The sequence below is a fragment of the Schistocerca cancellata genome, unplaced genomic scaffold (genome assembly GCF_023864275.1).
Source record: "Schistocerca cancellata isolate TAMUIC-IGC-003103 unplaced genomic scaffold, iqSchCanc2.1 HiC_scaffold_801, whole genome shotgun sequence".
Lineage (NCBI taxonomy): Eukaryota > Metazoa > Arthropoda > Insecta > Orthoptera > Acrididae > Schistocerca > Schistocerca cancellata.
In genome coordinates this window covers 1-50,494 of record NW_026046812.1, presented here as the reverse complement: position 1 = coordinate 50,494, position 50,494 = coordinate 1, and the positions used below count along the sequence as shown (strand labels likewise).

Genomic DNA, 50,494 nt, shown 5'->3' with positions numbered 1-50,494 from the left:
AACACGTGCATCGAAATTTCCGACAATTGGAGCATTACAATAATCAGTACCATATGCTGTGCTGTGTGGTGCCAACAACAAGTTGTCATATGAGAATCAAAGGCAAGAAATCCACTGTAATACAGTAGATGAGAGACAGACGTAGCAGAACTGCTAGACATGCCTAATGCCGCATAAATCCACTCTGCCACTTGTGCCGCCCACTCACATAACGTAGTGTTACAGTTGAAGTGGCTGCCAAAAACGTGGAGGGATTTCTATAGAATGTAAAAATAAAAAAAAAGGAAAGTGTGAAGAGCGTGGGACACAGGGCAGCAGACACATTGTACGCCAAGGACACAATAAGCACAGCCTCACACAGGCGCCTGGAGGCACCAAAAAATTTTGACATGGCGAACATCCATGTTCAGCTGTTTGCTTCCTGGCTGCACTTCCTCAGTTAGCATGCTTCACTGTAATATTGTTGCAACCCTAGCTTCCTGACTGAGAAAGCAAAACAGAAATTTACAGATCACACACACACACACAAATCGTCGCAATTGGGCAGCATTCAAATAATTGGAGCATTACATATTAATTAAACCACAAGCAGTGCTGTGTGGCAGCAGTAAAGGAGTGTCCAGAAGGAATCCAGGGTAAAAAAAAAAAATCCGCTGTAATGCACGCCGTCACAGGCGGGAGTGTCACACCTGCTAATATAATTAACAGCGACTATTTTGGATGTATTTTGTCCCCCTCCTGGCCACCCGACTTAGCAAGCGACTTTGCAATGCGACTCCGCTGCGCTCCGCTTGGTACGCGTCCCGTTATAAGGCGGCCCCCTCCGAACAAGTGACAGCGAGGACACGCGTACACTGAACGGGGCGAATATCGGCGGGCGGAATATCTTCTGCGTCAAAGCCGCCCTACATCACTTCACTTACGGCATGAATCTTTGAAAACGCCAAGCGACTACCGTTCTCAGTACGTGATATCAATTTCAACTAGATACGACCTCACCGTCCCAGGCAAAAACGCACTCAAAGGCGTAAATACAACCGAAGAGAAAAACGGATTACACAAGCGCACGCAAAAGCTACGTTCTCGTCTTATGTAGTTACAAATTAAACACTTTCCGTTACTCTCCATTCATTCCACTGTGGAAACTAGTCTTTTTTTACGTCGCCACACGGTCAGATACACTAACTACGTGTTCTGTCATTGTGATGATTGCCGGTGTCAATATCTGTGCTGTCAATGCAAGCTGTACTGTCCTCACAGGTTTTGTACTCATCACAAGGTGAGCAGAATGGCATGGCACAATATGCACTTATCAGAAAATGTGTTTTTCCTCCCAACTTGTTGTACCTTAATATGGTGTTCTGTCCTCGCTTGTTTAACGGTCCTGAAAATATTTGCTGTTCTCATAAGATACGCTGTCCTCAAAAAGTATGCTGCTGCACAAGGTGTGTTGTCCTCGAAAGATGAGCTTTAATTGCAGGCTTTTTTGTCCTTGCAAGGGGTCTGCATTCTGTGCAAGGTGAGCTGTCCTCACTGGTTGTGCTGTCCCGTGAAAATTATTCTGTCCCCCACATGGTGAGCTGTACTGCCAACATGTGCTAACCTCATAATGAGTGCAGCAATCAGAAGGCATGCAGTCATTGGAACATAAAATTTTTCAGAAAATACGCCATCTTCATATATTGTCCTAACCCTCACAAAGTGTACTAACATTAGAAGGCATACTCTCCTCTTAGGGTGTGCCTCCCTTACAAAATGTCCTCTCATTCCAACATGTGCTCTCCCTTTAAGGTGTGCAGACTGCCTAAAGTCAGCTGTCTTCTGCATATCTGCCATCTTCTTAACGCTTGATGTCCTCAGCAGGTGTGCAATTTTATTGGTATATTGTCTTCTGAAGGTCTCTTTGCAGGGCGAACTGTCTTCACATGGCATGCTAACTTCACAGGTGTGCTGTCTTCAATAGGTGTGCAGTGCTTGTGAGGTGTGCTGTCCTTGCATGGTGTGCCATTCTCACATGGTGTGCCATTCTCACATGGTGTGCCAACCTCACATAGTGTGCCATCCTCACATGGTGTGCCATCCTCGCATGGTGTGCAAACCTCGCATGGTGTGCCATCCTCACATGGTGTGCCATCCTCACATGGTGTGCCATGTTCGCTTGGTGTGCCATGTTCGCTTGGTGTGCCGTCCTTGCAAGGTGTGCCGTCCTCGCAAGGTGTGCCGACCTCGCAAGGTGTGCTGTCCTCGCAAGGTGTGTCATCCACGCAAGGAGTGCTGTCCTCGCAAGGAGTGCCGTCCTTGCAAGGAGTGCCAACCTTGCTAGGTGTGCTGTCCTCACATGCAATGCATGAGAAGCCCCCCCCCCCCATTGCAGAGCAAGCTCAGCTCACATTGTGTGATTCTACCAACCCAAGATGTTCTGTCCTCACATAATGTGCTGTCCTCAGTAGGGATGCTGCCCTCAAAAGGAGTGGTGTCCACGCTTCACATTCTGTCATTCAATAGAGTCACTTCCTAATAATATGTGCCATCTCCAATCACTGTAGTCTCTCGCAATCTGTACTGCTTTTCGAATGTGTGCTGCACCTGGAAGGTGTGCTTTCCTTTCATGGTGAGCTGTGGGCTGCGCTGACAAGAGCTACTGATATCAGAATGTATGCTCCTCTAAGTGTAGCAACGTGTCTCTTTCTTAAATGTATATTCCTCACAATCTGGGATTATTTCATTAAGAGTACTATCCCACAAGGTGTACTGACTACAAGTCATGCTGCTTGGACATGGTTTGCAGTCCTTACACTGCATGACGTCCACACAGATCTTCTCACTTAATAGCAGTGATGAAATCAGACTAGGCAGTAATAACAGTGTCTGCAGACTTTGCAAGAGGTGCAGCCTTTTTAAGGGGTGCAGCCCTTGCAAAGAGTAAGACTTTCAATGACTGCAGCCTTCACAATGAGTGCAGCCTTCACAATGAGTGCAGCCTCTGCAGGGAGTGCAGCCTCCACACGGAGTACACACTTCGCAAAGAGTGCAGTCTTTGCATGCAGTGCGACAGTTTACGCATAGGGTGCAGCCCGCAAACAGAATGCAGCTTTCACACAGAGTGCAGCCATCGCAAAGAGTGCAGCCATCGCAAGGAATGCAGCCTTCGCAAGGAGTGCAGCCTTCACAAGGAGTGCTGCCTTCACAAGGAGTGCTGCCTTTGCACGTAGTGCAGCATCCGCATGGAGTGCAGCCTTCACATAGGGGGCACGCTTCGCAAGGAATACAGCCTTCAAAAGGAGTGTACCATTTCCATAGTGCCTTCGCATGGACTGCTGCCATCACAAGGAGTGCTGCCTTCGCAGGGTGAGCTGCCTTCGCAAGGAGTGCTGCCTTCGCAAGGGGTGGTGCCTATGCACGGAGTGCTGCCCTTGCACAGAGTGCTGCCTTCGCAAAGAGTGCTGCCTTCGCAAAGAGTGCTGCCTTCGCAAGGAGTGGTGCCTTCGCAAGGAGTGGTGCCTTCGCAAGGAGTGCTGCCTTCGCACAGAATGCTGCATTTGCACAGAGTGCTGCCTTCGCAAGGAGTGGTGTCTATGCACGGAGTGCTGCCTTTGCACAGAGTGCTGCCTTTGCAAAGATTACTATCTTCGCACGGTGTGCTGCCTTTGCACAGAGTGCTGCCTTCGCAAGGAGTGCTGCCTTCGCAAGGAGTGCTGCCTTCGCAAGGAGTGCTGCCTTCGCAAGGAGTGCTGCCTTCGCAAGGAGTGCTGCCTTCGCAAGGAGTGCTGCCTTCGCAAGGAGTGCTGCCTTCGCCAGGAGTGCTGCCTTCGCAAGGAGTGCTGCCTTCGCAAGGAGTGCTGCATTCGCGCGGAGTGCTGCCTTCGCTAGGAGTGTTGCCTTCGCACGTAGTGCTGCCTTCGCAAGGAGTGCTGCCTTCGCAAGGGGTGGTGCCTATGCACGGAATGCTGCCCTTGCACAGAGTGCTGCCTTCGCAAAGAGTGCTGCCTTCGCAAAGAGTGCTGCCTTCGCAAGGAGTGGTGCCTTCGCAAGGAGTGGTGCCTTCGCAAGGAGTGCTGCCTTCGCACAGAATGCTGCATTTGCACAGAGTGCTGCCTTCGCAAGGAGTGGTGTCTATGCACGGAGTGCTGCCTTTGCACAGAGTGCTGCCTTTGCAAAGATTACTATCTTCGCACGGTGTGCTGCCTTTGCACAGAGTGCTGCCTTTGCACAGAGTGCTGCCTTTGCACAGAGTGCTGCCTTTGCACAGATTGCTGCCTTTGCACAGAGTGCTGCCTTTGCACAGAGTGCTGCCTTTGCACAGAGTGCTGCCTTTGCACAGAGTGCTGCCTTCGCAAGGAGTGCTGCCTTCGCAGCGAGTGCTGCCTTTGCACAGAGTGCTGCCTTCGCAAGGAGTGCTGACTTTGCACAGAGGGCAGCCTTTGCAAGGAGTGCTGCCTTTGCACACAGTGCTGCTTTCGCAAGGAGTGCTGCTTTCGCAAGGAGTGCTGCTTTCACAAGGGGTGCTGCCTTCGCAAGGAGTGCTGCCTTTGCTAGGAGTGCTGCCTTCGCAGGGAGTGCTGCCTTCGCAGGGAGTGCTGCCTTCGCTAGGAGTGCTGCCTTCACTAGGAGTGGTGCCTTCGCTAGGAGTGGTGCCTTCGCTAGGAGTGGTGCCTTCACTAGGAGTGGTGCCTTCGCTAGGAGTGGTGCCTTCGCTAGGAGTGCTGCCTTCGCTAGGAGTGCTGCATTCGCAGGGAGGGCTGCGGTCGCAAGGGGTGGTGCCTTCGCACGGACTGCTGCCTTCGCTAGAAATGCTGACTTCGCATGTAGTGCTGCCTTCGCACGGAATGCTGCCTTTGCACAGAGTGATGCCTTTGCACAGAGTGCTGCCTTCGCAAGGAGTGCTGCCTTCGCAAGGAGTGCTGCCTTCGCATGGAGTGCTGCCTTTGCTAGGAGTGCTGCCTTCACAGGGAGTGCTGCCTTTGCTTGTATTGCTGCCTCCGCACGGAGTGCTGCTTTCGCTGGGAGTGATGCCGTCGCATGTAGTGCTGCCTTCGCAAGGAGTGCTGCCTTGGCACAGTGTGCTGCCTTCGCAAGGAGTGCTGCCTTTGCACAGAGTGCTGCCTTCGCAAGGAGTGCTGCCTTCGCAAGGAGTGCTGCCTTCGCAGGGAGTACTGCCTTTGCAAGGAGTGCTGCATTCCAAGTAGTGCTGCCTGCAAAAGGAGCGCTGCCTTCACAAGGAGTGCTGCCTTCGCAAGGAGTGCTGCCTTCGCAAGGAGTGTTCCCTTCGCACGGAGTGCAGCCTTCGCACGTAGTGCCGCCTTCCCACGGAGTGCTGCCTTTGCACAGAGATCTGCATTCGCAGAGTGTGGTGCCTTCGCATGAAGTGCTGCCTTCGCAAGGTGTGCAGCCTTCGCTAGGAGTGCTGCCTTCAAAAGGAGTGCTGCCTTCGCAAGGAGTACCGCCTTAGAAAGGAGTGCTGCCTTCACAAGGAGTGCTGCCTTCGCTAGGAGTGTTGTCTTCGCAAGGAGGGCTGCCTTCGAGAGGAGGGCTGCCTTCGCAGGGAGTGCTGCCTTCGCAATGGGTAATGCATTTTCAAGTAGTGCTGCCTTCTCAGGGAGTACTGCCTTTGCAACGAGTGCTGCCTCCCAATGAGTGCTGCCTCCCAATGAGTGCTGCCTTCGCAAGGAGTGCTGCCTTCGCAAGGAGTGCTGCCTTCGCAAGGAGTGCTGCCTTCGCAAGGAGTGCTGCCTTCGCAAGGAGTGCAGCCTTCGCAATGAGGGCTGCCTTTGCAGGGAGTGCTGCCTTCGCAAGGGTTGGTGCCTTCGCAAGGTGTGCTGCCTTTGCAAGGAGTGCTGCCTTCGCTAGGAGTGCTGCCCTTCTAAGGAGAGCTGGTTCCGCAAGGAGTGCTGCCATCGCTAGGAGTGCTGCTTTCGGAAGGAGGGCTGACTTCGCAAGGAGTGCTGCCTTCCCAATGAGTGCTGCCTTTGCAAGGAGTGCTGCCTTCGCACGGAGTGCAGCCTTCGCATGGAGTGCTGCTTTTGCTCAGAGTGCTGCCTTCGCAAGGAGTGCAGCCTTCGCAAGGAGTGCAGCCTTCGCAAGGAGTGCAGCCTTCGCAAGGAATGCTGCCTTCGCAAGGAGTGCTGCCTTCGCAAGGATTGCTGCCTTCACATGGACTGTTGCCTTCGCAAGGAGTGCTGCCTTTGCAAGGATTGCTGCCTTCGCAAGGAGTGCTGCCTTCGCTAGGAGTGCTGCCTTCGCTAGGAGTGCTGCCTTCGCAGGGAGTGCTGCCTATGCAGGGAGTGCTGCCTTCGCAAGGAGAGCTGCCTTCACAAGGAATGCTGCCTTCGCAAGGAGTGCTGCCTTCGCAAGGAGTGCTGCTTTCGCACGGGGTGCAGCCTTCGCACATAGTGCTGCCTTCACACGGAGTGCTTCCTTTGACAGAGTGCTGCCTTCGCAAGGAGGGCTGCCTTCGCAGGGAGTGCTGCCTACGCAGGGAGTGCTGCCTTCGCAGGGAGTGGTGCCTTCGCAAGGAGTGCTGCCTTCGCAAGGAGTGCTGCCTTCGCACGGAGTGCAGCCTTCGCATGTAATGCTGCCTTCACACGGAGTGCTTCCTTTGACAGAGTGCTGCCTTCGCAAGGAGGGCTGCCTTCGCAAAGAGTGCTGCCTTCGCAAGGAGTGCAGCCTTTGCATAGAGTGCTGCCTTTGCAGGGAGTGCTGCCTTTGCACAGAGTGCTGCCACCGCAAGAAGTGCTGCCTTTGCATGGACTGTTGCCTTCGCAAGGAGTGCTGCCTTTGCAAGGAGTGCTGCCTTTGCAAGGAGTGCTGCCTTCGCAAGGAGTGCTGCCTTCACAAGGAGTGCTGCCTTCGCTAGGAGTGCTGCCTTCGCTAGGAGTGCTGCATTCGCAGGGAGTGCTCCCTACGCAGGGAGTGCTGCCTTCGCAAGGAGTGCTGCCTTCGCAAGGAGTGCTGCCTTCGCAAGGAGTGCTGCCTTCGCAAGGAGTGCTGCCTTTGCAAGGAGTGCTGCCTTCGCAAGGAGTGCTGCCTTCACAAGGAGTGCTGCCTTCGCTAGGAGTGCTGCCTTCGCTAGGAGTGCTGCATTCGCAGGGAGTGCTGCCTTCGCAAGGAGTGCTGCCTTCGCAAGGAGTGCTGCCTTCGCAAGGAGTGCTGCCTTCGCATGGAGTGCAGCCTTCGCACGTAGTGCTGCCTTCGCACGGAGTGCTGCCTTGGCACAGAGATCTGCATTCGCAGGGAGTTGTGCCTTTGCAAGAAGTGCTGCCTTCGCAAGGAGTGCTGTCTTCGCTAGGAGTGCTGCCTTCGCAAGGAGTGCTGCCTTCGCAAGGAGTGCAGCCTTCGCACGGAGTGCAGCCTTCGCACGTAGTGCTGCCTTCCCACGGAGTGCTGCCTTTGCACAGAGATCTGCATTCGCAGGGTGTGGTGCCTTCGCAAGAAGTGCTGCCTTCGCAAGGTGTGCTGCCATCGCTAGGAGTGCTGCCTTCAAAAGGAGTGCTGCCTTCGCAAGGAGTGCTGCCTTCGCTAGGAGTGTTGTCTTCGCAAGGAGGGCTGCCTTCGAGAGGAGGGCTACCTTCGCAGGGAGTGCTGCCTTTGCAAGGGGTAATGCATTCGCAAGTGGTGCAGCCTTCTCCGGGAGTACTACCTTTGCAACGAGTGCTGCCTCCCAATGAGTGCTGCCTTCGCAAGGAGTGCTGCCTTCGCAAGGAGTGCTGCCTTCGCAAGGAGTGTTGCATTCGCAAGGAGTGCTGCCTTCGCAATGAGGGCTGCCTTTGCAGGGAGTTCTGCCTTCGCAAGGGGTGGTGCCTTCACAAGGAGTGCTGCCTTTGCAAGGAGTGCTGCCTTTGCAAGGAGTGCTGCCTTCGCAAGGAGTGCTGCCTTCGCAAGGAGTGCTGCCTTCGCAAGGAGTGCTGCCTTCGCTAGGAGTGCTGCCCTTCTAAGGAGTGCTGCCTTCGCATGGAGTGCAGCCTTCGCACGTAGTGCTGCCTTCGCACGGAGTGCTGCCTTGGCACAGAGATCTGCATTCGCAGGGAGTTGTGCCTTTGCAAGAAGTGCTGCCTTCGCAAGGAGTGCTGTCTTCGCTAGGAGTGCTGCCTTCGCAAGGAGTGCTGCCTTCGCAAGGAGTGCAGCCTTCGCACGGAGTGCAGCCTTCGCACGTAGTGCTGCCTTCCCACGGAGTGCTGCCTTTGCACAGAGATCTGCATTCGCAGGGTGTGGTGCTTTCGCAAGAAGTGCTGCCTTCGCAAGGTGTGCTGCCATCGCTAGGAGTGCTGCCTTCAAAAGGAGTGCTGCCTTCGCAAGGAGTGCTGACTTCGCTAGGAGTGTTGTCTTCGCAAGGAGGGCTGCCTTCGAGAGGAGGGCTACCTTCGCAGGGAGTGCTGCCTTTGCAAGGGGTAATGCATTCGCAAGTGGTGCAGCCTTCTCCGGGAGTACTACCTTTGCAACGAGTGCTGCCTCCCAATGAGTGCTGCCTTCGCAAGGAGTGCTGCCTTCGCAAGGAGTGCTGCCTTCGCAAGGAGTGGTGCCTTCGCAAGGAGTGCTGCCTTCGCAAGGAGTGCTGCCTTCTCAAGGAGTGCTGCATTCGCAAGGAGTCCTGCTTTCGCAAGGAGGGCTGCCTTCGCAAGAAGTGCTGCCTTCGCAAGGGGTAATGCCTTCGCAAGTAGTTCTGCTTTCGCAGGGAGTACTGCCTTTGCAAGGAGTGCTGCCTTCACAAGGAGTGCTGCCTTCGCTAGGAGTGCTGTCTTCGCAAGGAGGGCTGCCTTCGAGAGGAGGGCTTCCTTCGCAGGGAGTGCTGCCTTCGCAAGGAGTGCTGCCTTCGCAAGGAGTGCTGCCTTTGCAAGGAGTGCTGCCTTCGCAAGGAGGGCTGCCTTCACAGGGAGTGCTGCCTTCGCAAGGGGTAATGCCTTCGCAGGGAGTGCTGCCTTCGCAAGGGGTGGTGCCTTCGGAAGGAGTGTTGCCTTCGCAAGGAGTGCTGCATTCACAAGGAGTGCTGCCTCTGCAAGGAGTGCTGCTTTCGCAAGGAGTACTGCCTTCGCAAGGAGTACTGCATTCGCAAGGAGTGCTGCCTTCACAAGGAGTGCTGCCTTCGCTAGGAGTGCTGTCTTCGCAAGGAGGGCTGCCTTCGAGAGGAGGGCTTCCTTTGCAGGGAGTGCTGCCTTCGCAAGGGGTAATGCCTTCGCAAGTAGTGCTGCCTTCTCAGGGAGTACTGCCTTTGAACGAGTGCTGCCTTCCAATGAGTGCTGCCTTCGCAAGGAGTGCTGCCTTCGCAAGGAGTGCTGCCTTCGCAAGGAGTGCTGCCTTCGCAAGGAGTGCTGCCTTCGCAAGGAGTGCTGCCTTCGCAAGGAGTGCTGCCTTCGCAAGGAGTGCTGCCTTCGCAAGGAGTGCTGCCTTTGCAATGAGGGCTGCCTTTGCAGGGAGTGCTGCCTTCGCAAGGGGTGGTGCCTTCGCAAGGAGTGCTGCCTTCGCAAGGAGTGCTGCCTTCGCAAGGAGTGCTGCCTTCGCACGGAGTGCTGCCTTCGCAATGAGGGCTGCCTTTCTGGGAGTGCTGCCTTCGCAAGGGGTGGTGCCTTCGCAAGGGGTGCTGCCTTTGCAAGGAGTGCTGCCTTCGCAAGGAGATATGCCTTCGCAAGGAGTGCTGCCTTCGCTAGGAGTGCTGCCCTTCTAAGGAGAGCTGCCTTCGCAAGGAGTGCTGCCTTCGCTAGGGGTGCTGCTTTCGCAAGGAGGGCTGCCTTCATAGGGAGTGCTGCCTTTGCAGGGAGTGCTGCCTTCGCAAGGAGTGGTGCCTTCACAAGAAGTGCTGCCTTCACAGGGAGTGCTGCATCCGCAAGGAGTGCTGCCTTTGCAAGGTGTGCTGCCTTCGCAAGGAGTGCTGCCTTTGCAAGGAGCGCTGCCATCGCAATGAGTGCTGCCTTCGCTAGGAGTGCTGCCTTCGCAAGGAGGGCTGCGTTCGCAAAGAGGGCTGCCTTCGCAGGGAGTGCTGCCTTCGCAAGGGGTAATGCCTTCGCCAGTAGTTCTGCTTTCGCAGGGAGTACTGCCTTTGCAAGGAGTGCTGCCTTCCAAGGAGTGCTGCCTTCGCAAGGAGTGCTCCCTTCGCAAGGAGTGCTCCCTTCGCAAGGAGTGCTGCTTTCGCAATGAGGGCTGCCTTCGCTAGGAGTGCTGCCTTCGCAAGGAGTGCTGCTTTCGCAAGGAGTGCTGCCTTCGCAAGGAGTGCTGCCTTCGCACAGAGTGCAGCCTTCGCACATAGTGCTGCTTTCACATGGAGTGCTTCCTTTGACAGAGTGCTGCCTTCGCAAGGAGTGCTGCCTTCGCAAGGAGTGCTGCCTTCGCAGGGAGTGTTGCCTTTGCAAGGAGTGTTGCCTTCGCAACGAGTGCTGCGTTCACAACGAGTGCTGCCTTCGCAAGGAGTGCTGCCTTCGCAAGGAGTGTTGCCTTCGCAAGTAGTACTGCCTTCGCAAGGAGTGCTGCCTTCGCAAGGAGTGCTTCCTTCCAAGGAGTGCTGCCTTCGCTAGAAGTGCTAACTTCGCACGGAGGGCTGCCTTCGCAAGAAGGGCTCCCTTCGCAGAGAGTGCTGCTTTGCAAGGGGTAATGCCTTTGCAAGTGCTGCTGCCTTCGCAGGGAGTACTGCCTTTGCAACGAGTGCTGCCTTCCAATGAGTGCTGCCTTTGCAAGGAGTGCTGCCTTTGCAAGGAGTGCTGCCTTCGCAAGGAGTGCTGCCTTCGCAAGGAGTGTTGCCTTCGCAACGAGGGCTGCCTTTGTAGGGAGTGCTGTCTTCGCAAGGGGTTTTGTCTTCGCCAGGAGTGCTGCCTTTGCAAGGAGTGCTGCCTTTGCAAGGAGTGCTGCCTTTGCAAGGAGTGCTGCCTTCGCAAGGAGAAATGCCTTCGCAAGGAGTGCTGCCTTCGCAAGGAGAGCTGCCTTTGCACAGAGTGCTGCCTTTGCAGGGAGTGCTGCCATTGCACAGAGTGCTGCCTCCGCAAGGAGTGCTCCCTTTGCATGAACTGTTGCCTTCGCAAGGAGTGCTGCCTTCGCAAGGAGTGCTGCCTTTGCAAGGAGTGCTGCCTTCGCAAGGAGTGCTGCCTTCGCAAGGAGTGCTGCCTTCGCAAGGAGTGCTGCCTTCGCAGTGAGTGCTGCCTTTGCATAGAGTGCTGCCTTCACGCGGAATGCTGCCTTCGCTACGAGTGATGCCTTCGCACGTAGTGCTGCCTTCGCAAGGAGTGCTGCCTTCGCAAGGAGTGCTGCCTTCGCAAGGAGTGCTGCCTTTGCACAGAGTGCTGCCTTTGCACAGAGTGCTGACTTTGCACAGAGTGCTGCCTTTGCACAGAGTGCTGCCTTTGCACAGAGTGCTGCCTTTGCACAGAGTGCTGCCTTTGCACAGAGTGCTGCCTTTGCACAGAGTGCTGCCTTTGCTAGGAGTGCTGCCTTTGCTAGGAGTGCTGCCTTGGCAGGGAGTGCTGGCTTCGCACGGAGTGTTGCCTTCGCTAAGAGTGCTGCCTTCGCTAGGAGTGCTGCCTTCGCGCGGAGTGCTGCCTTCGCTAGGAGTGTTGCCTTCGCACGTAGTGCTGCCTTCGCAAGGAGTGCTGCCTTCGCAAGGAGTGCTGCCTTCGCAAGGAGTGCTGCCTTTGCACAGAGTGCTGCCTTTGCACAGAGTGCTGCCTTTGCACAGAGTGCTGCCTAAGCACAGAGTGCTGCCTGTGCACAGAGTGCTGCCTTTGCACAGAGTGCTGCCTTCGCAAGGAGTGCTGCCTTCGCAGCGAGTGCTGCCTTTGCACAGAGTGCTGCCTTCGCAAGGAGTGCTGCCTTAGCAAGGAGTGCTGCCTTCGCAAGGAGTGCTGCCTTTGCACAGAGTGCTGCCTTCGCAAGGAGTGCTTCCTTCGCAAGGAGTGCAGCCTTCACAAGGAGTGATGCCTTCGCAAGGAGTGCTTCCTTCCAAGAAGTGCTGCCTTCGCAAGGAGTGCTGCCTTCGCAAGGAGTGCTGTCTTTGCAAGGAGTGCTGCCTGCGCACGGATTGCTGACTTTGCACAGAGGGCTGCCTTTGCAAGGAGTGCTGCCTTTGCACACAGTGCTGCTTTCGCATGGAGTGCTGCTTTCGCAAGGAGTGCTGCTTTCGCAAGGAGTGCTGCCTTCGCAAGGAGTGCTGCCTTTGCTAGGAGTGCTGCCTTCGCAGGGAGTGCTGCCTTCGCAGGGAGTGCTGCCTTCGCTAGGAGTGCTGCCTTCGCTAGGAGTGCTGCCTTCGCTAGGAGTGGTGCCTTCGCTAGGAGTGGTGCCTTCGCTAGGAGTGGTGCCTTCGCTAGGAGTGGTGCTTTCGCTAGGAGTGCTGCCTTCGCTAGGAGTGCTGCATTCGCAGGGAGGGCTGCGGTCGCAGGGGGTGGTGCCTTCGCACGGACTGCTGCCTTCGCTAGAAATGCTGACTTCGCATGTAGTGCTGCCTTCGCACGGAGTGCTGCCTTTGCACAGAGTGATGCCTTTGCACAGAGTGCTGCCTTCGCAAGGAGTGCTGCCTTCGCAAGGAGTGCTGCCTTCACACGGAGTGCTGCCTTTGCTAGGAGTGCTGCCTTCACAGGGAGTGCTGCCTTCGCTTGGATTGCCGCCTCCGCACGTAGTGCTGCTTTCGCTGGGAGTGATGCCATCGCATGTAGTGCTGCCTTCGCAAGGAGTGCTGCCTTGGCACAGTGTGCTGCCTTCGCAAGGTGTGCTGCCTTTGCACAGAATGCTGCCTTCGCAAGGAGTGCTGCCTTCGCAAGGAGTGCTGCCTTCGCAGGGAGTACTGCCTTTGCAAGGAATGCTGCATTCCAAGTAGTGCTGCCTGCAAAAGGAGCGCTGCCTTCACAAGGAGTGCTGCCTTCGCAAGGAGTGCTGCCTTCGCAAGGAGTGTTCCCTTCGCATGGAGTGCTGCCTTCGCACGGAGTGCTGCCTTCCCACGGAGTGCTGCCTTTGCACAGAGAGCTGCATTCGCAGGGTGTGGTGCCTTCGCATGAAGTGCTGCCTTCGCAAGGTGTGCAGCCTTCGCTAGGAGTGCTGCCTTCAAAAGGAGTGCTGCCTTCGCAAGGAGTACCGCCTTCGAAAGGAGTGCTGCCTTCACAAGGAGTGCTGCCTTCGCTAGGAGTGTTGTCTTCGCACTGAGAGCTGCCTTCGAGAGGAGGGCTGCCATCGCAGGGAGTGCTGCCTTCGCAAGGGGTAATGCATTTTCAAGTAGTGCTGCCTTCTCAGGGAGTACTGCCTTTGTAACGAGTGCTGCCTCCCAATGAGTGCTGCCTCCCAATGAGTTCTGCCTTCGCAAGGAGTGCTGCCTTCGCAAGGAGTGCTGCCTTCGCAAGGAGTGCTGCCTTCGCAAGGAGTGCAGCCTTCGCAATGAGAGCTGCCTTTGCAGGGAGTGCTGCCTTCGCAACGGCTGGTGCCTTTGCAAGGTGTGCTGCCTTTGCAAGGAGTGCTGCCTTCGCTAGGAGTGCTGCCCTTCTAAGGAGAGCTGGCTTCGCAAGGAGTGCTGCCATCGCTAGGAGTGCTGCTTTCGCAAGGAGGGCTGACTTTGCAGGGAGTGCTGCCTTTGCAGGGAGTGCTGCCTTCGCAAGGAGTGCTGCCTTCACAAGGAGTGCTGCCTTCGCAGGGAGTGCTGCATCCACAAGGAGTGCTGCCTTCGCAAGCAGTGCCGCCTTAGCAAAGAGTGCTGCCTTTGCAAGGAGCGCTGCCATCGCAAGGACTGTTGCCTTCGCTAGGAGTGCTGCCTTCGCAAGGATTGCTGCCTTCACAAGGAGTCCTGCCTTCGCAGGGAGTGCTGCCTTCGCAAGGAGTGCTGCCTTCGAAAAATTGCTGCCTTCGCAAGGAGTGCTGCCTTCCCAAGGAGTGCTGCCTTCCCAAGGAGTGCTGCCTTCCAAGGAGTGCTGCCTTCCCAAGGAGTGCTGCCTTCCCAAGGAGTACTGCCATCGCATGGAGTGCTGCCTTCGCAAGGAGTGCTGCCTTCGCAAGGAGTGCTGCCTTCGCAAGGAGTGCTGCCTTCGCAAGGAGTGCTGCCTTTGCAAGGAGTGCTGCGTTCAGAATGAGTGGTGCCTCCGCAAGGGGTGCTGCCTTCGCAAGGAGTGCTGCCTTTGCAAGGAGTACTGCCTTCGCAATGTGTGCTGCCTTCGCTAGGAGTGTTGCCCTCGCAAAGAGGGCTGCCTTCGCAAGGAGGGCTGCCTTCGCAGGGAGTGCTGCCTTCACTAGGAAGGCTGTCTTCGCAAGGAGGGCTGCCTTCGAGAGGAGGGCTGCCTTCGCAGGGAGTGCTGCCTTGGCAAGGGGTAATGACTTCGCAAGTAGTGCTGCCTTCTCAGGGAGTACTGCCTTTGCAACGAGTGCTGCCTTCCAATGAGTACTGACTTCGCAAGGTGTGCTGCTTTCGCAAGGAGGGCTGCCTTCGCAGGGAGTGCTGCCTTTGCAGGGAGTACTGCCTTCGCAAGGAGTGGTGCATTCGCAAGGAGTGTTGCCTTCGCAGGGAGTGCTGCATCCGCAAGGATTGCTGCCTTCACAAGGTGTGCTGCCTTCGCAAGGAGTGCTGCATTTGCAAGGAGCGCTACTATCGAAAGGAGTGCTGCCTTCGCTAGGAGTGCTGCCTTCGCAAGGAGGGCTGCCTTCGCAAACAGGGAGTACTGCCTATGCAACGAGTGCTGCCTTCCAATGAGTGCTGCCTTTGCAAGGAGTGCTGCCATCGCAAGGAGTGCTGCCTTCGCAAGGAGTGCTCCCTTCGCAACGAGGGCTGCCTTTGTAGGGAGTGCTGTCTTCCTAAGGGGTTTTGCCTTCGCCAGGAGTGCTGCCTTTGCAAGGAGTTCTGCCTTCGCAAGGAGAAATGCCTTCGCAAGGAGTGCTGCCTTCGCAAGGAGTGCTGCCTTTGCACAGAGCGCTGCCTTTGCAGGGAGTGCTGCCTTTGCACAGAGTGCTGCCTCCGCCAGGAGTGCTGCCTTTGCATGGACTGTTGCCTTCGCAAGGAGTGCTGCCTTCGCAAGGAGTGCTGCCTTTGCAAGGATTGCTGCCTTCGCTAGGAGTGCTGCCTTCGCTAGGAGTGCTGCCTTCGCTAGGAGTGCTGCCTTCGCTAGGAGTGCTGCCTTCGCTAGGAGTGCTGCCTTCGCAGGGAGTGCTGCCTACGCAGGGAGTGCTGCCTACACAAGGAGAGCTGCCATCACAAGGAGTGCTGCCTTCGCAAGGAGTGCAGCCTTCGCAAGGAGTGCTGCTTTCGCACGGAGTGCAGCCTTTGCACATAGTGCTGCCTTCACACGGAGTGCTTCCTTTGACAGAGTGCTGCCTTCGCAAGGAGGGCTGCCTTCGCAGGGAGTGCTGCCTACGCAGGGAGTGCTGCCTTCGCAAGGAGTGCTGCCTTTGCAAGGAGTGCTGCCTTCGCAAGGAGTGCTGCCTTCGCAAGGAGTGCTGCCTTCGCAAGGAGCGCTGCCTTCGCAAGGAGTGCTAACTTCGCACGGAGTGCAGCCTTCGCACAGATAGCTAGCCTTCACACGGAGTGCAGCCTACGCACAGTGTGCTGCCTTCGCAATAAGTGCTGCCTTCGCAGGGAGTGCTGCCTTCGCATGGGATGGTGCCTTCGAAAGGAGTGCTGCCTTTGCAGAGAGTGCTGCCTTTGCAAGGGGTGTTGCCTTCGCAAGGAGTGCTGCGTTCACAAGGAGTGCTGCCTTCGCAAAGAGTGCTGCCTTCGTAAGTAGTGCTGCCTTCTCAGGGAGTACTGCCTTTGCAACGAGTGCTGCCTTCCAATGAGTGCTGCCTTCCAATGAGTGCTGCCTTCGCAAGGAGTGCTGCCTTCGCAAGGAGTGCTGCCTTCGCAAGGAGTGCTGCCTTCGCAAGGAGTGCTGCCTTAGCAAGGAGTGCTGCCTTCGCAATGAGGGCTGCCTTTGCAGCGAGTGCTGGCTTCGCAAGGGGTGGTGCCTTCGCAAGGAGTGCTGCCTCTGCAAGGAGTGCTGCCTTCGTAAGGAGATATGCCTTCGCAAGGAGTGCTTCCCTCGCTACGAGTGCTGCCCTTCTAAGGAGAGCTGCCTTCGCAAGGAGTGCTGCCATCACTAGGAGTGCTGCTTCGCAATGAGGGATGCCTTCGCAGGGAGTGCTGCCTTTGCAGGGAGTGCTGCCTTTGCAAGGAGTGCTGCGTTCGCAAGGAGTGCAGCCTTCGCACGGAGTGCAGCCTTCGCACGTAGTGCTGCCTTCTCACGGAGTGCTGCCTTTGCACAGAGATCTGCATTCGCAGGGTGTGGTACCCTCGCAAGAAGTGCAGCCTTCGCAAGGTGTGCTGCCTTCGCTAGGAGTGCTGCCTTCAAAAGGAGTGCTGCCTTCAAAAGGAGTGCTGCCTTTGCAAGGAGTACTGCCTTCGAAAGGAGTGCTGCCTTTGCAGGGAGTGCTGCCTTCACAAGGAGTGGTGCCTTCGCAAGGAGTAATGCCTTCGCAGGGAGTGCTGCATCTGCAAGGAGTGCTGCCTTTGCAAGGAGTGCTGTCTTCGCAAGGAGTGCTGTCTTCGCAAGGAGTGCTGTCTTTGCAAGGAGCGCTGCCATCACAAGGAGTGCTTCCTTCGCTAGGAGTGCTGCCTTCGCAAGGAGGGCTGCCTTTGCAATGAGGGCTGCCTTCGCTAGGAGTGCTGCCTTCGCAAGGAGTGCTGCCTTCGCAAGAGGTGCTGCCTTCGCAAGGAGTGCTGCCTTCGCACAGAGTGCAGCCTTCGCACGGAGTGCTTCCTTTGACAGAGTGCTGCCTTTGCAAGGAGTGCTGCCTTCACAAGGAGTGCTGCCTTCGCAAGGAGTGCAGCCTTCGCAAGGTGTGCTGCCTTCGCAAGGAGTGCTGCCTTCCCAAAGAGTGCTGCCTTCCCAAGGAGTGCTGCCTTAGGACGGAGTGCTGCCTTCGCTAGGAGTGCTGCCTTCGTACGGAGTGCAGCCTTCGCAAGGAGGGCTCCCTTCGCAGGGAGTGCTGCCTTCGCAAGGGGTGATGCCTTCGCAAGTACTGCTGCCTTCGCAGGGAGTACTGCCTTTGCAACGAGTGCTGCCTTCCAATGAGTGCTGCCTTCGCAAGGAGTGCTGCCTTCGCATGGAGTGAGGCCTTCGCATGGAGTGCTGCTTTTGCTCAGAGTGCTGCCTTCGCAAGGAGTGCTGCCTTCGCAAGGAGTGCAGCCTTTGCAAGGAGTGCTGCCTTCGCAAGGAGTGCTGCCTTCGCAAGGAGTGCTGCCTTTGCACAGAGTGCTGCCTTTGCAGGGAGTGCTGCCTTTGCACAGAGTGCTGCCTTTGCACAGAGTGCAGCCTTCGCACATAGTGCTGCCTTCACACGGAGTGCTTCCTTTGACAGAGTGCTGCCTTCGCACGGAGAGCTGCCTTCGCACGGAGGGCTGCCTTCGCAGGGAGTGCTGCCTACGCGGGGAGTGCTGCCTTCGCAGGGAGTGCTGCCTTCGCAAGGAGTGCTGCCTTTGCAAGGAGTGCTGCCTTCGCAAGGAGTGCTGCCTTCGCTAGAAGTGCTGCCTTCGCTAGGAGTGCAGCCTTCGCAAGGAGTGCTGCCTACACAGGGAGTTCTGCCTACGCAGGGAGTGCTGCCTTCGCAAGGAGAGCTGCCTTCGGAAGGAGTGCTGCCTTCGCAAGGAGTGCTGCATTCCAAGGAGTGCTGCCTTCGCTATAAGTGCTGCCTTCGCACGGAGGGCTGCCTTCGCAAGGAGGGCTCCCTTCGCAGGAAGTGCTGCCTTCGCAAGAGGTAATGCCTTCGCAAGTACTGCTGCCTTCGCAGGGAGTACTGCTTTGCAACGAGTGCTGCCTTCCAATGCGTGCTGCCTTTGCAAGGAGTGCTGCCTTCGCATGGAGTGCAGCTTTCGCATGGAGTGCTGCTTTTGCTCAGAGTGCTGCCTGCGCAAGGAGTGCAGCCTTCACAAGGAGTGCAGCCTTCACAAGGAGTGCTGCCCTCGCAAGGAGTGCTGCCTTCGCAAGGAGTGCTGCCTTCGCAAGGAGTGCTGCCGTCGCAAGGGGTGCTGCCTTCGCAAGGAGTGCTTCCTTTGACAGAGTGCTGCCTTCGCAAGGAGGGCTGCCTTTGCAAAGAGTGCTGCCTTCGCAAGGAGTGCTGCCTTTGCACAGAGTGCTGCCTTTGCAGGGAGTGCTGCCTTTGCACAGAGTGCTGCCTCCGCAAGGAGTGCTGCCTTTGCATGGACTGTTGCCTTCGCAAGGAGTGCTGCCTTTGCAAGGAGTGCTGCCTTTGCAAGGAGTGCTGCCTTTGCAAGGAGTGCTGCCTTCGCTAGGAGTGCTGCCTTCGCTAGGAGTGCTACCTTCTTTAGGAGTGCTGCCTTCGCGGGGAGTGCTGCCTACGCAGGGAGTGCTGCCTTCGAAAGTAGCGCTGCCTTCGCAAGGAGTGCTGCCTTCGCAAGGAGTACTGCCTTCGCAATGAGTGCTGCCTTCACAAGGAGTGCAGCCTTCGCACGTAGTGCTGCCTTCGCACGGAGTGCTGCGTTTGCAAAGAGATCTGCATTCGCATTGAGTGGTGCCTTCGCAAGAAGTGCTGCCTTCGCATGGAGTGCTGCCTTCGCTAGGAGTGCTGCCTTCGCAAGGAGTGCTGCCTTCGCAAGGGGTGCTGCCTTCGCACGGAGTGCAGCCTTTGCACGTAGTGCTGCCTTCCCACGGAGTGCTGCCTTTGCACAGATATCTGCATTCGCAGGGTGTGGTGCCTTCGCAAGAAGTGCTGCATTCGCAAGGTGTGCAGCCTTCGCTAGGAGTGCTGCCTTCAAAAGGAGTGCTGCCTTCGCAAGGAGTACTGCCTTCGAAAGGAATGCTGCCTTCGCAAGGAGTGCTGCCTTCGCTAGGAGTGTTGTCTTCGCAAGGAGGGCTGCCTTCGAGAGGAGGTCTGCCTTCCGAGGGAGTTCTGCCTTCGCAAGGGGTAATGCATTCGCAAGTAGTGCTGCCTTCTCAGGGGTACTGCCTTTGCAACGAGTGCTGCCTCCCAATGAGTACTGCCTTCGCAAGGAGTGCTGCCTTCGCAAGGAGTGCTGCCTTCGCAAGGAGTGCTGCCTTCGCAAGGAGCGCTGCCTTCGCAAGGAGTGCTGCCTTCGCAATGAGGGCTGCCTTTGCAGGGAGTGCTGCCTTCGCATGGGGTGGTGCCTTCGCAAGGAGTGCTGCCTTCGCAAGGAGTGCTGCCTTCGCTAGGAGGGCTGCCCTTCTAAGGAGAGCTGGTTCCGCAAGGAGTGCTGCCATCGCTAGGAGTGCTGCCATCGCTAGGAGTGCTGCTTTCGCAAGGAGGGCTGACTTCGCAAGGAGTGCTGCCTTCCCAAGGAGTGCTGCCTTTGCAAGGAGCGCTGCCATCGCAAGGAGTGCTGCCTTCGCTACGGATGCTGCCTTCGCAAGGAGGACTGCCTTCGCAAAGAGGGCTGCCTTCGCAGGGAGTGCTGCCTTCGCAAGGGGTAATGCCTTCGCCAGTAGTTCTGCTTTTGCAGGGAGTACTGCCTTTGCAAGGAGTGCTGCCTTCCAAGGAGTGCTGCCTTCGCAAGTAGTGCTCCCTTCGCAAAGAGTGCTGTCTTCGCAAGGAGTGCTGCTTTCGCAATGAGGGCTGCCTTCGCTAGGAGTGCTGCCTTCGCAAGGAGTGCTGCCTTCGCAAGGAGTGCTGCCTTCGCAAGGAGTGCTGCCTTCGCAAGGAGTGCAGCCTTTGCAAGGAGTGCTGCCTTCGCAAGGAGTGCTGCCTTCCCAAGGAGTGCTGCCTTAGGACAGAGTGCTGCCTTCGCTAGGTGTGCTGCCTTCGTACGGAGTGCAGCCTTCGCAAGGAGTGCTGCCTTCGCAAGGAGTGCTGCCTTTGCACAAATTGCTGCCGCCGCACGGAGCGCAGCATACGCACAGAGTGCTGCCTTCGCAAGAGGTGCTGCCTTCGCAGGGAGTGCTGCCTTCGCATGGGGTGGCGCCTTCGCAAGGAGTGCTGCCTTCGCAGGGAGTGCTGCCTTTGCAAGGAGTGTTGACTTCGCAAGGAGTGCTGCGTTCACAACGAGTGCTGCCTTCGCAAGGAGTGCTGCCTTCGCAAGGAGTGTTGCCTTCGCATGTAGTACTGCCTTCGCAAGGAGTGCTGCCTTCGCAAGGAGTGCTTCCTTCCAAGGAGTGCTGCCTTCGCTAGAAGTGCTAACTTCGCCGGAGGGCTGCCTTCGCAAGGAGGGCTCCCTTCGCAGGGAGTGCTGCTTCGCAAGGGGTAATGCCTTTGCAAGTGCTGCTGCCTTCGCAGGGAGTACTGCCTTTGCAACGAGTGCTGCCTTCCAATGAGTGCTGCCTTTGCAAGGAGTGCTGCCTTCGCAAGGAGTGCTGCCTTCACAAGGAGTGCTGCCTTCGCAACGAGGCCTGCCTTTGTAGGGAGTGTTGTCTTCGCAAGGGGTTTTGTCTTCGCCAGTAGTGCTGCCTTTGCAAGGATTGCTGCCTTCGCAGGGAGAAATGCCTTCGCAAGGAGTGCTGCCTTCGCAAGGAGTGCTGCCTTTGCACAGAGTGCTGCCTTTGCAGGGAGTGCTGCCTTTGCACATAGTGCTGCCTCCGCAAGGAGTGCTCCCTTTGCATGAACTGTTGCCTTCGCAAGGAGTGCTGCCTTCGCAAGGAGTGCTGCCTTTGCAAGGAGTGCTGTCTTCGCTAGGAGTGCTGCCTTCGCTAGGAGTGCTGCCTTCGCAGGGAGTGCTGCCTACGCAGGGAGTGCTGCCTTCGCAAGGAGAGCTGCCTTCGCAAGGAAAGCTGCTCTTGCAAGGAGTGCTGCCTTCCAAGGAGTGCTGCCTTCGCTAGAAGTGCTGCCTTCGCACGGAGGGCTGCCTTCGCAAGGAGGGCTCCCTTCGCAGGGAGTGCTGCCTTCGCAAGGGGTAATACCTTCGCAAGTACTGCTGCCTTCGCAGGGAGTACTGCCTTTGCAACGAGTGCTGCCTTCCAATGAGTGCTGCCTTTGCAAGGAGTGCTGCCTTCGCTTGGGGTGGTGCCTTCGCAAGGAGTGCTGCCTTCGCAAGGAGTGCTGCCTTCGCTAGGAGTGCTGCCCTTCTAAGGAGAGCTGGTTCCGCAAGGAGTGCTGCCATCGCTAGGAGTGCTGCTTTCGGAAGGAGGGCTGACTTCGCAAGGAGTGCTGCCTTCCCAATGAGTGCTGCCTTTGCAAGGAGTGCTGCCTTCGCACGGAGTGCAGCCTTCGCATGGAGTGCTGCTTTTGCTCAGAGTGCTGCCTTCGCAAGGAGTGCAGCCTTCGCAAGGAGTGCAGCCTTCGCAAGGAGTGCAGCCTTCGCAAGGAATGCTGCCTTCGCAAGGAGTGCTGCCTTCGCAAGGATTGCTGCCTTCACATGGACTGTTGCCTTCGCAAGGAGTGCTGCCTTTGCAAGGATTGCTGCCTTCGCAAGGAGTGCTGCCTTCGCTAGGAGTGCTGCCTTCGCTAGGAGTGCTGCCTTCGCAGGGAGTGCTGCCTATGCAGGGAGTGCTGCCTTCGCAAGGAGAGCTGCCTTCACAAGGAATGCTGCCTTCGCAAGGAGTGCAGCCTTTGCAAGGAGTGCTGCTTTCGCACGGGGTGCAGCCTCCGCACATAGTGCTGCCTTCACACGGAGTGCTTCCTTTGACAGAGTGCTGCCTTCGCAAGGAGGGCTGCCTTCGCAGGGAGTGCTGCCTACGCAGGGAGTGCTGCCTTCGCAGGGAGTGGTGCCTTCGCAAGGAGTGCTGCCTTCGCAAGGAGTGCTGCCTTCGCACGGAGTGCAGCCTTCGCATGTAATGCTGCCTTCACACGGAGTGCTTCCTTTGACAGAGTGCTGCCTTCGCAAGGAGGGCTGCCTTCGCAAAGAGTGCTGCCTTCGCAAGGAGTGCAGCCTTTGCATAGAGTGCTGCCTTTGCAGGGAGTGCTGCCTTTGCACAGAGTGCTGCCACCGCAAGAAGTGCTGCCTTTGCATGGACTGTTGCCTTCGCAAGGAGTGCTGCCTTTGCAAGGAGTGCTGCCTATGCAAGGAGTGCTGCCTTCGCAAGGAGTGCTGCCTTCACAAGGAGTGCTGCCTTCGCTAGGAGTGCTGCCTTCGCTAGGAGTGCTGCATTCGCAGGGAGTGCTCCCTACGCAGGGAGTGCTGCCTTCGCAAGGAGTGCTGCCTTCGCAAGGAGTGCTGCCTTCGCAAGGAGTGCTGCCTTCGCAACGAGTGCTGCCTTTGCAAGGAGTGCTGCCTTCGCAAGGAGTGCTGCCTTCGCAAGGAGTGCTGCTTTCGCACGGAGTGCAGCCTTTGCACATAGTGCTGCCTTCACACGGAGTGCTTCCTTTGACAGAGTGCTGCCTTCGCAAGGAGGGCTGCCTTCGCAGGGAGTGCTGCCTACGCAGGGAGTGCTGCCTTCGCAAGGAGTGCTGCCTTTGCAAGGAGTGCTGCCTTCGCAAGGAGTGCTGCCTTCGCAAGGAGTGCTGCCTTCGCAAGGAGCGCTGCCTTCGCAAGGAGTGCTAACTTCGCACGGAGTGCAGCCTTCGCACAGATAGCTAGCCTTCACACGGAGTGCAGCCTACGCACAGTGTGCTGCCTTCGCAATAAGTGCTGCCTTCGCAGGGAGTGCTGCCTTCGCATGGGATGGTGCCTTCGAAAGGAGTGCTGCCTTTGCAGAGAGTGCTGCCTTTGCAAGGGGTGTTGCCTTCGCAAGGAGTGCTGCGTTCACAAGGAGTGCTGCCTTCGCAAAGAGTGCTGCCTTCGTAAGTAGTGCTGCCTTCTCAGGGAGTACTGCCTTTGCAACGAGTGCTGCCTTCCAATGCGTGCTGCCTTCCAATGAGTGCTGCCTTCGCAAGGAGTGCTGCCTTCGCAAGGAGTGCTGCCTTCGCAAGGAGTGCTGCCTTCGCAAGGAGTGCTGCCTTAGCAAGGAGTGCTGCCTTCGCAATGAGGGCTGCCTTTGCAGCGAGTGCTGGCTTCGCAAGGGGTGGTGCCTTCGCAAGGAGTGCTGCCTCTGCAAGGAGTGCTGCCTTCGTAAGGAGATATGCCTTCGCAAGGAGTGCTTCCCTCGCTACGAGTGCTGCCCTTCTAAGGAGAGCTGCCTTCGCAAGGAGTGCTGCCATCACTAGGAGTGCTGCTTCGCAATGAGGGATGCCTTCGCAGGGAGTGCTGCCTTTGCAGGGAGTGCTGCCTTTGCAAGGAGTGCTGCGTTCGCAAGGAGTGCAGCCTTCGCACGGAGTGCAGCCTTCGCACGTAGTGCTGCCTTCTCACGGAGTGCTGCCTTTGCACAGAGATCTGCATTCGCAGGGTGTGGTACCCTCGCAAGAAGTGCAGCCTTCGCAAGGTGTGCTGCCTTCGCTAGGAGTGCTGCCTTCAAAAGGAGTGCTGCCTTCAAAAGGAGTGCTGCCTTTGCAAGGAGTACTGCCTTCGAAAGGAGTGCTGCCTTTGCAGGGAGTGCTGCCTTCACAAGGAGTGGTGCCTTCGCAAGGAGTAATGCCTTCGCAGGGAGTGCTGCATCTGCAAGGAGTGCTGCCTTTGCAAGGAGTGCTGTCTTCGCAAGGAGTGCTGTCTTCGCAAGGAGTGCTGTCTTTGCAAGGAGCGCTGCCATCACAAGGAGTGCTTCCTTCGCTAGGAGTGCTGCCTTCGCAAGGAGGGCTGCCTTTGCAATGAGGGCTGCCTTCGCTAGGAGTGCTGCCTTCGCAAGGAGTGCTGCCTTCGCAAGAGGTGCTGCCTTCGCAAGGAGTGCTGCCTTCGCACAGAGTGCAGCCTTCGCACGGAGTGCTTCCTTTGACAGAGTGCTGCCTTCGCAAGGAGTGCTGCCTTCACAAGGAGTGCTGCCTTCGCAAGGAGTGCAGCCTTCGCAAGGTGTGCTGCCTTCGCAAGGAGTGCTGCCTTCCCAAAGAGTGCTGCCTTCCCAAGGAGTGCTGCCTTAGGACGGAGTGCTGCCTTCGCTAGGAGTGCTGCCTTCGTACGGAGTGCAGCCTTCGCAAGGAGGGCTCCCTTCGCAGGGAGTGCTGCCTTCGCAAGGGGTGATGCCTTCGCAAGTACTGCTGCCTTCGCAGGGAGTACTGCCTTTGCAACGAGTGCTGCCTTCCAATGAGTGCTGCCTTCGCAAGGAGTGCTGCCTTCGCATGGAGTGAGGCCTTCGCATGGAGTGCTGCTTTTGCTCAGAGTGCTGCCTTCGCAAGGAGTGCTGCCTTCGCAAGGAGTGCAGCCTTTGCAAGGAGTGCTGCCTTCGCAAGGAGTGCTGCCTTCGCAAGGAGTGCTGCCTTTGCACAGAGTGCTGCCTTTGCAGGGAGTGCTGCCTTTGCACAGAGTGCTGCCTTTGCACAGAGTGCAGCCTTCGCACATAGTGCTGCCTTCACACGGAGTGCTTCCTTTGACAGAGTGCTGCCTTCGCACGGAGAGCTGCCTTCGCACGGAGGGCTGCCTTCGCAGGGAGTGCTGCCTACGCGGGGAGTGCTGCCTTCGCAGGGAGTGCTGCCTTCGCAAGGAGTGCTGCCTTTGCAAGGAGTGCTGCCTTCGCAAGGAGTGCTGCCTTCGCTAGAAGTGCTGCCTTCGCTAGGAGTGCAGCCTTCGCAAGGAGTGCTGCCTACACAGGGAGTGCTGCCTACGCAGGGAGTGCTGCCTTCGCAAGGAGAGCTGCCTTCGGAAGGAGTGCTGCCTTCGCAAGGAGTGCTGCATTCCAAGGAGTGCTGCCTTCGCTATAAGTGCTGCCTTCGCACGGAGGGCTGCCTTCGCAAGGAGGGCTCCCTTCGCAGGAAGTGCTGCCTTCGCAAGAGGTAATGCCTTCGCAAGTACTGCTGCCTTCGCAGGGAGTACTGCTTTGCAACGAGTGCTGCCTTCCAATGCGTGCTGCCTTTGCAAGGAGTGCTGCCTTCGCATGGAGTGCAGCTTTCGCATGGAGTGCTGCTTTTGCTCAGAGTGCTGCCTGCGCAAGGAGTGCAGCCTTCACAAGGAGTGCAGCCTTCACAAGGAGTGCTGCCTTCGCAAGGAGTGCTGCCTTCGCAAGGAGTGCTGCCTTCGCAAGGAGTGCTGCCGTCGCAAGGGGTGCTGCCTTCGCAAGGAGTGCTTCCTTTGACAGAGTGCTGCCTTCGCAAGGAGGGCTGCCTTTGCAAAGAGTGCTGCCTTCGCAAGGAGTGCTGCCTTTGCACAGAGTGCTGCCTTTGCAGGGAGTGCTGCCTTTGCACAGAGTGCTGCCTCCGCAAGGAGTGCTGCCTTTGCATGGACTGTTGCCTTCGCAAGGAGTGCTGCCTTTGCAAGGAGTGCTGCCTTTGCAAGGAGTGCTGCCTTTGCAAGGAGTGCTGCCTTCGCTAGGAGTGCTGCCTTCGCTAGGAGTGCTACCTTCACTAGGAGTGCTGCCTTCGCGGGGAGTGCTGCCTACGCAGGGAGTGCTGCCTTCGAAAGTAGCGCTGCCTTCGCAAGGAGTGCTGCCTTCGCAAGGAGTACTGCCTTCGCAATGAGTGCTGCCTTCACAAGGAGTGCAGCCTTCGCACGTAGTGCTGCCTTCGCACGGAGTGCTGCGTTTGCAAAGAGATCTGCATTCGCATTGAGTGGTGCCTTCGCAAGAAGTGCTGCCTTCGCATGGAGTGCTGCCTTCGCTAGGAGTGCTGCCTTCGCAAGGAGTGCTGCCTTCGCAAGGGGTGCTGCCTTCGCACGGAGTGCAGCCTTTGCACGTAGTGCTGCCTTCCCACGGAGTGCTGCCTTTGCACAGATATCTGCATTCGCAGGGTGTGGTGCCTTCGCAAGAAGTGCTGCATTCGCAAGGTGTGCAGCCTTCGCTAGGAGTGCTGCCTTCAAAAGGAGTGCTGCCTTCGCAAGGAGTACTGCCTTCGAAAGGAATGCTGCCTTCGCAAGGAGTGCTGCCTTCGCTAGGAGTGTTGTCTTCGCAAGGAGGGCTGCCTTCGAGAGGAGGTCTGCCTTCCCAGGGAGTTCTGCCTTCGCAAGGGGTAATGCATTCGCAAGTAGTGCTGCCTTCTCAGGGGTACTGCCTTTGCAACGAGTGCTGCCTCCCAATGAGTACTGCCTTCGCAAGGAGTGCTGCCTTCGCAAGGAGTGCTGCCTTCGCAAGGAGTGCTGCCTTCGCAAGGAGCGCTGCCTTCGCAAGGAGTGCTGCCTTCGCAATGAGGGCTGCCTTTGCAGGGAGTGCTGCCTTCGCATGGGGTGGTGCCTTCGCAAGGAGTGCTGCCTTCGCAAGGAGTGCTGCCTTCGCTAGGAGTGCTGCCCTTCTAAGGAGAGCTGGTTCCGCAAGGAGTGCTGCCATCGCTAGGAGTGCTGCCATCGCTAGGAGTGCTGCTTTCGCAAGGAGGGCTGACTTCGCAAGGAGTGCTGCCTTCCCAAGGAGTGCTGCCTTTGCAAGGAGCGCTGCCATCGCAAGGAGTGCTGCCTTCGCTACGGATGCTGCCTTCGCAAGGAGGACTGCCTTCGCAAAGAGGGCTGCCTTCGCAGGGAGTGCTGCCTTCGCAAGGGGTAATGCCTTCGCCAGTAGTTCTGCTTTTGCAGGGAGTACTGCCTTTGCAAGGAGTGCTGCCTTCCAAGGAGTGCTGCCTTCGCAAGTAGTGCTCCCTTCGCAAAGAGTGCTGTCTTCGCAAGGAGTGCTGCTTTCGCAATGAGGGCTGCCTTCGCTAGGAGTGCTGCCTTCGCAAGGAGTGCTGCCTTCGCAAGGAGTGCTGCCTTCGCAAGGAGTGCTGCCTTCGCAAGGAGTGCAGCCTTTGCAAGGAGTGCTGCCTTCGCAAGGAGTGCTGCCTTCCCAAGGAGTGCTGCCTTAGGACAGAGTGCTGCCTTCGCTAGGTGTGCTGCCTTCGTACGGAGTGCAGCCTTCGCAAGGAGTGCTGCCTTCGCAAGGAGTGCTGCCTTTGCACAAATTGCTGCCGCCGCACGGAGCGCAGCATACGCACAGAGTGCTGCCTTCGCAAGAGGTGCTGCCTTCGCAGGGAGTGCTGCCTTCGCATGGGGTGGCGCCTTCGCAAGGAGTGCTGCCTTCGCAGGGAGTGCTGCCTTTGCAAGGAGTGTTGACTTCGCAAGGAGTGCTGCGTTCACAACGAGTGCTGCCTTCGCAAGGAGTGCTGCCTTCGCAAGGAGTGTTGCCTTCGCATGTAGTACTGCCTTCGCAAGGAGTGCTGCCTTCGCAAGGAGTGCTTCCTTCCAAGGAGTGCTGCCTTCGCTAGAAGTGCTAACTTCGCGCGGAGGGCTGCCTTCGCAAGGAGGGCTCCCTTCGCAGGGAGTGCTGCTTCGCAAGGGGTAATGCCTTTGCAAGTGCTGCTGCCTTCGCAGGGAGTACTGCCTTTGCAACGAGTGCTGCCTTCCAATGAGTGTTGCCTTTGCAAGGAGTGCTGCCTTCGCAAGGAGTGCTGCCTTCACAAGGAGTGCTGCCTTCGCAACGAGGCCTGCCTTTGTAGGGAGTGTTGTCTTCGCAAGGGGTTTTGTCTTCGCCAGTAGTGCTGCCTTTGCAAGGATTGCTGCCTTCGCAGGGAGAAATGCCTTCGCAAGGAGTGCTGCCTTCGCAAGGAGTGCTGCCTTTGCACAGAGTGCTGCCTTTGCAGGGAGTGCTGCCTTTGCACATAGTGCTGCCTCCGCAAGGAGTGCTCCCTTTGCATGAACTGTTGCCTTCGCAAGGAGTGCTGCCTTCGCAAGGAGTGCTGCCTTTGCAAGGAGTGCTGTCTTCGCTAGGAGTGCTGCCTTCGCTAGGAGTGCTGCCTTCGCAGGGAGTGCTGCCTACGCAGGGAGTGCTGCCTTCGCAAGGAGAGCTGCCTTCGCAAGGAAAGCTGCTCTTGCAAGGAGTGCTGCCTTCCAAGGAGTGCTGCCTTCGCTAGAAGTGCTGCCTTCGCACGGAGGGCTGCCTTCGCAAGGAGGGCTCCCTTCGCAGGGAGTGCTGCCTTCGCAAGGGGTAATACCTTCGCAAGTACTGCTGCCTTCGCAGGGAGTACTGCCTTTGCAACGAGTGCTGCCTTCCAATGAGTGCTGCCTTTGCAAGGAGTGCTGCCTTCGCTTGGGGTGGTGCCTTCGCAAGGAGTGCTGCCTTCGCAAGGAGTGCTGCCTTCGCTAGGAGTGCTGCCCTTCTAAGGAGAGCTGGTTCCGCAAGGAGTGCTGCCATCGCTAGGAGTGCTGCTTTCGGAAGGAGGGCTGACTTCGCAAGGAGTGCTGCCTTCCCAATGAGTGCTGCCTTTGCAAGGAGTGCTGCCTTCGCACGGAGTGCAGCCTTCGCATGGAGTGCTGCTTTTGCTCAGAGTGCTGCCTTCGCAAGGAGTGCAGCCTTCGCAAGGAGTGCAGCCTTCGCAAGGAGTGCAGCCTTCGCAAGGAATGCTGCCTTCGCAAGGAGTGCTGCCTTCGCAAGGATTGCTGCCTTCACATGGACTGTTGCCTTCGCAAGGAGTGCTGCCTTTGCAAGGATTGCTGCCTTCGCAAGGAGTGCTGCCTTCGCTAGGAGTGCTGCCTTCGCTAGGAGTGCTGCCTTCGCAGGGAGTGCTGCCTATGCAGGGAGTGCTGCCTTCGCAAGGAGAGCTGCCTTCACAAGGAATGCTGCCTTCGCAAGGAGTGCAGCCTTCGCAAGGAGTGCTGCTTTCGCACGGGGTGCAGCCTTCGCACATAGTGCTGCCTTCACACGGAGTGCTTTTTTTGACAGAGTGCTGCCTTCGCAAGGAGGGCTGCCTTCGCAGGGAGTGCTGCCTACGCAGGGAGTGCTGCCTTCGCAGGGAGTGGTGCCTTCGCAAGGAGTGCTGCCTTCGCAAGGAGTGCTGCCTTCGCACGGAGTGCAGCCTTCGCATGTAATGCTGCCTTCACACGGAGTGCTTCCTTTGACAGAGTGCTGCCTTCGCAAGGAGGGCTGCCTTCGCAAAGAGTGCTGCCTTCGCAAGGAGTGCAGCCTTTGCATAGAGTGCTGCCTTTGCAGGGAGTGCTGCCTTTGCACAGAGTGCTGCCACCGCAAGAAGTGCTGCCTTTGCATGGACTGTTGCCTTCGCAAGGAGTGCTGCCTTTGCAAGGAGTGCTGCCTATGCAAGGAGTGCTGCCTTCGCAAGGAGTGCTGCCTTCACAAGGAGTGCTGCCTTCGCTAGGAGTGCTGCCTTCGCTAGGAGTGCTGCATTCGCAGGGAGTGCTCCCTACGCAGGGAGTGCTGCCTTCGCAAGGAGTGCTGCCTTCGCAAGGAGTGCTGCCTTCGCAAGGAGTGCTGCCTTCGCAAGGAGTGCTGCCTTTGCAAGGAGTGCTGCCTTCGCAAGGAGTGCTGCCTTCACAAGGAGTGCTGCCTTCGCTAGGAGTGCTGCCTTCGCTAGGAGTGCTGCATTCGCAGGGAGTGCTGCCTTCGCAAGGAGTGCTGCCTTCGCAAGGAGTGCTGCCTTCACAAGGAGTGCTGCCTTCGCATGGAGTGCAGCCTTCGCACGTAGTGCTGCCTTCGCACGGAGTGCTGCCTATGCACAGAGATCTGCATTCGCAGGGAGTTGTGCCTTTGCAAGAAGTGCTGCCTTCGCAAGGAGTGCTGTCTTCGCTAGGAGTGCTGCCTTCGCAAGGAGTGCTGCCTTCGCAAGGAGTGCAGCCTTCGCACGGAGTGCAGCCTTCGCACGTAGTGCTGCCTTCCCACGGAGTGCTGCCTTTGCACAGAGATCTGCATTCGCAGGGTGTGGTGCCTTCGCAAGAAGTGCTGCCTTCGCAAGGTGTGCTGCCATCGCTAGGAGTGCTGCCTTCAAAAGGAGTGCTGCCTTCGCAAGGAGTGCTGCCTTCGCTAGGAGTGTTGTCTTCGCAAGGAGGGCTGCCTTCGAGAGGAGGGCTACCTTCGCAGGGAGTGCTGCCTTTGCAAGGGGTAATGCATTCGCAAGTGGTGCAGCCTTCTCCGGGAGTACTACCTTTGCAACGAGTGCTGCCTCCCAATGAGTGCTGCCTTCGCAAGGAGTGCTGCCTTCGCAAGGAGTGCTGCCTTCGCAAGGAGTGCTGCATTCGCAAGGAGTGCTGCCTTCGCAATGAGGGCTGCCTTTGCAGGGAGTTCTGCCTTCGCAAGGGGTGGTGCCTTCACAAGGAGTGCTGCCTTTGCAAGGAGTGCTGCCTTTGCAAGGAGTGCTGCCTTCGCAAGGAGTGCTGCCTTCGCAAGGAGTGCTGCCTCCGCAAGGAGTGCTGCCTTCGCTAGGAGTGCTGCCCTTCTAAGGAGAGCTGGCTTCGCAAGGAGTGCTGCCATCGCTAGGAGTCCTGCTTTCGCAAGGAGGGCTGACTTCGCAGGGAGTGCTGCGTTTGCAAGGAGTGCTGCCTTCGCAAGGAGTGGTGCCTTCGCAAGGAGTGCTGCCTTCGCAAGGAGTGCTGCCTTCTCAAGGAGTGCTGCATTCGCAAGGAGTCCTGCTTTCGCAAGGAGGGCTGCCTTCGCAAGAAGTGCTGCCTTCGCAAGGGGTAATGCCTTCGCAAGTAGTTCTGCTTTCGCAGGGAGTACTGCCTTTGCAAGGAGTGCTGCCTTCCAAGGAGTGCTGCCTTCCCAAGGAGTGCTCCCTTCGCAAAGAGTGCTGCCTTCGCAAGGAGTGCTGCCTTCGCAAGGAGTGCTGCCTTTGCAAGGAGTGCTGCCTTCGCAAGGAGTACTGCCTTCCCAAGGAGTGATGCCCTGGGACAGAGTGCTGCCTTCCCTAGGAGTGTTGCCTTCGTACAGAGTGCAGCCTTCGCAAGGAGTGCTGCCTTCGCAGGGTGTGCTGCCTTTGCAAGGAGTACTTCCTTCGCAAGGAGTGCTGCCTTCGCAAGGAGTGCTGCCTTCGCCAGCAGTGTTGCCTTCGCAAGGAGTGCTGCGATCGGAAGGCGTGGTGCCTCCGCAAGGAATGCTGCCTTCGCAAGGAGTGCTGCCTTTGCAAGGAGTACTGCCTTCTCAAGGAGTGCTGCCTTCGCAAGGAGTGCTGCCTTCGCTAGGAGTGCTGCCCTCACAAGGAGTGCTGCATTCACAAGGAGTGCTGCCTCTGCAAGGAGTGCTGCTTTCGCAAGGAGTACTGCCTTCGCAAGGAGTACTGCATTCGCAAGGAGTGCTGCCTTCACAAGGAGTGCTGCCTTCGCTAGGAGTGCTGTCTTCGCAAGGAGGGCTGCCTTCGAGAGGAGGGCTTCCTTCGCAGGGAGTGCTGCCTTCGCAAGGAGTGCTGCCTTCGCAAGGAGTGCTGCCTTTGCAAGGAGTGCTGCCTTCGCAAGGAGGGCTGCCTTCGCAGGGAGTGCTGCCTTCGCAAGGGGTAATGCCTTCGCAGGGAGTGCTGCCTTCGCAAGGGGTGGTGCCTTCGGAAGGAGTGTTGCATTCGCAAGGAGTGCTGCATTCACAAGGAGTGCTGCCTCTGCAAGGAGTGCTGCTTTCGCAAGGAGTACTGCCTTCGCAAGGAGTACTGCATTCGCAAGGAGTGCTGCCTTCACAAGGAGTGCTGCCTTCGCTAGGAGTGCTGTCTTCGCAAGGAGGGCTGCCTTCGAGAGGAGGGCTTCCTTCGCAGGGAGTGCTGCCTTCGCAAGGGGTAATGCCTTCGCAAGTAGTGCTGCCTTCTCAGGGAGTACTGCCTTTGAACGAGTGCTGCCTTCCAATGAGTGCTGCCTTCGCAAGGAGTGCTGCCTTCGCAAGGAGTGCTGCCTTCGCAAGGAGTGCTGCCTTCGCAAGGAGTGCTGCCTTCGCAAGGAGTGCTGCCTTCGCAAGGAGTGCTGCCTTTGCAATGAGGGCTGCCTTTGCAGGGAGTGCTGCCTTCGCAAGGGGTGGTGCCTTCGCAAGGAGTGCTGCCTTCGCAAGGAGTGCTGCCTTCGCAAGGAGTGCTGCCTTCGCAAGGAGTGCTGCCTTCGCAATGAGGGCTGCCTTTCTGGGAGTGCTGCCTTCGCAAGGGGTGGTGCCTTCGCAAGGGGTGCTGCCTTTGCAAGGAGTGCTGCCTTCGCAAGGAGATATGCCTTCGCAAGGAGTGCTGCCTTCGCTAGGAGTGCTGCCCTTCTAAGGAGAGCTGCCTTCGCAAGGAGTGCTGCCTTCGCTAGGAGTGCTGCTTTCGCAAGGAGGGCTGCCTTCATAGGGAGTGCTGCCTTTGCAGGGAGTGCTGCCTTCGCAAGGAGTGGTGCCTTCACAAGAAGTGCTGCCTTCACAGGGAGTGCTGCATCCGCAAGGAGTGCTGCCTTCGCAAGGTGTGCTGCCTTCGCAAGGAGTGCTGCCTTTGCAAGGAGCGCTGCCATCGCAATGAGTGCTGCCTTCGCTAGGAGTGCTGCCTTCGCAAGGAGGGCTGCCTTCGCAAAGAGGGCTGCCTTCGCAGGGAGTGCTGCCTTCGCAAGGGGTAATGCCTTCGCCAGTAGTTCTGCTTTCGCAGGGAGTACTGCCTTTGCAAGGAGTGCTGCCTTCCAAGGAGTGCTGCCTTCGCAAAGAGTGCTCCCTTCGCAAAGAGTGCTGTCTTCGCAAGGAGTGCTGCTTTCGCAATGAGGGCTGCCTTCGCTAGGAGTGCTGCCTTCGCAAGGAGTGCTGCTTTCGCAAGGAGTTCTGCCTTCGCAAGGAGTGCTGCCTTCGCACAGAGTGCAGCCTTCGCACATAGTGCTGCTTTCACATGGAGTGCTTCCTTTGACAGAGTGCTGCCTTCGCAAGTCGTGCTGCCTTCGCAAGGAGTGCTGCCTTCGCAGGGAGTGTTGCCTTTGCAAGGAGTGTTGCCTTCGCAACGAGTGCTGCGTTCACAACGAGTGCTGCCTTCGCAAGGAGTGCTGCCTTCGCAAGGAGTGTTGCCTTCGCAAGTAGTACTGCCTTCGCAAGGAGTGCTGCCTTCGCAAGGAGTGCTTCCTTCCAAGGAGTGCTGCCTTCGCTAGAAGTGCTAACTTCGCACGGAGGGCTGCCTTCGCAAGAAGGGCTCCCTTCGCAGAGAGTGCTGCTTTGCAAGGGGTAATGCCTTTGCAAGTGCTGCTGCCTTCGCAGGGAGTACTGCCTTTGCAACGAGTGCTGCCTTCCAATGAGTGCTGCCTTTGCAAGGAGTGCTGCCTTTGCAAGGAGTGCTGCCTTCGCAAGGAGTGCTGCCTTCGCAAGGAGTGCTGCCTTCGCAACGAGGGCTGCCTTTGTACGGAGTGCTGTCTTCGCAAGGGGTTTTGTCTTCGCCAGGAGTGCTGCCTTTGCAAGGAGTGCTGCCTTTGCAAGGAGTGCTGCCTTTGCAAGGAGTGCTCCCTTCGCAAGGAGAAATGCCTTCGCAAGGAGTGCTGCCTTCGCAAGGAGTGCTGCCTTTGCACAGAGTGCTGCCTTTGCAGGGAGTGCTGCCATTGCACAGAGTGCTGCCTCCGCAAGGAGTGCTCCCTTTGCATGAACTGTTGCCTTCGCAAGGAGTGCTGCCTTCACAAGGAGTGGTGCCTTCGCAAGGAGTGCTGCCTTCGCAAGGAGTGCTGCCTTCTCAAGGAGTGCTGCATTCGCAAGGAGTCCTGTTTTCGCAAGGAGGGCTGCCTTCGCAAGAAGTGCTGCCTTCGCAAGGGGTAATGCCTTCGCAAGTAGTTCTGCTTTCGCAGGGAGTACTGCCTTTGCAAGGAGTGCTGCCTTCCAAGGAGTGCTGCCTTCCCAAGGAGTGCTCCCTTCGCAAAGAGTGCTGCCTTCGCAAGGAGTGCTGCCTTCGCAAGGAGTGCTGCCTTTGCAAGGAGTGCTGCCTTCGCAAGGAGTACTGCCTTCCCAAGGAGTGCTGCCCTGGGACAGAGTGCTGCCTTCCCTAGGAGTGTTGCCTTCGTACAGAGTGCAGCCTTCGCAAGGAGTGCTGCCTTCGCAGGGTGTGCTGCCTTTGCAAGGAGTACTTCCTTCGCAAGGAGTGCTGCCTTCGCAAGGAGTGCTGCCTTCGCCAGCAGTGTTGCCTTCGCAAGGAGTGCTGCGATCGGAAGGCGTGGTGCCTCCGCAAGGAATGCTGCCTTCGCAAGGAGTGCTGCCTTTGCAAGGAGTACTGCCTTCTCAAGGAGTGCTGCCTTCGCAAGGAGTGCTGCCTTCGCTAGGAGTGCTGCCCTCACAAGGAGTGCTGCATTCACAAGGAGTGCTGCCTCTGCAAGGAGTGCTGCTTTCGCAAGGAGTACTGCCTTCGCAAGGAGTACTGCATTCGCAAGGAGTGCTGCCTTCACAAGGAGTGCTGCCTTCGCTAGGAGTGCTGTCTTCGCAAGGAGGGCTGCCTTCGAGAGGAGGGCTTCCTTCGCAGGGAGTGCTGCCTTCGCAAGGAGTGCTGCCTTCGCAAGGAGTGCTGCCTTTGCAAGGAGTGCTGCCTTCGCAAGGAGGGCTGCCTTCGCAGGGAGTGCTGCCTTCGCAAGGGGTAATGCCTTCGCAGGGAGTGCTGCCTTCGCAAGGGGTGGTGCCTTCGGAAGGAGTGTTGCATTCGCAAGGAGTGCTGCATTCACAAGGAGTGCTGCCTCTGCAAGGAGTGCTGCTTTCGCAAGGAGTACTGCCTTCGCAAGGAGTACTGCATTCGCAAGGAGTGCTGCCTTCACAAGGAGTGCTGCCTTCGCTAGGAGTGCTGTCTTCGCAAGGAGGGCTGCCTTCGAGAGGAGGGCTTCCTTCGCAGGGAGTGCTGCCTTCGCAAAGGGTAATGCCTTCGCAAGTAGTGCTGCCTTCTCAGGGAGTACTGCCTTTGAACGAGTGCTGCCTTCCAATGAGTGCTGCCTTCGCAAGGAGTGCTGCCTTCGCAAGGAGTGCTGCCTTCGCAAGGAGTGCTGCCTTCGCAAGGAGTGCTGCCTTCGCAAGGAGTGCTGCCTTCGCAAGGAGTGCTGCCTTTGCAAGGAGTGCTGCCTTCGCAAGGAGTGCTGCCTTTGCAATGAGGGCTGCCTTTGCAGGGAGTGCTGCCTTCACAAGGGGTGGTGCCTTCGCAAGGAGTGCTGCCTTCGCAAGGAGTGCTGCCTTCGCAAGGAGTGCTGCCTTCGCAAGGAGTGCTGCCTTCGCAATGAGGGCTGCCTTTCTGGGAGTGCTGCCTTCGCAAGGGGTGGTGCCTTCGCAAGGGGTGCTGCCTTTGCAAGGAGTGCTGCCTTCGCAAGGAGCTATGCCTTCGCAAGGAGTGCTGCCTTCGCTAGGAGTGCTGCCCTTCTAAGGAGAGCTGCCTTCGCAAGGAGTGCTGCCTTCGCTAGGAGTGCTGCTTTCGCAAGGAGGGCTGCCTTCATAGGGAGTGCTGCCTTTGCAGGGAGTGCTGCCTTCGCAAGGAGTGGTGCCTTCACAAGAAGTGCTGCCTTCACAGGGAGTGCTGCATCCGCAAGGAGTGCTGCCTTCGCAAGGTGTGCTGCCTTCGCAAGGAGTGCTGCCTTTGCAAGGAGCGCTGCCATCGCAATGAGTGCTGCCTTCGCTAGGAGTGCTGCCTTCGCAAGGAGGGCTGCCTTCGCAAAGAGGGCTGCCTTCGCAGGGAGTGCTGCCTTCGCAAGGGGTAATGCCTTCGCCAGTAGTTCTGCTTTCGCAGGGAGTACTGCCTTTGCAAGGAGTGCTGCCTTCCAAGGAGTGCTGCCTTCGCAAGGAGTGCTCCCTTCGCAAAGAGTGCTGTCTTCGCAAGGAGTGCTGCTTTCGCAATGAGGGCTGCCTTCGCTAGGAGTGCTGCCTTCGCAAGGAGTGCTGCTTTCGCAAGGAGTGCTGCCTTCGCAAGGAGTGCTGCCTTCGCACAGAGTGCAGCCTTCGCACATAGTGCTGCTTTCACATGGAGTGCTTCCTTTGACAGAGTGCTGCCTTCGCAAGGAGTGCTGCCTTCGCAAGGAGTGCTGCCTTCGCAGGGAGTGTTGCCTTTGCAAGGAGTGTTGCCTTCGCAACGAGTGCTGCGTTCACAACGAGTGCTGCCTTCGCAAGGAGTGCTGCCTTCGCAAGGAGTGTTGCCTTCGCAAGTAATACTGCCTTCGCAAGGAGTGCTGCCTTCGCAAGGAGTGCTTCCTTCCAAGGAGTGCTGCCTTCGCTAGAAGTGCTAACTTCGCACGGAGGGCTGCCTTCGCAAGAAGGGCTCCCTTCGCAGAGAGTGCTGCTTTGCAAGGGGTAATGCCTTTGCAAGTGCTGCTGCCTTCGCAGGGAGTACTGCCTTTGCAACGAGTGCTGCCTTCCAATGAGTGCTGCCTTTGCAAGGAGTGCTGCCTTTGCAAGGAGTGCTGCCTTCGCAAGGAGTGCTGCCTTCGCAAGGAGTGCTGCCTTCGCAACGAGGGCTGCCTTTGTAGGGAGTGCTGTCTTCGCAAGGGGTTTTGTCTTCGCCAGGAGTGCTGCCTTTGCAAGGAGTGCTGCCTTTGCAAGGAGTGCTGCCTTTGCAAGGAGTGCTGCCTTCGCAAGGAGAAATGCCTTCGCAAGGAGTGCTGCCTTCGCAAGGAGTGCTGCCTTTGCACAGAGTGCTGCCTTTGCAGGGAGTGCTGCCATTGCACAGAGTGCTGCCTCCGCAAGGAGTGCTCCCTTTGCATGAACTGTTGCCTTCGCAAGGAGTGCTGCCTTCGCAAGGAGTGCTGCCTTTGCAAGGAGTGCTGCCTTCGCAAGGAGTGCTGCCTTCGCAAGGAGTGCTGCCTTCGCAAGGAGTGCTGCCTTCACAATGAGTGCTGCCTTTGCATAGAGTGCTGCCTTCACGCGGAATGCTGCCTTCGCTACGAGTGATGCCTTCGCACGTAGTGCTGCCTTCGCAAGGAGTGCTGCCTTCGCAAGGAGTGCTGCCTTCGCAAGGAGTGCTGCCTTTGCACAGAGTGCTGCCTTTGCACAGAGTGCTGACTTTGCACAGAGTGCTGCCTTTGCACAGAGTGCTGCCTTTGCACAGAGTTCTGCCTTTGCACAGAGTGCTGCCTTTGCACAGAGTGCTGCGTTTGCACAGAGTGCTGCCTTTGCTAGGAGTGCTGCCTTTGCTAGGAGTGCTGCCTTGGCAGGGAGTGCTGGCTTCGCACGGAGTGTTGCCTTCGCTAAGAGTGCTGCCTTCGCTAGGAGTGCTGCCTTCGCGCGGAGTGCTGCCTTCGCTAGGAGTGTTGCCTTCGCACGTAGTGCTGCCTTCGCAAGGAGTGCTGCCTTCGCAAGGAGTGCTGCCTTCGCAAGGAGTGCTGCCTTTGCACAGAGTGCTGCCTTTGCACAGAGTGCTGCCTTTGCACAGAGTGCTGCCTAAGCACAGAGTGCTGCCTGTGCACAGAGTGCTGCCTTTGCACAGAGTGCTGCCTTCGCAAGGAGTGCTGCCTTCGCAGCGAGTGCTGCCTTTGCACAGAGTGCTGCCTTCGCAAGGAGTGCTGCCTTAGCAAGGAGTGCTGCCTTCGCAAGGAGTGCTGCCTTTGCACAGAGTGCTGCCTTCGCAAGGAGTGCTTCCTTCGCAAGGAGTGCAGCCTTCGCAAGGAGTGATGCCTTCGCAAGGAGTGCTTCCTTCCAAGAAGTGCTGCCTTCGCAAGGAGTGCTGCCTTCGCAAGGAGTGCTGTCTTTGCAAGGAGTGCTGCCTGCGCACGGAGTGCTGACTTTGCACAGAGGGCTGCCTTTGCAAGGAGTGCTGCCTTTGCACACAGTGCTGCTTTCGCAAGGAGTGCTGCTTTCGCAAGGAGTGCTGCTTTCGCAAGGAGTGCTGCCTTCGCAAGGAGTGCTGCCTTTGCTAGGAGTGCTGCCTTCGCAGGGAGTGCTGCCTTCGCAGGGAATGCTGCCTTCGCTAGGAGTGCTGCATTCGCTAGGAGTGCTGCCTTCGCTAGGAGTGGTGCCTTCGCTAGGAGTGGTGCCTTCGCTAAAAGTGGTGCCTTCGCTAGGAGTGGTGCTTTCGCTAGGAGTGCTGCCTTCACACGGAGTGCTGCCTTCGCAAGGAGTGCTCCCTTTGCATGAACTGTTGCCTTCGCAAGGAGTGCTGCCTTCGCAAGGAGTGGTGCCTTCGCAAGGAGTGCTGCCTTCGCAAGGAGTGCTGCCTTCACACGGAGTGCTGCCTTTGCTAGGAGTGCTGCCTTCACAGGGAGTGCTGCCTTCGCTTGGATTGCCGCCTCCGCACGGAGTGCTGCTTTCGCTGGGAGTGATGCCATCGCATGTAGTGCTGCCTTCGCAAGGAGTGCTGCCTTGGCACAGTGTGCTGCCTTCGCAAGGGTTGCTGCCTTTGCACAGAATGCTGCCTTCGCAAGGAGTGCTGCCTTCGCAAGGAGTGCTGCCTTCGCAGGGAATACTGCCTTTGCAAGGAGTGCTGCATTCCAAGTAGTGCTGCCTGCAAAAGGAGCGCTGCCTTCACAAGGAGTGCTGCCTTCGCAAGGAGTGCTGCCTTCGCAAGGAGTGTTCCCTTCGCACGGAGTGCTGCCTTCGCACGGAGTGCTGCCTTCCCACGGAGTGCTGCCTTTGCGCAGAGAGCTGCATTCGCAGGGTGTGGTGCCTTCGCATGAAGTGCTGCCTTCGCAAGGTGTGCAGCCTTCGCTAGGAGTGCTGCCTTCAAAAGGAGTGCTGCCTTCGCAAGGAGTACCGCCTTCGAAAGGAGTGCTGCCTTCACAAGGATTGCTGCCTTCGCTAGGAGTGTTGTCTTCGCACTGAGAGCTGCCTTCGAGAGGAGGGCTGCCATCGCAGGGAGTGCTGCCTTCGCAAGGGGTCATGCATTTTCAAGTAGTGCTGCCTTCTCAGGGAGTACTGCCTTTGCAACGAGTGCTGCCTCCCAATGAGTGCTGCCTCCCAATGAGTTCTGCCTTCGCAAGGGGTGGTGCCTTCACAAGGAGTGCTGCCTTTGCAAGGAGTGCTGCCTTCGCAAGAAGAGCTGCCTTCGCTAGCAGTTCTGCCCTTCTAAGGAGAGCTGGCTTCGCAAGGAGTGCTGATATCGCTAGGAGTCCTGCTTTTGCAAGGAGGGCTGACTTCGCAGGGAGTGCTGCCTTTGCAAGGAGTGCTGCCTTCGCAAGGAGTGGTGCCTTCGCAAGGAGTGCTGCCTTCGCAGGGAGTGCTGCATCCGCAAGGAGTGCTGCCTTCGCAAGGTGTGCTGCCTTCAGAAGAAGTGCTGCCTTTGCAAGGAACGCTGCCATCACAAGGAGTGCTGCCTTTGCAAGGAGTGCTGCCTTCGCAAGGAGTGCTGCCTTCGCAAGGAGCGCTGCATTCGCAAGGAGTCCTGCTTTCGCAAGGAGGGTTGCCTTCGCAGGGAGTGCTGCCTTCGCAAGGGGTAATGCCTTCGCAAGTAGTTCTGCTTTCGCAGGGAGTGCTGCCTTCGCTAGGAGTGCTGTCTTCGCAAGGAGGGCTGCCTTCGAGAGGAGGGCTGCCTTCGCAGGGAGTGCTGCCTTCGCAAGGGGTAATGCCTTCGCCAGTAGTGCTGCCTTCTCAGGGAGTACTGCCTTTGAACGAGTGCTGCCTTCCAATGACTGCTGCCTTTGCAAGGAGTGCTGCCTTCGCAAGGAGTGCTGCCTTCGCAAGGAGTGCTGCCTTCGCAAGGAGTGCTGAATTCGCAATGAGCGCTACCTCTGCAGGGAGTGCTGCCTTCGCAAGGGGTGGTGCCTTCGCAAGGAGTGCTGCCTTCGCAAGGAGTGCTGCCTTCGCAAGGAGTGCTGCCTTCACAAGGAGTGCTGCCTTCGCAATGAGGGTGCCTTTGCTGGGAGTGCTGCCTTCGCAAGGGGTGGTGCCTTCGCAAGCAGTGCTGCCTTCACAAGGAGTGCTGCCTTTGCAAGGAGTGCTGCCTTCGCAAGGAGATATGCCTTGGCAAGGAGTGCTGCCTTCGCTAGGAGTGCTGCCCTTCTAAGGAGAGCTGCCTTCGCAAGGAGTGCTGCCTTCGCTAGGAGTGGTGCCTACGCAAGGAGTGCTGCCTTCACAGGGAGTGCTGCATCCGCAAGGAGTGCTGCCTTAGCAAGGTGTGCTGCCTGTGCAAGGAGTGCTGCCTTTGCAAGGAGCGCTGCCATCGCAAGGAGTGCTGCCTTCGCTAGGAGTGCTGCCTTCGCAACGAGGGCTGCCTTCGCAAAGCGGGCTGCCTTCGCAGGGAGTGCTGCCTTCGCAAGGAGTAATGCCTACGCAAGTAGTTCTGCTTTTGCAGGGAGTACTGCCTTTGCAAGGAGTGCTGCCTTCCAAGGAGTGCTGCCTTCCAAGGAGTGCTGCCTTAGTAAGGAGTGCTCCCTTCGCAAGGAGTGCTGCCTTCACAAGGAGTGCTGCCTTCGCAATGAGGGTTGCCTTCGCAGGGAGTGCTGTCTTCACATGGGGTGGTGCCTTCGCAAGGTATGCTGCCTTCGCAGGGAGTGCTGTTTTTGCACAGAGTGCTGCCTTTGCACGGAGTGCTGTCTCTGCACGGAAGGCAACAATCGCAAGTAGTGCTTACTTTGCACGGTATGCTGCCTTTGCAAGTAGTTCTGCCTTCGCAAAGAGTGCTGCCTTTGCAAGGAGTGCTGCCTTCGCAAGGAGTGCTTCCTTCACAAAGAGGGCTGCCTCAGCAAGGATTGCTGCCTTCGCAGGGAGTGCTGCCCTCGCAAGGAGTGGTGTCTATGCAGATAGTGCTGCCTTCGCACAGGTTGCTGCCTTTGCAAGGAGTGCTGCCTTCGCAAGAAGAAATGCCTTCGCAAGGAGTGCTGCCTTCGCAATGAGGGCTGCCTTCTCTAGGAGTGCTGCCTTGGCAAGGAGTGCTGCCTTCGCAAGGAGTGCTGCCTTCGCAAGGAGTGCTGCCTTCGCAAGGAGTGCTGCCTTCACACGGAGTGCAGCCTTCGCACATAGTGCTGCCTTCACACGGAGTGCTTCCTTTGACAGAGTGCTGCCTTTGCAAGGAGTGCTGCCTTCGCAAGGAGTGCTGCCTTCGCAAGGAGTGCAGCCTTCGCAAGGAGTGCTGCCTTCGCAAGGAGTGCTGCCTTCCCAAGGAGTGCTGCCTTAGGACGGAGTGCTGCCTTCGCTAGGAGTGCTGCCTTCATACGGAGTGCAGCTTGCGCAAGGAGTGTTGCCTTCGCAAGGAGTGCTGCCTTTGCACAGATTGCTGTCTTCGCACGGATTGCAGCCTACGCACAGAGTGCTGCCTTCGCAAGGAGTGCTGCCTTCGCAGGGAGTGCTGCCTTTGCAAGGAGTGTTGCCTTCGCAAGGAGTGCTGCGTTCACAAGGAGTGCTGCCTTCGCAAGGAGTGCTGCCTTCGCAAGGAGTGTTGCCTTCGCAAGTTGTACTGCTTTCGCAAGGAGTGCTGCCTTCGCAAGGAGTGCTGCCTTCCAAGGAGTGCTGCCTTCACTAGAAGTGCTGCCTTCGCACGGAGGGCTGCCTTCGCAAGGGGTATTGCCTTCGCAAGTACTGCTGCCTTCGCAGGGAGTACTGCCTTTGCACCGAGTGCTGCCTTCCAATGAGTGCTGCCTTTGCAAGGAGTGCTGCCTTCGCAAGGAGTGCTGCCTTCGCTAGGAGTGCTGCCTTCACACAGAGTGCTGCCTTTGCACGGAGTGCTGCCTTTGCACAGAGTGCTGCCTTCACAAGGAGTGCTGCATTCGCTACGAAGTGCAGCCTTTGCAACTAGTGCTGCCTACGCAAGGAGTGCTGCCTTTGCACGGAGTGCTGCCTTTGCACAGGGTGCTGGCTTCGCAAGGAGTGCTGCCTTTGCAGGGAGTGCTGCCTTCGCTAGGAGTGCTGCCTTCACACAGAGTGCTGCCTTTGCACGGAGTGCTGCCTTTGCACGGAGTGCTGCCTTGCACGGAGTGCAGCCTTTGCACTTAGTGCAGCCTTCGCACGGGATCTGCCTTTACACAGAGTGCTGCCTTCACAAGGAATGCTGCTTTCGCATGGAGTGCTGCCTTTGGACAGAGTGCTGCCTTCGCGAGGAGTGCTGTCTTCGCAAGAAGTGCTGCCTTCACTAGGAGTGCTGCCTTCGCAGGGAGTTCTGCCTCCTTAAGGTGTGGTGCCTACGCAAGTAGTGCTGCCTTCGATGGAGTGCTGTCTTCGCACGGAGTTCAGCTTTCGCACGTAGTGCGTCCTTCGCACAGAGTGTTGCTTTTCACAGAGTGCTGCCTTCGCAAGGAGTGCAGCCTTCGCAAGGGGTGCTGCCTAAGCACGTAGTGCTGCCTTCGTGCTGAGTGCTTCTTTCAAACGGAGTGCAGCCTTCGCACGCAGTGCTGCCTTCGCAAGGAGTGCTGCCTTTGTGCAGAATGCTGCCTTCGCACGGAGTGCTGGTTCGCACAGAATGCAGCCTTTACACGTAGTGCTGCCTTCGCAGGGAGAGCTGACTTCGCATGGAGTGCTGCCTTCGCAAGGAGTGGTGCCTTCGCAAGGGGTGCTACCTTCGCACGTAGTGCTGCCTTCGCAAGGAGGGCTGCCTTCGCAAGGAGTGCTGCCATCGCAAGGAGTGCTGCCTTCGCTTGAAGTGTTGCCTTCGCACAGAGTGTTGCCTTTTCACGGAGTGCTGCCTTCGCAAGGAGTGGTGCCTACGCACGTAGTGCTGCGTTCGTACGGAGTGCTGCCTTCGCAAGGAGTGCTACCTTCGCAAGGAGTGCTGCCTTCGCAAGGAGTGCTGCCTTCGCACGGAGTGCTGGTTCGCACAGAATGCAGCCTTTGCACGTAGTGCTGCCTTCGCAGGGAGAGCTGACTTCGCAAGGAGTGGTGCCTTCGCAAGGAGTGCTGCCTTCGCAAGGAGTGCTGCCTTCGCAAGGAGGGCTGCCTTCGCTAGGAGTGCTGCCTTCGCAAGGAGTGCTGCCTTCGCAAGGAGTGCTGCCTTCGCAAGGAGGGCTGCCTTCGCAAGGAGTGCTGCCTTCGCAAGGAGTGGTGCCTACACACGGAGTGCTGCCTTTGCAGGGAGTGCTGCCTACGCAGGGTGTGCTGCCTTCGCGAGGACTGGTGCCTCCACACATAGTGCTGTGCTGCCTTCGCACAGAGTAATGCCTTCGCACGGTGTGCTGCCTTCACACGGATTGCAGACTTCGCACGTAGTGCTGTCTTCGCAAGGAGTGCAGCCTTCGGACATAGTGCTGCCTTCACAAGTAGTGCAGCCTTCGCAAGGAGTGCTGCCTTCGCACGTAGTGCTGTGTTCACAAGGAGGGCTGCCTTCGCAGGGAGTGCTGCCTTCGCTAGGAATGCTGCCTTCGCTAGGAGTGCTGCCTTCGCAAGGAGTGCTGCCTTTGCACAGAGTGCTGCCTTCGCAAGGAGTAGTGCCTACGCACGGAGTGCTGCCTTTGCGCAGAGTGCTGCTTCACAAGGAGGGTTGCCTTCGCAAGGAGTGCTGCCTTCACAAGGAGTGCTGCCTTCACAGGGAGTGCTGCCTTCGCAAGGAGTGCTGCCTTCGCAAGGAGTGCTGCCTTCACAAGGAGTAATGCCTTCGCAAGGAGTTCTGCCTTCGCAAGGAGTGTTGCCTTTGCTAGGAGTGCTGCCTTCGCAAAGAGTGCTGCCTTTGCACAGAGTGCTGCGTTCGCAAGGATTGCTGCCTTTGCAAGGAGTCCTGCCTTCGCAAGGAGTACTGCCTTCGCAAGGAGTGCTGCCTTCGCACGTAGTGCTGCCTTTGCACAGAGTGTTGCCTTCGCAAGGAGTGCTGCCTTCGCAGGGAGTTCTGCCTTTGGAAGGGTAGTTGCCTACGCAAGTAGTGCTGCCTTCGCACAGAGTGCTGCCTTCACACGGAGTGCAGCCTTCGCACAGAGTGCTGCCTGGGAGTGCTGCCTTCGCAAGGAGCGCTGTCTTCGCAAGGAGTGCTGCCTTTGCTGAGGGTGCTGCCTTCGCAAGGAGTGCCGCCTTCACAAAGAGTGCTGCCTTCGCTAGGAGTGCTCCCTTCGCTAGGAGTCCTGCCTTCGCTAGTAGTGCTGCCTTCGCAGGGAGTGCTGCCTTCGCAGGGAGTGCTGCCTTCGCAAGGGATGGTGCCTACGAACGTAGTGCTGCCTTCGCACAGAGAGCTGACTTTGCAAGGAGTGCTGCCTTCACACGGAGAGCAGCCTTCACACGTTGTGCTGCCCTCGCACGGAGTGCTGCCTTTGCACAGAGTGCTGCCTTCGCAAGGAGTGCTGCCTTTGCAGGGAGTGCTGCCTTCGCATGGAGTGCTGCGTTTGCACAGAGTACTGCCTTCGTACGGAGTGCTGCCTTTGCCCAGAGTGCTGCCTTTGCACGGAGTGCTGCCTTTGCACAGAGTGCTGCCTTCGCAAGGATTGCTGCTTTCGCAAGGAGTGCTGCCTTTGCTATGAGTGCTGCCTTTGCTATGAGTGCTGCCTTCGCAGGGAGTGCTGCCTTCGCTAGGAGTGCTGCCTTCGTTAGGTGTGGTGCCTTCGCTACAAGTGCTGCCTTCGCAGGGAGTGCTGCCTTCGCAAGGGGTGGTGCCTTCACACGGAGTGCTGCCCTCGCTATGAATGGTGCCTTCGCATGTAGTGCTGCCTTTGCACGGAGTGCTGCCTTTGCACAGGGTGCTGCCGTCGCAAGGAGTGCTGCCTTCGCTAGGAGTGCTGCCTTCGCTAGGAGTGATGCCTTCACTGGGGGTGCTGCGTTTGCTAGGATTGCTGCCTTCGCACGGAGTGCTGCTTTCACTAGGGTTTGCTCCCTTCGCAGGGAGTGCTGCCCTCGCACGGAGTGCTGCCTTCGCAGGGAGTGCTGCCTTCACAAGGGGTGGTGCCTTCGCAAGGAGTGCTGCCTTCGCAGTGAGTGCTGCCTTTGCAAGGAGTGTGCCTTCGCAAGGAGTGCTGCCTTTGCAAGGAGTGCTGCCTTCCAAGGAGTGCTGCCTCCGCAGGGAGTGCTGCCTTTCAAGGAGTGCTGCCTTCGCAAGGAGTGCTGCCTTCACAAGGAGTGCTGCCTTTGGAAGGAGTGCTGCCTTCGCAATTAGGGCTGCCTTCGCAGGGAGTGCTGCCTTCGCAAGGGGTGGTGCCTTCGCAAGGAGTGCTGCATTTGCAAGGAGTGCTGCCTTTGCACAGACTGCTGCCTTCGCAAGGAGTGCTGCCTTCGCAAGGAGTGGTGCGTTCGCTAGGAGTGCTGGCAAAAAACTAACATGCAACGAACAAATCGATAAAAGTTACGGGTTGGGCAGAGCAGAAAAATAAACAGGAAAACAAAAGTAAATTGGACTGCTTTACTGTAAACACGATATAGGCTTTCCAAAACTAAACTTTCCTGCTTGTTTCGAAAGGAGGAAGACGCAATTTGCAGCTGTAATGAAGATGTGTTGGAAGTAGGATATATGTGTGTGTGGATATACCGTGAATCGCAGATCGATCGAGGAAGTTCGTGGCTGCAGTTGAAGGCATGGAAAATTATGGGTACAGCAATTCTACTACTATTTCCAACGATTTGGTTAAATGTATCGCATGTGTTTTTACGTAGTTACTGTCTACTGAACTTCAAAGTTATAAGTCGCTCGTAATGCATTCCGTCATTTTGCCGTATTTAGCACTTTCTACCATAGACGAAGTGTATTGGATGGCTCAGCACTCGACCATTACTGTCGCGTCACGTCTAGAACAAACAGGGTGGGGAAAAACAATTTGACCGAAGTGCAGAGCAGGAAGTCAGCATCAAATGAAGGATTTTCGGTATTGCAAGTGTCAGTTGAATATTTCGGGCGCTATGCCAACATGGCAACTGTGGTCACTTTGAACATTTGCTATGACATACATAATAGCAATAAGTGGCGGCTACGTTCTTACTCACCTTTTTAAGACATATTGAAACATGAGACCTGGACATCTGATTCTCTTCATCTCTAAAAACGTGCTGTGTCCTAAGTCAGCTAAGAGTTTGCAAATCGTGCCATCTCTGCAAATTCTGCTGTCTCTGCAATGCATGCTATCTTTGAAACATGTGCTGTCTTTGCAAGGCGTGCTGTCTTTGCAAGATGTGCTGCCTTCGCAAGCAGTGCTGCCTTCACATGGCATGCTGCCCTACAAGGCATGATGCCTTCGCAAGGCGTGCTGTCTTTAAAAGGCGTCCTGCCTTCGCAAGGCATGCTGTCTTCGTGAGTCGTACTGTCTTGACAAGCCGTGGTGTCTTTGCAAGCCTTCTGTCTGTGCAAGGGGTGCAGTCTTTGCAAGGAGTGCTGTCTTGGCAAGGTGTGCTCTCTTGGCAAGATATGCAGTCTTGGCAAGGTGTGCTGTCTTGGCAAGGTTGTGCTGTCTTGGTAAGGTGTGCCATCTTGGCAAGGTGTGCTGTCTTGGCAAGGTGTGCTGTCTTTGCAAGGAGTGCTGATTTATTAAGGCCTGCTGTCTCAGCAAGGCATGCTTTCTCAGCAAGGCGTGCTGTCTTGGCAAGGCATGCTTTCTTGGCTATGTGTGCTCTCTGGGCAAAGTGTGCTGTCTTGGCAATGCATACTATCTTCGCTACGCATACTGTCTTATCAAGGCGTGCTGTCTACACATTGTGTGCTTTCTACAGATGGCGTGCTATCTACACATGGCATGCTGTCTGCAGATTTCGTTCAGTCTACACATGACATGCTGTCTACACATGGCGTACTGTCTAAATATGTCTTTGGAAGACATTCTACCTACACAATGTGTTATGTCTACACAAGGCGTGCTGTCTACATAAGACATGCTGCCTACACAAGGCGAGTTGTCTACTTAAGGATGGCTGTCTGCAAAAGGCGTGCTGTCTACACAAGGTGTGCTGTCTTCACAAGGCATGCTGCTTTCGCATGCCATGGCATCTTTTGAGGGCGTGCTGTCTTCGCTAGCCATCCTGTTTTCGCAAGGCATGCTGCTTTAGGAAGTTGTGCTGTCTTGGCAAGGCATGCTGTCTTGGCAAGGTGTGCTGTCTTGGCAATGCATGCTGTCTTGGCAAGGTATGCTTTCTTGGCAAGGTGTGCTGTCTTGGCAATGCGTGCTGTCTTCTCAAGGCATGCTGTCTTGTCAAGGTGTCCTGCCTTGTCAAGGCATGCTGTTCTGGCTATGCAAGGTGTTTTGTCTGGGAATTGTGTTCCATCTTGGCAAGGTGTGCCATCTTTCAAATGTGTGCCATCTTTGCAAGGTGTGAATTCTTTGCAAGCTGTGAATTCTTTGCAAGGCATGCTGTATTTGCATGGTTTGCTGTCTTTGCAAGTTGTTCTGTCTTTGCAAGTCGTGCCATCTCTGCAAATTCTGCTGTCTCTACAATGTATGCTATCTTTGAAACGTGTGCTGTCTTTGCAAGGCGTTCTGTCTTTGCAAGGTGTGCTGTTTTTGCAAGATGTGCTGTCTTCGCAAGCAGTGCTGCCTTCACATGGCATGCTGCCCTACAAGGCATGATGCCTTCGCAAGGCGTGCTGTCTTTAAAAGGCGTCCTGCCTTCGCAAGGAATGCTGCCTTCGCAAGGCATGCTGCCTTCTTGAGGTTGGCTGCCTCGACACGGAGTCCTGCTTTTGCTAAGCGTTCCTCCATCACAAGGCGTGCTGTCTTTCCAAGCCGCGCTGCCTTTGTAAGGCTATTTGTCTTCGCAAGGCGAGCTTTGTCACTACGAGTTCTGCATTCGCAAGGTGTGCTGTCCTCACAAGGTGAGCTGATTTTGTAAGTCATTCTGCCTTTACGAGTTGTGCTGCCAATGCAAGTCATGCTGTGTTGCCATGACATGCTGTCTTGGCAAGACATGCTGTCTTCGCAAGGTGTGCCATCTTTGCAAATCGTGCTGTCTACACAAGGTGTGCTATCTTCACACGGTGTACTGCCTTTGGAAATCGTACTGTCTTCGCTGTCTTGGAAAGGCAGCATGCACTATAAAGGAAATATGCACTATAAAACAAGCACACAATGGAATGGCAGCACAAGCTGCAAAGGAAGCACATGCTGCAATGGCTGCATATGCTAAAAAGGCTGCATATGCTACAAAGGTTGCACACCATGCAAAGGATGCAAATGCTGCAACAGCAGCACATGATGCAATGGTAGCACACACTACGAAGGCAGCACATGCTACAAAGGCGGCGCACAATACTAGGCAACACACACTGCAAAGGCAGCCCATGCTGAGAAAGGCAGCACAAACTGAAAAGTCAGCACATATTGGAAAGGCGTCACACAATGGCAAGGTACTGCACACTGAAACCCAGCATGTACTGGGAAGCAAGCATACAATGAAATAACAACACACTGTAAAGTGTCACAATGTGGATAGGCAGCACACACTGAAAGGCTGCAAACACTAGAAAAGCAGAAGACAATGGACGGGCGCCTTTGAAATCTTCTGCCAAAATGATATTACCTTAATGAAATCTGAAGAGAGGGACAATTTCGTATTTAAAGAAACTCTGCTCGTTTACGTCGTTTACTGCTACCAGGTGGAACATATATATTAAATAGCCAGGTGTTGTAAACAGTACAAGCTACAACTGTATTACACGTGAGTTTTCAACGTGATCCACTATTATGCCCTCTTTCGCGAGTATCACGGTCTCTAATTCATCTCCAGTTCCAGCATTAATTACAGCACTATATCCCAATACATCGTGTAGTGCAGTATCCTTTACTTCTGTACTAGAATAATATCAGTGTTTGCCTCATACATAAAGTCTTTCAACCTACTTGCTTTTAGGGAGCTCCCTATGCTGTTTATGGATTCATAATGTATCACATTTTATAAACTCAACTCTTTCATCGCATGCAGTCAGTATGAAAGCTATGGATAAGTGTCACATACGTATCCACCTCTGTCGCTTAGTTTGGATGAGGTAACCATTCCCGCCCCCCCCCTTGCAATCTTAGTAAGCATCCAGCGAAAATCGTGCACAGACACACATGTGAAACTCTTAAATTGACCGAATCAGTTCGATAGCTGTGATTCAGGGCCTAGTGTAATGCCACCATGTGTTTGAAACCTCCGCAAAGAATTCTGTTGCATGGTTCATACTGATGTCTCGATATCGCCATCGTGTAACTTACAGCAGTATTTTATTCTTGTCGCTCACCTACATTAAGGAATATGGGAAACATTTACCACCTTCCGATATTGTTGACATTGTTAGTAAGTAGAATAAAAGTAGTCTCTGGTCAGGAGAAACTAAAAGCGATTATTTGTTTCCACAGACAGAGCTTAACAATTCGTATCGGTACACTGTCCCATCCAAGGGGCAGATTCGTTACTCTGTCGTATGCATATAACGAGATAACATAAAGACTTTACGTCACAGCTACTCAGTTTATGGGGCCAGGTAAGCTACACACATCGTCATGATTCACTTCTTGTTTGCTGAGATAATATAAATTTCGTAAGTAAAATGACATTGCAAGTTGTTGTTGTAGTGAACATCTTCCAAAGCTTAATGCAAAGACACAACATGGTCATCCTGACTGACGATGCGAGAAGTAAATTGACTGGCTCGGTTAAGAGGTGTATATAATTTTGATTCGTTTCACAATAGATTCACGTAGAATGGTCATTTTTGAAAGTTTCGGCGAACAATACAGTTAAGACTTTGATTACGATACATGCATCACATTCTTGTAAAGCTATTGTATTAATCGTGTGCTACTTTCGATATTAACCGCAATTGCAGAAAGCAGCAATGAATATGTCTCGTCTAGTTCTCGGTCGTTTCCCGTACTGTGCGACCCACAGAGCTCTATCGCTGCATCAGCGGTCGATTGTTGCCGCCACGGAATGATGGCAGTTAAAATTCAAATTTCTCCAAGTATAAGGGGTTCTACGATATAAATGAAAATGGAAAGAAGTAACGAAAGCGGCAACTAGCAGTCAAACTCAACGATCCTGGTGGTTTAATGCTATGACAATTTTAAACAATAAACTACGCAGTGGAACTAAGGGCTATCACAGGAATCTGCAATGTACCCTCGATATACAAACTGATTAAAAGTTTTCGTCCTTGCCACTTCTCAATTTACAGACGACTGATTCTGACTACTCCTTATGAACTGCACTTAACTGAGGCCATAACTCATGTCCAAGTCGTCTGTTTGTATTACTACTATCGTATCTTTCTTAGGTAAAGAACGAGCAAAATAGCAGTTTTGCGTTTAGCATGCAATCATCCAGGGTAACAATTCTACAGTCAGAGCATTTTCTGTTGCGGCATAGGAATGATTCTGTGATTACATCTACATGGAATTCATCTGTAACTTTATGTACTCAATATTTAGTAAGAGGGCGAACCGAATTACATACTGCACAGTGTGAATAATTGCTGCAATTTTGGTGGCAACAACAACAAACAACCAGTCAGTGAATGCCGAGATATGGCTGTAGAATAGTGGCAACACAGAGCTACCGTTGCAGCCGAGTGGTTCATGAAACCCTGGCCGTGACCATAGCGGCTGAGGCGCGTCTACAGCCGTAGCAACCGCACAGCAGCCCACACTGAGGTGTGACGTCACACGGCACCCCTGTCTCGGTTGACCACCCACAACGTGTTTCGCTACATTTGATCAATTCACTATTTCCTCATACCTGAAACGTCAGTATGTTTTTCTTTTTTTTGTTATCAGTATAAACAAATGAAACGTGTTGTATAATACTTCCCTACGAGGGGCATTGTTATTAACAATTTTACATTCAATTTTTATCAATAGCTTATTCGTTAGTTACCCCATTTCCTCTTTCTACGCTCAGTTAGCGTCAAGCAAACCACGCGTACCTTCGAAACTTGGACCTTTTTACCAGGTACATCTCTAGAAGTATTAGGTACATAACATGTCTTCGTAATTTACACGCAGAACTTAATCTTCTACGAAAAAGACAGACGTCAATCCTTATCTCTGTTTAAGATACGCGTCGGCGAACGTATGTCCAAAACTCCGCCCATAGCTCATCCCCGCATATACTGCCGATTGCAACGTGCGTGCCCAGTGGTCACTGATCAGTTACGCCATTGTAATCTGTCCAGAGTGAGCTGTTTCGCCGTCCACAGATTATTACAGAACGTGCACGGCCTTTATATCCAGTTTATGTATTTTAGACTTTCCGTTTCAAGGTTTGCCAAATGACAGTCGCTCCCAGTCCGTGTTTCACGACCGCTTTCTTTGCAGTCTGCCGCCGAT

General features: G+C 56.3%; 11 protein-coding genes across 11 annotated transcripts; 6 read left to right on the top strand and 5 right to left on the bottom strand.

Moving 5' to 3' along the window:
• Positions 1 to 1,856: 1,856 nt before the first annotated feature.
• On the bottom strand, positions 1,857 to 2,369 carry LOC126143467 (fibropellin-1-like). The gene has a single exon (XM_049915391.1). The coding sequence runs from the start codon at positions 2,367 to 2,369 to the stop codon at positions 1,857 to 1,859; it is 513 nt and encodes a 170-aa protein (XP_049771348.1).
• A 940-nt stretch (positions 2,370 to 3,309) lies between these two features.
• LOC126143466 (uncharacterized) lies at positions 3,310 to 5,449 on the top strand. Its single transcript, XM_049915390.1, has 2 exons — positions 3,310 to 3,348; positions 3,422 to 5,449. The coding sequence occupies exons 1-2, from the start codon at positions 3,310 to 3,312 to the stop codon at positions 5,447 to 5,449; spliced, it is 2,067 nt and encodes a 688-aa protein (XP_049771347.1).
• Positions 5,450 to 5,566: 117 nt separating this feature from the next.
• Positions 5,567 to 6,853, top strand: LOC126143465 (uncharacterized). Its single transcript, XM_049915389.1, has one exon. It carries the CDS (start codon positions 5,567 to 5,569, stop codon positions 6,851 to 6,853), a length of 1,287 nt encoding a protein of 428 aa, XP_049771346.1.
• Positions 6,854 to 6,898: 45 nt separating this feature from the next.
• LOC126143464 (uncharacterized) lies at positions 6,899 to 7,459 on the bottom strand. The gene has a single exon (XM_049915388.1). The coding sequence runs from the start codon at positions 7,457 to 7,459 to the stop codon at positions 6,899 to 6,901; it is 561 nt and encodes a 186-aa protein (XP_049771345.1).
• Positions 7,460 to 7,632: 173 nt separating this feature from the next.
• LOC126143462 (uncharacterized) lies at positions 7,633 to 8,250 on the bottom strand. The gene has a single exon (XM_049915387.1). The coding sequence runs from the start codon at positions 8,248 to 8,250 to the stop codon at positions 7,633 to 7,635; it is 618 nt and encodes a 205-aa protein (XP_049771344.1).
• Positions 8,251 to 10,242: 1,992 nt separating this feature from the next.
• On the bottom strand, positions 10,243 to 13,135 carry LOC126143461 (uncharacterized). Its single transcript, XM_049915386.1, has 3 exons — positions 12,889 to 13,135; positions 11,946 to 12,790; positions 10,243 to 11,658 (listed from the first exon to the last, which is right to left on the bottom strand). The coding sequence occupies exons 1-3, from the start codon at positions 13,133 to 13,135 to the stop codon at positions 10,243 to 10,245; spliced, it is 2,508 nt and encodes an 835-aa protein (XP_049771343.1).
• Positions 13,136 to 14,322: 1,187 nt separating this feature from the next.
• On the top strand, positions 14,323 to 15,447 carry LOC126143460 (uncharacterized). Its single transcript, XM_049915385.1, has one exon. It carries the CDS (start codon positions 14,323 to 14,325, stop codon positions 15,445 to 15,447), a length of 1,125 nt encoding a protein of 374 aa, XP_049771342.1.
• A 585-nt stretch (positions 15,448 to 16,032) lies between these two features.
• On the top strand, positions 16,033 to 16,821 carry LOC126143459 (uncharacterized). Its single transcript, XM_049915384.1, has one exon. It carries the CDS (start codon positions 16,033 to 16,035, stop codon positions 16,819 to 16,821), a length of 789 nt encoding a protein of 262 aa, XP_049771341.1.
• Positions 16,822 to 22,977: 6,156 nt separating this feature from the next.
• On the top strand, positions 22,978 to 23,766 carry LOC126143458 (uncharacterized). Its single transcript, XM_049915383.1, has one exon. The coding sequence runs from the start codon at positions 22,978 to 22,980 to the stop codon at positions 23,764 to 23,766; it is 789 nt and encodes a 262-aa protein (XP_049771340.1).
• Positions 23,767 to 35,396: 11,630 nt separating this feature from the next.
• LOC126143457 (uncharacterized) lies at positions 35,397 to 38,248 on the bottom strand. The gene is made up of 2 exons (XM_049915382.1): positions 36,983 to 38,248; positions 35,397 to 36,812 (listed from the first exon to the last, which is right to left on the bottom strand). Exons 1-2 carry the CDS (start codon positions 38,246 to 38,248, stop codon positions 35,397 to 35,399), a joined length of 2,682 nt encoding a protein of 893 aa, XP_049771339.1.
• Positions 38,249 to 42,116: 3,868 nt separating this feature from the next.
• Positions 42,117 to 44,364, top strand: LOC126143456 (uncharacterized). Its single transcript, XM_049915381.1, has 3 exons — positions 42,117 to 42,384; positions 42,488 to 43,127; positions 43,248 to 44,364. The coding sequence occupies exons 1-3, from the start codon at positions 42,117 to 42,119 to the stop codon at positions 44,362 to 44,364; spliced, it is 2,025 nt and encodes a 674-aa protein (XP_049771338.1).
• The last annotated feature ends 6,130 nt before the right edge of the window (positions 44,365 to 50,494 follow it).

Coding starts and splice junctions, on each gene's coding strand:
- LOC126143460 (XM_049915385.1), top strand. CDS start 14,323: ATGAGTACTGACTTCGCAAGGTGTGCTGCTTTCGCAAGGAGGGCTGCC.
- LOC126143467 (XM_049915391.1), bottom strand. CDS start 2,369: ATGGGGGGGGGGGGCTTCTCATGCATTGCATGTGAGGACAGCACACCT.
- LOC126143457 (XM_049915382.1), bottom strand. CDS start 38,248: ATGACCCCTTGCGAAGGCAGCACTCCCTGCGATGGCAGCCCTCCTCTC. Junction 36,813..36,982: donor CCTTGCGAAGGCAGCACTCT/GTGCAAAGGCAG, acceptor CTCTGTGCTTAG/GCAGCACTCTGTGCAAAGGC.
- LOC126143461 (XM_049915386.1), bottom strand. CDS start 13,135: ATGGCAGCCCTCCTCTCGAAGGCAGCTCTCAGTGCGAAGACAACACTC. Junction 12,791..12,888: donor CCGTGGGAAGGCAGCACTCC/GTGCGAAGGCAG, acceptor CTCCTTTTGCAG/GCAGCACTACTTGGAATGCA. Junction 11,659..11,945: donor AGACAGCACTCCTTGCGAAG/GCAGCACTCCTT, acceptor CTCTGTGCTTAG/GCAGCACTCTGTGCAAAGGC.
- LOC126143458 (XM_049915383.1), top strand. CDS start 22,978: ATGAGGGATGCCTTCGCAGGGAGTGCTGCCTTTGCAGGGAGTGCTGCC.
- LOC126143456 (XM_049915381.1), top strand. CDS start 42,117: ATGCAGCCTTTGCACGTAGTGCTGCCTTCGCAGGGAGAGCTGACTTCG. Junction 42,385..42,487: donor GGGAGTGCTGCCTACGCAGG/GTGTGCTGCCTT, acceptor CACGGATTGCAG/ACTTCGCACGTAGTGCTGTC. Junction 43,128..43,247: donor GGAGTTCTGCCTTTGGAAGG/GTAGTTGCCTAC, acceptor TGTCTTCGCAAG/GAGTGCTGCCTTTGCTGAGG.
- LOC126143464 (XM_049915388.1), bottom strand. CDS start 7,459: ATGGCAGCACACCTTGCGAAGGCAGCACTTCTTGCGAAGGCACCACAC.
- LOC126143465 (XM_049915389.1), top strand. CDS start 5,567: ATGCATTTTCAAGTAGTGCTGCCTTCTCAGGGAGTACTGCCTTTGCAA.
- LOC126143466 (XM_049915390.1), top strand. CDS start 3,310: ATGGACTGCTGCCATCACAAGGAGTGCTGCCTTCGCAGG. Junction 3,349..3,421: donor AGGAGTGCTGCCTTCGCAGG/GTGAGCTGCCTT, acceptor GCCCTTGCACAG/AGTGCTGCCTTCGCAAAGAG.
- LOC126143462 (XM_049915387.1), bottom strand. CDS start 8,250: ATGGCAGCACACCTTGCGAAGGCAGCACTTCTTGCGAAAGCACCACAC.
- LOC126143459 (XM_049915384.1), top strand. CDS start 16,033: ATGAGGGATGCCTTCGCAGGGAGTGCTGCCTTTGCAGGGAGTGCTGCC.